At 45.5% G+C, this 71,524-nt stretch overlaps 4 protein-coding genes across 4 annotated transcripts; 3 read left to right on the top strand and 1 right to left on the bottom strand.

Annotated features, from left to right (window-relative positions):
• Positions 1 to 25,581: 25,581 nt before the first annotated feature.
• On the top strand, positions 25,582 to 27,429 carry LOC120841164. The gene is made up of 2 exons (XM_040212030.3): positions 25,582 to 26,430; positions 26,835 to 27,429. The coding sequence occupies exons 1-2, from the start codon at positions 25,691 to 25,693 to the stop codon at positions 27,412 to 27,414; spliced, it is 1,320 nt and encodes a 439-aa protein (XP_040067964.1). The 5' UTR covers positions 25,582 to 25,690; the 3' UTR covers positions 27,415 to 27,429.
• Positions 27,430 to 29,263: 1,834 nt separating this feature from the next.
• On the bottom strand, positions 29,264 to 59,618 carry LOC115330896. The gene is made up of 4 exons (XM_040212031.3): positions 59,602 to 59,618; positions 32,580 to 32,804; positions 31,167 to 31,320; positions 29,264 to 29,755 (listed from the first exon to the last, which is right to left on the bottom strand). Exons 1-4 carry the CDS (start codon positions 59,616 to 59,618, stop codon positions 29,264 to 29,266), a joined length of 888 nt encoding a protein of 295 aa, XP_040067965.3.
• A 91-nt stretch (positions 59,619 to 59,709) lies between these two features.
• On the top strand, positions 59,710 to 61,462 carry LOC121046852 (the record flags this gene model as incomplete). The annotated part of the gene is made up of 3 exons (XM_040501540.1): positions 59,710 to 59,921; positions 60,487 to 60,660; positions 61,384 to 61,462. Coding segments are annotated over exons 1-3 (465 nt in total), but the record flags the coding sequence as incomplete, so codon positions are not given.
• A 31-nt stretch (positions 61,463 to 61,493) lies between these two features.
• LOC120841165 lies at positions 61,494 to 64,885 on the top strand. Its single transcript, XM_040212032.2, has 4 exons — positions 61,494 to 61,561; positions 62,189 to 62,262; positions 62,513 to 62,615; positions 63,857 to 64,885. Exon 4 carries the CDS (start codon positions 63,875 to 63,877, stop codon positions 64,883 to 64,885), a length of 1,011 nt encoding a protein of 336 aa, XP_040067966.2. The 5' UTR covers positions 61,494 to 61,561; positions 62,189 to 62,262; positions 62,513 to 62,615; positions 63,857 to 63,874.
• Positions 64,886 to 71,524: the final 6,639 nt, after the last annotated feature.

Raw genomic sequence — 71,524 nt, 5'->3', positions numbered from 1 at the left:
GACGACAGGTGAGACTACAAACTTCGTACGCGCGATACTGAAAGAAGTGAACGCGTTAAGTTATACGCGCTATTTTTCTTCTTTTCCGTTTACTTTTTCAAATAGAGCCAGTAAATGGATCTGCTATGCAAAATGCCCAGAGTTCAAGTTGCTTCCGTTGAGCAAACTCCGCGAAAGTTGTCTCTGCGGCGAACGGCTGGTTCGCTTCTTCCTCGAGGTGTGAGTTTTTTTATTGGCTGTGTGCAACTTGGTGCATATATTCGTTGCTTGAAATCCTGTAAATACTTCCCTGCATACTGTATATTGTCCTTTTAAGGTTGCTCATACATTGTATAAGAAAGAATTCGAATGCTGTGCATTGGAGTTTTAGTATGCTTTTTCGTGTGATTACTAGTACGGCATTATGGGGTATAAAAGTAATTTATAATTTCTTGTAAATGTTTTATTGAATGTCATGGGTAAGAGCTTAATTAAATGAGATGTGCTATTTGTGCAAACTCCTTGTTTAAGAAGAAGAAGAAGAAACTTAGGTGTTTAATGGCACAGCGGCAACTAAGGCCATAGTGTGCCAAACACAAGGTAAGTTAAAGGCAATACTGAAAAGACCTATAGTAGGTAGTTCCATCTTAAAACTATGGAAAATGAATGATTAAAACCTTACAAGATACAGGCCTATTAAGGCCTCCAGAAATTTTAACCAATGCTCCACTAACCAGAGGCACTCTAAAGGAATTTCATTCACGCAAGGAAGTATGGAAAATGTGCCAACAATACAAGATCGCCGGCTCTCTGCCACCACTAATTTTCAGGTAAACGTAATAGAAAAGAAAACAAACTAAATTTCATAGCCGATGTAGGATGCCAATGCGATCTAAAAACTTAAAAACTTGACGGTGCGGCACAAGAGGTTCGTCACCCAATAATAATGCAGGGTGGAACGGGACGCGATTCCGGAAAAAGGTAGAGAAAAAAGTGGTGCGTTCGTGATGGTACTTAGGACATACGATAAGAATATGCAAGACGCTCAAAGACTCGTTACAGTGTTCACATTTCGGAGCTGCCTCTGCCCGTAGGAGGTACCCATGCGTGAGATGGGTGTGTCCCAGTCTCAGACGACAGAGCACAACCTCATAGAAGCGCTCCCTGTGTCGGCAACTTGCCCATTCCCGCAGGGTAGGTTTCACACAATGAAGCTTGTTGTGTATTTCCGTGTCCCATTCTAACTGCCACTTTTTCTGGATTGCTTTTTTAAGACTGTGTTTGTAATCAGTGTACGGAATGTCCTTGATATCCACTTGCCTCTCAATGCACGTACTGGCAGCTCTATCAGCATCCTCATTTCCCTGAATACCGACGTGACCAGGCACCCAACAGAAATTGATGTGTAAATCTGATTTTGCTGCAGTGTGCACAATAATCCGGAGCCTAGTAACGAAGGTATTCTTTGGTACTTCCAAAGAAGCAAGTACCTTTAAAGCGCTGAGAGAATCAGAGTAGATAACAGAATGCTGGATAGCGTTTTCTATAATGAATTCAACAGCTAAAATTCGAGCATATAATTCTGCAGTAAATATTGAGGCTCTGGCATCAAGACGCCTAACAATCTTCCATGTCTCGCTTTTAACAGCACAACCAACAGCAGAGTCACTCTTAGTACCATCTGTGAAGAAACTCCTACAGTTACGGTACGTATAAGCAACCTGGGAAAACTCCTGCTGCAGAGCAGCAACAGGAGTTTGCCGCTTATTATATCTGATCAGAGTAAAATTGATTATGGGTGCTACGCACTCCCAAGGAGCCACTGCCAGTGGAAGTTGGGCAACTAGGCTGAAACTGTCAAGGTTCTAAGCCTGTGAATATGTTTTAATTCTCTGCGTAAAAGGGGGTACGACAGATGGCTTGTTCTGGAATGTCGTTTCATAGCGAGAATCCTGAATTGCTTCCTGGATCGGATGAGAAGGGACAGAGCGAATTCTTAATGCATACTGGAAGCCTAAATAAAACCGTTTTTTTTCAAGTGAATATTCATTACTCTCAGCATATAGGCTAGGAATAGGGGACGTCCGAAAAGCACCAGTGGAAAGCCTCAGACCTTGATGGTGAATCGGGTCCAACACCTGAAGGGTAGATTGACGTGCGGATCCATACACTACGCATCCATAATCCAATTTTGAAAGAACCAAGCAGCGATAGAGACGAAGGAGACATTCCCGATCGCTACCCCAAGACTTGTGTGAAAGCACCTTGAGGAGGTTCATCGACTTTGAGCATTTCTGTTTCAGGTAAAGTACATGACAACGGAAATTCAACTTTTTATCAAATATCACTCCTAGAAACTTGTGTTCATTACGAACAGGAATTGCCTGCCCCCTTAAGGTCAGACTAGGCTCTAGGATCATGCCCCTACGTAAAGAAAAGTTGACACATACTGACTTCTCTGGTGAAAAACTAAACCCATTGGCATCAGCCCACCTCATCAGACAGCTGAAGTTGTCTCTCGCAGACCGAAATGTTACACGAACAGCAAGAGATCTGCAAGTCATCCACGTAAAGAGAATAGGAAAGTGATTGTGGGATAGACTTTCCAATAGAGTTCATTTTTATTAAAAATAGTGTTACGCTAAGAAAACCACCTTGTGGAACTCCATTCTCTTGGACGAAACTACGAGAGAAGGTTGTACCAAGCTTGACATGAAAGTATCTGTCTTCCAAAAAGCTTTTGATGAGTGAGAGCATTCGGCCACGAATTCCGTACGAGACAAGATCGTTCAAAATTCCATACCTCCATGTTGTGTCATAAGCCTTCTCTATATCAAAGAAGACAGAAACACAATGCTGTCTATTAACAAAAGCCTCACGAATAGTTTTCTCAAGTCGTACGAGGTGGTCCACCGTTGATCTGTGGCCACGGAAACCGCACTGAAACATGTCGAGGAGGTTATTTTCCTCTAAAAAATGGACCAATCTTGAGTTTACCATTCGTTCAAAGGTTTTCCCTAAGGAACTTGTGAGGGCTATGGGCCGGTAACTTGAGGGTAATGAAGGATCTTTTCCTTGCTTGAGGAGCGGGATAACTTCAGCTCTTTTCCAAGAATCTGGGAAGACCCCTTCTCTCCAGATCTGGTTAAAAAAGCTTAAAAGAACCTGCAGGGTATTGGAATGCAAATGCTTGAGCATACAGTAGTGAATTCGATCTGGTCCCGGGGACGTATTTTTACTTTTATTTAATGCTGCCTGTAACTCTCGAAAAGTAAAAGGTCTATTATAGGGTTCTCGTAGTCCTCCAGAGCAATTTATTCTCTTTTTCTCTATAACACTTTTATGCTTTAAAAATGCAGCCGAGTAATGCGATGAACCCGATACTGATGCGAAGTGCTCCCCTAGAATATTGGCCTGCTGCTCAAGACTAGGCAGTACACCACCAGGCAGAACAAAAAGCGGTATGGAGAAGGCTCGATAATCCCCATTAATCTTGTGCACTTTTTCCCAGACAACTTTTACACTGGTGTGACTATTAACGGAGGAGGTGTATTTCTACCATGTCGTCTTTTTTGATTGACGACGGACATATCGAGCCTTCGCCCGAGCCTGTTTGAAGGCTAAAACATTTGGAGGGGTCGGGTACCGGCGTAGCACATCCCAGGAACAATTTTGTTTTTTTCGAGTCTCACTGCACTCCTTAGTCCACCAAGGTTTTGGCTTAGCAGGAAGGCGTGTAGAAGACTGCGGAATAGCTTTATGAGCTGCCTCAATTATAGAGGCAGTAAGGTATTTGCAGGCATCATTTACATCCAAGCCAACTAAAGTTTCAGGGTTAATCTCAGATGCACTTTCAAACATGGCCCAGTCTGCCTGGTCTACTTTCCAGCGTGGTGAACGTGTCATGAGAGAGCATGAAGGAGCAGTGCACTTTAAAATAATGGGGAAATGGTCGCTACCATATGGGTTAGGATGCACATGCCATGAGAAGTTAGGGAAAACTGTGGCAGTCCCAATGGAGAGATCAATGCATGATGAAGAAAGGTGTTGACAGCTGAAAAAGGTAGGCTCACCAGTGTTAAAAAGACAAAGTGTTCGAGAGAATAACACAGACTCAATAATTTTTCCTCGGATGTCACGACGTGTACTCCCCCATAGAGGGTTGTGACAATTAAAATCACCCATCAAAAGGAATGGCTCAGGAAGCTGGTCTAAAAACGAATTAAAATCTGAGGATTTCAAAGTAAAGGATGGTGGTAGATACAAAGAGCACACTGTCAGAGCTTTGTGAAGCATGAACCGTACATCCACTGCTTCCAGTGAGGTAGACAGTGGGACCTGTACGCAGGGCACTTCTCTCGGGAGAACCACCGCAACTCCTCCAGAAGAACTGACAGAGCACGGACGATCCTTTCGGAATACCTGGTACCGTCTGAGGAAGTTGGTATGGCTGGGATTTAAATGAGTCTTTTGTAAGCAAAGCACACGTGGCTTGTGTTCCTCCAGCAAAAACTCCACATCATCCAGGTTATGTAGTAGCCCTCGACAGTTCCACTGCATTAGCACAGAAACCATTATTAAGATATGAAATTATGAGCACACCGATGAACAGTAAAAAAAATAAAAATCATCCCTTCGGAGGTATCACAGCTTTTTTAGTTTTTTGCTTGGTTTTCGGATGCTGCCACTCCATCTCCTCCTGGTCAGACTCAGGGGTAGATGGGGAGGTGGATAGGGCAGGAGCACCGCTCTCCTGAGCTCCGCAAGCAGGCTTGCCTGCCGACTTGGGAGGGTCGGAGTTGCGAGATCCTAACCTGCGGCCACGACCAGAACCTGACGGAAGGGTGGCAGATGTACTGGGGAGGGATTCAACCCGGTCCATCTTCTCCACCTCCTTCTGTGCTACAGAAGCTGCATGAGGGCCATGCAGCTCCTTGGATGCAGGCGGTCTCTCCAGGGAGTGAGGCCGAGGGCCTCGCTTTTTCTCCCTGGTAGGAGACCGTGCAGACTGTACAGGCGCAGCAGGTGCTGGCCTGTCTTGGGATGTGGGAGCAGCCTGCGAACCCTCTCCGCGAAGAGAGGGAGCCTGCTGCCCCTGGGTAGGCTTTGGGGTCCTGAGGGCGGCAGCCAGGTCTTCGAGCAAGACCTGGGTTGCCCTCGACTCCATACGCGGCGCAGGACCCCGGCGCGCCACGTCGGCATAGGAGCCTTGTGCAAGGAATGACCAGCGTTTCTTGGCCTCAAGGTATGTAATGTTCTCTTTAGCCTTTAAACTCAGTATCTCCTTTTCCTGCTTCCACAGGGGACAGGCACGGGAGTACGCTGCATGGGTGCCTTTGCAGTTGGAGCAGCACACAGTGCTTTCACAGACGTCTGCGACATGTTCGTTGCTGCCACACTTGGCGCAGATCTCTCTTCCACGGCAGCTCCTGGACCCATGCCCGAACCTTTGGCACCTGAAACACCTTTGGGGGTTCGGCACATAAGGACGGACACGGCAGTTCAGATAGCCTGCCTTTACTGTTGCTGGGAGACAGTGCCGTTCAAAAGAAAGAATAAGATGTTTTGAGGGAATCTCCTGACCCTCGCGGCGAAGTATAATCCGCTTTACTGCAATGACACCCGAGTTTCGTAGGCCTTCAAGGATCTCATCCTCACATCTAGCAGGTCCTCTTCGGAGATGACACCACGCACAGTGTTCAAAGTCCTGTGCGGTGTTACCGTGACTGAGGTCTCCACGATGCTCTTCATCTTCTGAATGGCCACACTTTGCTCTTGTGTGGTGACCTCAACCAGGAGGTCCCCAGAATGCAACTTTTTTGCTTGGTAGGAGTGTCCGATCAAATGCTCAAGAACCTTGGCAACAATGAACGGAGACAGCTTGGCGGCAGGGCGTTGATTGTCTTCAGAGTGAACTACAAAAAACTTAACAAAGTGTTCTGTTTCTGGTGCTTTGGCGATGACTTGTTCCGGACAGGGCCGTTTGGATGCCTGCCTGGAACCGGGTTTAGAGAGAGAGGGAGCCATAAGAGGCGGAAAGTGTTCAGAACCTGTGGTGTGCCGCCCACCACGGAGCCCAACAAGGGAATAGTTAACGGACCATAACAAAAAGGGCTTTGCTGGAACCGTTAGACTATTAGCACTGCCCAGGTACTATAACCAAGTGTGGTTTTGGACGAGGAGTCTGTCGCCACCCAAGGTTAGCCCTTGCCGCCAAAAGAAATGAAAAAACGAAAGAAGAGAAAATGAGAAAAGTGAAAAGAAGGAGAAGACAAAGGTAAAAGAAGGGAGGGGATAGTAGAAGTGGCGACTGACTGAATCATCCTGGTCGGGCCAAGCCAGGACACCCGTCTACGGGAAGCGGGGGCCGAAGTGGTGTATTGCCTCACCCGGGGGGCCCCGAAGGGTTCAAACCTACCCCGGGTTCGACTCAACCACCAGGCAGTGTTGTACACGTTCCTCAAAAAAAGGAACGAAATCTCGTTCCTCGTTCCTTCTGATTTTTGGAACGCGTTCCCGTTACAAGTTCCATATGTGAAAAAGGTACTCGTTCCCGTTACAGTTTAAAAAATGGAACGTATCGTTACATATACGTTACATTTGTATTTTTTTGCTAATTGCCATATTTAGTTAAATCAAACAGTTTTTTTTTTATTTTTTATCTCTCCCATGAATAGTCAGCATACGATTTTGTATGTCGTGATGGAAGGGCACAAGGGGAAGAAAACACGCGGAAGCAGGGTTTCATTTGTTGACATGTTCATGTTAAAAATCTCAGCTAATAACCATGTCAATGTTTGTAGAGGATAATTTAGACGAGCCAAATGTACTTTTATCCAAGATTGCACGAGCGTTTTACAACTACCTCACACGTTTCAATTCAACAGAGTCTCGTGTTAGAACTTAACAACAGTTGCTTCTCGATGTTGCTGTCCGTAAGACGAGCAAGTGAAAGAGAGGCTAGGGCTTTTGGAAAGTCAGTCTTGAAAGCTACGAATGCTTCGTTGTGAAGGTTAGATTTGTTGTTCAGTTTGAAGGTGGGGTACAAGGAAAGGAATAAAGGTTATTTTTTGTGTTTCTTTTAAGTGAATAATGGTCGGGATAGAAGGGTGAGTCCGATATCTGACAATATGTGATCTTGTTGTAATTGGAGGTCCCGTTATTGAAGTTCAAAAATGGATGCAGTCGGAAAAAGATTTCTGGGTGTATGAGGATTCGTAGAACCAAAGAAAGTACCTGAGTTTGCAACAACCCTCTTTCTTTGCCTTTTCCTACGACTAAAAGTTTTGCTTTTTGTCCCGCAGTTTCGGGCACTCAAAAAAGTATCAATGCCCGCCAGCTCTCCTGCACCCGAAACTGTTAGCAAGCGAGGACCACACAAAATAGTTCATAAGATTAGTAGCCAAAACGTTAAAGAGATCCTGCACTTCGTAAAGATATTGTTTTTGTACTTTCGTACTTTCCCTGTTAGAAATAAAATAGGAATCACCCCACTAAACGAAAAAAGGAACGCCGTTACTCCTTCCGTTCCAGTAAAAATGTAACGCGTTCCCGTTCCAGTTCCACGAATGCAAAATGGAACGGCGGCGTTCCTTCGTTCCTCCTAAAAGGAACGCGTTCCAGGAACGCCGTTCCTTGGAACGCCGTTCCGTACAACATTGCCACCAGGATGCCCTTTTCCCCGGACACGGGAAAGCCACGCACAGCCAGACGTGGGCGGGCGAACCCGCATGGCTCGGGGTCCGTGGAGACGCCACTCTCCAAACACCTGCTTTCACAGGTGCCCCCTGCGGGGACTCCTTGTTTAAGACGTATGTAGTAATAAAGTAAATATGTAAATACTAATTGAAAGATGGCGAGATGCCAGTGAACGCAATTATTTCTATATGATGTTACATGTTTTTATATCTATGCTCTTGATCTCGCCATAAAGCTGACTTATTCATTGTTTATGTGTTCCTGTAAACTTTCTCCAAATTCTGTAAATAGCTAGGCATTTTTAGAACGTGAAATGACATCAAATAAAATGTGTCTTATTCAATCTTCCGGTTTCATGACGTTTCGTTGGCGAGGTTGTGTGCAGTGTGCTTGTTGTTAGGCATCGATAAAGAAACAGCAAACACAGATGTCCGTATCAAGCGACGTCCGTGTTTACTGTGTGAAAAAGCGATGCTTTAACACAGACGCACGAGCGCGCGCCGCACGCCAAATATCAACACGCATCACCACCCATCATCGTACGCGCACGCGCGATAAACACACACCGAAGAATGGGTAGTTGGGCGAGTTGGTGGGAATTCATCATAGGAAACAGCGCGAAAAACATACAAAAACACACGGGACGAGCACTCGTCCGGTGTGTTTTTTCTTCGTCCTCATCTGATTTTGCGCGCTGTTTCCTACGGGAAAACACACGCATTTATATAAAAAAAAAGAACGGCCGTAAAAAAAAAAGACAGGAGGGAAGGGAGGAGGAAAAGGACAAGGGTGAGCACGTTGATGATGATGATGATGATAGCTGTTCGCTTTAGTGGCGCCGTGGCGCCATCCGCAAGTACTTTACAACCCAGACCTAGTTCGCGAGACTGCCACAGCGCCTAGTGGCGCTAGTTTCGCCGTACCATGGTGGAAGCTAGGTTGCACCGGGCTGGTTAGGCTGCCGAAGTTGAATGGCCATTGGAGTTTCAGAGGCTTCGGGTATCTCCTTTCTTTTTACGTTATAGACGTTTTAGCGGATATTTTGGATATCTTCCTTTTGAATACCGTGTCCAAGGATAGCAAGCAATGACTGAGAGCTGGGAGACGCTGCGTCTTGCCAACGCCCGTAAGTTCAGGACAGCATGGACGACTCGTGCAAACGCCGGTAAGCAACTTTCTTTTGTTTCTGCGAAGTGGGCTGCTGTTGCAAACTTTGTCGTGTACCGTGTGCTTGCTAAGCTGTGCTTTATTTTAACTGTGCTTCTGTCCTGTGTTATTTCGTTATATGAAAAGATCGTATCTTCTTCAAAACCTGTGTCTCGCTCCGCAGTGTGAGAAGGATTCCCGTGCGGCGGAACCGTGGGCATGTCCTGGCCGCCGTCCAACGACGCTCCTCCGACGACACTTTTGCGGAGCGTTCAAGTGCCGTCTGATGGACGTTCAAGCATTCAATCACCATCCCAAAGTGTTATTCACAGGTCATGCTTGTTCTGACGTCTTGTACCGACAACCGCTCGCCACCGATTTGTTTCATAACGCGAAAGCGAGCGAGCAGCATGATTTTTTTGCCTAAGCTAATGCCTGTGCCGTGGAACGTGCGGTCTCTTTGCGTTTGTTGAACCGGCACACTTTCGAAGTTCACGATTGTGTGATGAAAAAAAAACAAAAAAAAAAAACGTTTGAATGTAAAAACTACAAGAGCGAGCAGCATGATTTTTTTGCCTAAGCTAATGCCTGTGCCATGGAGACGTGCGGTCTCTTCGCGTTTGCCTATCGGCACAATTTCTAAGTTCACGATTGTGTGACGTAAAAAAAGTTTGGATGTAAAAATTTTACAAGAGCGAGCAGCATGATCCTTTTTTTTTTTGCCTAAGCTAATGCCTGTGCTGTGGAGACGTGCGGTCTCTTCGCGTTTGTCGAACCGGCAGATTTCCAAATTTACAATTGTGTGATGTAAAAAAAAAAAGTTTGGATGTCACGTTTTCTGGTGGTGGCGAAAGCCCTTACAAAAAGCAGAGCAGCTAGAAAAAGCATGAAAAAAGGTGGAAAAAAACGAACTGAAACGCTAATGTCAAACCTGAATATTCGATGGAGTTGAAAGACTACCACAGTACCAATTCGCCCGGATATTGTTTCCGTCAAAGACTAATAGTCAATAGTAATAAATAAATAAATACCAACTATTAATTGGTTACAAATTCGTAATTGGTGCAGAACAGCCCTACCCTGCTCTACTGTTTATATGATATCAGGTAATGTGTAAATGTATAGGACAGTCCATAGCAGCCATTTATGTCCGACCCATTAATTGAATCTTTTCTGAAAGAGCTCGAAGTTATATAAAAACGTGCTCTTCATAAATTCAGCCCCATCACTGAATGTACTATAGCGTGTGACTTGTGTGTATGTTCTCAGCGAAAGAAACAAATGCATTAAACAAATTAAGGGCCAGTCGAATCGTTTCCTCTCCGTTAGAGCTTCTTTTAGTTTTATGCAAAATGTGTGTGTCTACGTCTAAAAGAGTGGAATTGACATTTCCTGAGGGCTGGCAGGCCTGACTCGGTTTGGCTAGCAGCTTGAAACCTATGGGAGCCTAGGGAAATGCACTACAAGAGTGGGAGCGGCGCCCGCCCAGCACTTCATCGACGATGGCATCATGAGGAAGGGGGTGCTGCCCTAAAGTGAATGCAATGGCAGGTGGGTCGTTCATGTGAAACCTTATGCACATTATACCAAGCAGAAAATATTAAAAAATGTATCATTAAAAACACGAAGTGTGAATCGCACAGACAAGGAGGAGATCAACACAGCGCTGTGTTGCGTTCGTATCCTCTATTCCCATATTCTTCATGATTTCTTTTTAAATTATTGGCTACCAACTGGTCCAATCATCAGCACCTAGTCCTAGTCAACAAAAGTATGCTGCTATTTATGTGTATGCATTAACACTGCGCTTACAGTAAATCCTACACTCATCTATTAATAAACACAAACAAAAACGAGGGTGCAAGCTAGCTATACAGGCTAGACACGAATAATTTATTCAAAACTGGTTCTCTGAAGGATGACACAAACGCAGAGAACTGTCAAACAGAGCTGAGATTTAATAGACGAAAAAAAAAAGAATAGGTGACCCAAAAGAGGAAATATAAGGAACGACATGAAGTCACTTTTTACAATTTTTCTTCTGTTTACCACCCCTCTACAAAGGGAATTTCTTCCTGGACCTCACTGTGTTAGACTGTTCTGTGTTATACTGTGTTATACTGTTATACTAGTATACCCGAGGACAGTAAACGCAAAGAAGCAGCCTACTAACATCTGGGTAAATTTGATTAAATAAACAACAGAGAATGCCTTTTAGCTTTCAACCTACAAAAATAGAAAATATCATGCACAACATTAAGATTAACAAAAAAGATACAGACGGACATCATGCCTGTTTCTAAAATAAGTATAGGCCAAGAAACTTCTTCCACTCGATGGCAAAACACAGGGAAGGCATTCAACAGATTTCTACGTTTCATCATTGTTATTGGTTTTTTCAGTATATACTTAAGTTGTAGTCATTCTCTTTAGTCTAAATTATTTCAGTAGTGTTCTGTAAGAACACACAATTATTACATTAGATCACGTGTTTTGATGCAGCTGAAGAAAGACCCTTATTTTTGTGCAACATTAATACTAAGTTCAGTCGGTCGTTAATGCAGGGTTTTGTCGAATGAAGTGTTCTATGAGGTGAGCAAGAATTTCTAGTGGTCCTTGGGACATGTCGTGCTGTAGGCTTATGTATTACTGGCTTTCTCTTTGTTACTTTGTGGGGTATGGCAAGCTGTATTAAAATTAATTGTAGGTCCCAGCTGAACCAAGTGGATAGACCCAACCGTCAAAAACTGCAAGCCACTCTTTCCAAGCCATACAGAGTGTTCCATGAGGTGAGCAATCATTTCTGGCGATCCTTGGTACACGCCGTGCTGGGGGTTTCTGTAAAACTGGCCTTGTCCAGTTTGATCCAGTTTTACGTAAGGAAAAAGTGGACCTCTATAGTAGGATGGTGCCCGGTTGCATGCACATGCACCCGGTATTTATATATATACAAAACTTTATATTTTGATTTGAACGAAATTTTAAAACAAATGGCGTGAGTGTTACTTGGATGCCACCTTCACTGTGTGTTTATGGGGCTCGGAGGACATCAGATAAGGGGATAACTGTCGCAGCATGTTAATCATAACTAATATACCAAAATGTTTTCATAATACTTTAAATTAATGATTTTAGGGGGCATGTTTCAATTCTAGTTCCAAAGGCAATCAATATTAAAGACTCACCCAATTGACACAATTTTCGAATGCAACAAGTTTTGAGATATTCAATGCTAAAAATCTGCCTTTTCGTCATCCAATTCCAAAATCTTGTATAAACATTCAAAAGCGCAAACACCACAAAAATATTTTTTTTAAATATTTTTTTATACAATGTGTAGCCAACTAGCCCAACAGTTAATTTTGATCCAAAATATTGCGCTCAGAAGACCTCAGGATGTTGTGCAGATGGGGTGGCTTCGAATCAGTCTTGTACACGTTACTAAAAAAAAAGTAATCGATTACAATTACTATTACTCTTGGCTAAAAAGTATTCGATTAGATTACTTGATTACTCGACGGCAAAAGTAATTGGACATTACTTAAAGAAGTAATCGTTACTTTTCCGATTACTTTATTGTGTGAAGACACAACTTTAGCGCTCATAATAATGAACTACTTCCAACCTATATTTCATATTTGCACAAGTATTGAAGAAGAAAAACGGGTTCCCTCTTCGTGGTCGTTGCACCCTCACAATGCGGACACAAGCATACACTCTCAGAAAAAAAGGAGCCAAATGAGCGAAAAAGGGTTCTTTTTGCTAAAAAAAGAACCGATTTTTGGGAAGATCCCTATGAAGCGTGCTTTCTCAAGCAAAATCATCCCATGGAAAATAAAAAAAGAAATGCAGAGCTAGTTTCCGGCCTGGAAAGAGTGAAAAGGGTTCTTGTTGCAGCCAGGAAAGAGATAAAGCGATCTTTGGACAACGAAGGTCGCTTAAGTCTTCTACCGGATAGAGGGACACAATGACCAGGCTCGAAAGCTTTTGCACGCGAGAAATTGGGTGTGCCATTCTGTGGAAACAAAGTTGCCCGTGTGAGCTGTCAAGTCATTGAAAGCTTAGAGAGGTGGAATGTCGTAGTTGTTTACCAAGTCGCGTGCAATTTGAGGCCGAGATAATCTTCGCCTCCGACCACAGATGAAATAAGCTTCGATGACTTTGACTTTCGGGCCACCTGCTTCAGCGGTCTGAACACTGGCGTTCGTTTGCAAACGGAACTGCTAGCCGTGTTTTATTTAGTAAGAAATGTTCGTATAAAGCTAATCTTTGGTACTCATTTGTTAAACCAAACGGGTCATTGAATTAAAGTTTATTTGAAGAAATCTGTACCTGCGGAAATCGAATGTGTACTTTATTTCCTCCAAAAAAAAAACTGTATACAAATTTGCAAAGGCGTAAAACTTCGTGATTGAGCAACACACACACACACAAAAAAAAGTGCGTGTCGTGTTGAATGAGTGATACGGTGATTAAGCGGCGTCGCGTTTTTTTAGTAACAAGAGCCATTTTTTAACTTGCTTTCGTGTTTAAACAATGTACATATAACTGCGCGTATGAATGAAAAATAAATAGAACAGAGGAACTTTTTTTTTTTTTAGTATAGAATGCAGTTATCCTCGCTTGTGGTCATGACACCGCCCGTCTCCCAATACGGCGCCTCTGATTGTTTCGCGGCACGCGTCAAGCCACAAAAATAGAGTTGGGACCAATCCGCGAGTGCCATCAAAAATCCTGCTGCGCGGAAGGTTAGTGTCGTCTGTTCCAGTCATCTTTATCTTCAGAAATAAATCAGCCTGTGAATGGTGGTTTTTAGATTTCAAGGGGCAGTTATGTCTATAACGATACCCCGAAATAATCTCATAGGCATATTCTATAAGTGCGTATTGAGTGAAGCAAAACTAAACTTCGATATGTTGTGCGTTCAAATTTATGAATAATAACGCAGTGTAAAAAATGACTGCTCCGTCCGCCGGTGAACCCCGCTCGCTACTTCGAGGTCGCCCACCAAAAGTTAGAAAAATGGGATGGCATGAGGAAAAGAAAACAGAGACGTGGTCGCTGCTGTTCTTGTAGTTTTCGCGAGCAAGATGGCAGGGGGGGGGGGGGGGGGGGGGGTAGGATGCAGAACGAAATGGCCTCGGACGAAATGGCCCCGGACAAAATGGTCCGAAGTGATTTTTAGACACTCATCTTTTAATGAGGAGCTACTACGAAGTTCTATTAAGCGTACATTCAATGCTCTTATAATGCAACTTTTGTAGAGACTATAAAAAAAGAAGCTCAATATAGACGTGACAATGTTGGATAAACACACACACAGGGCAGGCACCTGTCTCGTGTTTGTTTTTCTTCGACTTTGTACCGTTTATTTTGGACTCTTTTTTTATTATTCCGATCAAACAACTAGCCCAACAACTATTTTACTGCTTGATACAACTCTTTCCGATATCCCGCTCGAAGCTTTGAATCGGTACGGTACAGTTACATTTTGTGAACTTAATATTTTACTTTAAAGGAGTTCCCTCGTTAGTTCAACAGAGCTACAACAAGACGTTTCGAGTGAAGCCATACGTAGCGCACATTTACAACTAGTTTCTTTGTGTAATTAAATGCTTACTTCACAAAAAGAATGTATTGCATTATGCGAATATTTATGTTTTTATATGTTGGGATTGTACCGACTAAAGCTAATAAAAATACGGAGCAAGAAAAAATACAGCAAAATTTATTTGGACCATTTTGTCCGGGTTTACTATTCAAACAATTTTGTCCGGGGCCATTTTTCCTGTTCTCGGGCTGGTTCTGTGTTTTCGAATCCCATTTCTAGTCTAAAAGGGGTAAGCGCCGACTGCACGCCCAAGCATTTGCGTGACGTGGCGCTTAACTGAGCTAATATTTGTTCAGAAATGGCAATTCGCGGTTCGGAGGTCGCTCCGATTGGAATAAAAATTATTTGTCAACATCTTTTCTCTCTGTCTGATTGATTTATCACTTCTCTTTCCAGTTCCACAATAGGCTCCATTATCATTAAATCTTGTTTTCCAGGCCTCTATTTTCGAAAATTCCTGTAAAAAAAAACACGTCACTGACCGGACACTGACTCATCGAATCTAGGTGCGTTGTCGTATTGCCGGCACAAAAGTCGCTCAGCCACCAAATAGGCCAACACGCGTTGCTCAACACAATTTGTTGCTTGTTTCCGTTGCCGGAAGGTGTCAAACCGAATCGAGAATTTCGCTCTTGTTTATTTTGTGTTTCTTTTGAGCAAAAGAGTAAACTGCCAACAATTTTACCGGCGGTTGTCGGGCATGCTTGGTGCTGTGATCGCCCTGTTTCCTGGCAGACAGGGACGGAAAAGCGACGTTTCGGGGGCTAATCTGCTCACCACTAGGCTGACAGTTCGGTGGAATGGTCATGCTCGTTTGACCAGTGAACCTTCTGTCTTGCACCACGTGATCACAACCGCAGAGAAATGTGTCAGGTGATAAAAACCAGGCGACTAATTGGTTCGGCAAGCACGTAGCTCCCACCACGCTGTCAGCTTAGCGGTGAACAGGGATGGGTCGCTGAAGGTCAATAGAGCCAACAGGATCTAGCTTCGTTGCTCGAGGGAGTGCCAGCACTCGCTCGTATGAGTGGAGGATCGGAACAATGTTTGACCTCCTCTCCCTTTGGTTTTGAAGCTCTAGAAGGAAGTACCTTCCTCCCTTTCCTCTTAGCCATCACTTGCAACATGTCAGCGGACGTGAGCACATGAACGATTGGAGACGTCTGCAGGTGGCTTTTTGAAAACGAACTGCAATCGGCCTTTTCATCATTTCAAGGTAAAACTTTTTCTTAATCAGGCAGTATTTGTAATTTATCTTGAAAATTGCTATAAGTACAGTAGTGCTCAATATGGCCGGAAATTGTTTGATGCATAGGCAGAATAAGTAGGACAGGGGGCGGCTGCTTATTAATTAAGCTACTTGTCGTTTGAAATTTGTTTTTATGCTATTTTGGCTTAGAGTTGTCCAAACAAGCACATTGCAAAAAAAAAAAAAAAACACAATATTTTGACAGTCTTGTATGTTAAACTACACAAGAAAAAAACGTTTTTGAAGCGAACACTGACCTCATTACTACAATACTGACTTTATATAATATGACAAAATACTGAGTTCAAGCTTTCCGCCAGAAAGATCTCAAGAAGAGAACTTCGAATTTACAGCGGAAATAAAATGAGCAATGATATCTCTTCGTAAATGTAAAAACTTACGTTACCGGGCTTTAATTAGCTAATGTATCCGTATTTATGGCCGCAATAAACGCGAGCGAATAGGTGTTGTAAACGTTTCTGTTTTTTGACTGGCCAGGTACATGACACTCCGAGAGCCAATCACTGCAGTTTACGGCACCGCTCAACTAATGACGATGCCGAGCATTTGGTTAGACCCAAAGATGCAGTCTGCGCTGTGACATGAAGGAATTCAAAACGTCCCGCTTGCATTGCTTAATGTAACAGTGCAGACTGCATTTCTTGGTCTAAACGTATGTTCCGCGTCGTCATTCGCTGAGCGGACTTCGCAGGTTGCAACAATTGGCTCTCTGAGTGTTGTGGGGAAATCGACAAGCGCGAACTTTTTGTGCATTTTGTGTTTGCACAAATGTGGACGTATGTTTGATACAAATAACTGTTTTACTTGGTCCTGGTCCTATAGTCAGTGCTGCAGCTATTATGTAAATAGCTTACATGCGTAAACGGCGCATCAACGTAACAAATTGTTTTTGTTTTAGGGATTCGTTGGTACTGACAAATATGAAGACGCCGTGAGCGTTCGCCGTCATGTCTTGCTCATGAAAGAAGAGATAACTAAAGTGCCTCTGAACGTCGACCTGATACAAGACCACATGATGCGGACGTTTCAGTCTAGCCAAGAATTGATCCTCAGCGAGGCTGGAGTCCTGACAGTCCTTGAGGAATTTCCGGCGATGACGATTCCCGGAATGGTAATTAAATATTGTCTTCTTTATATTTAGTCTTAAATGTTGGCGATTTTTACAGGTCATCAGAACTTTAAAAGTTTCTTACTACCCGTTTTATCGCCTGTGAATGAGATAAAGGCTTTTGATACCTGCAGCTAAATGATATAATTTTACCTCGTAATAAGGCTAGGCAATGAATTACTTAACATTCTGATTCATTAACTATTGTTTTACTCTCAATCAAGTGAGTTTAATCGGCATATTGGTTGAATTTAGAGTTACGAAAAGTCTTATAAACAAAAAAGTAAGCAGAATACTCATTTTACTCTTTTTGTGTGTTTATAACACAATTGTCTCTCACGGCTACTTAAGTGCTTTATATGATTATTATCTAGAGTGGTTTTGAAGTTTAAAAAATAACGTACAAATATTTTATTTTAAATGTTTGCCATCCTTTCCTTGTGTATGAGGCCCAATGGCAAGTTGCTATTTAAACATGTTAATGTACGAATATGTACGGATATTTTATTTTAAATGTTTGCCATTCCTTATTTCTGTATGAGGCACAATGACAAGTTGCTGTGTAGTACCCATTATAAGATGTAGTAAAAACTTGTCAAATAAAAAATCGGTTGTTTTAGGCCTTTCCTGATATACAATATCATGCCCGGAGATCAGCGCGACCTATAAATTGATTAATTAATCAATATAAAAATATAAATCGAAATTATTTTAATTAACCCCCAGCCCTACTCCACTATTGGGGAGGAGGACAGACCGTGACGCCCCAAGCGGTTAACTTTATAACTACACGGATGGGGACAACAAATACAATGACGCAGCGTTCGGCCGACATAACCGAACGCAGCGTTCGGCTGGAGTTCGTGTTCTCCGGCGAGGGGGAGGAGGGGCTCTTTTGTTTCCACTCGGCCTGCATGAACAATGCAGCATGCACGATCCCAGCTCAGTACAAAAGCCGAAGTGGGTCAAGCTCGCATTCTCTGAGGATAGATCCGGCACTTAACGTCGCTTCGTCGATTGTTAGTATTTTTTTTATTAAACTGCGCCCCGCGCTCTATTGTAGAAGATGACATGGCCATGCCCATAAGGCCTGTCGGCATGTGCACAGGCCTTGTGTTGAGTAAACACCAAGCGTGGGGAAAACAAACGGGTCAGAGCGCCCCCTATATTTCGATCTCCTGCCCAATAGTGAAAGTAAGTGGTCATTTAGTTAATATATATATGTATATATATATAAAACTGAGAAGAAAAAAACCCTTAGTGAAAAACAGCAACCACGGACGATTTAATCTTTTTTTTGAGACAGCACTTTATTTTGCGGGTGTAACTTTCGTCTATTGTACGCTATCGTCTATATAGGTCACCGCTGCCGGCCCGGACACAAAGTCACCCTGCGCCCCCTCTCAAGAAGCTACAACCGTCATCCCGCCGTCCTTGAAACTTGGCACCGACCGTCAAGCTTCTTCACCCGGATAAGAACTGCCCTCCGCTTCCCTTTCTCGAAAGCTTCAACCGTCACCCCTCCGAAATTTGGACTCGACCGTAGCATTGTATAAATACCACCCGCGTTCATCTGTAAAAGTTCTTCCTGACGAAGGCCGGACTCCGGCCGAAACGTCAGAACATTAAATCGTCCGTGGTTGCTGTTTTTCACTAAGGGTTTTTTTCCTCTCAGTTTTATACCCACGCCTTCGGCCTCCCGCCACCATGCCCGCTATATATATATATATATATATATATATATATATATATGTGTGTGTGTGTGTGTGTGTGTGTGTCTCTGTGTGTGTGTAAACAATCCGTGTGTACAAATCTATAGCGCATAAATGTACTTTTGTAAACCAGCAACACTCTCTATTCGTTGTTTATTTTTCAGTTACTACAAGACGTTAAACTGCCGTTCGGCAAAGACATCCGGAGGTCATGAGAGCCAAGAGGGAGGGATTTACAGCTTCTACACTGGTGTTCCTCAAAGGAAAAGAACGTCGCTCTGAACCTCGAAGAGCTGCTTGAATTTAGTCGGTGCTTTTGTAATCAATGACAAGTTTCAGACTGCGACGGCACAGAGGTTTACCTTCGGCCACCATAAATATGCTGGGTTAACTTACTACCTCATTACGAACTGATGACCGCTTATCGGGACCATTCGTTTAAAGACCGGGTTAACTTATACTCGGAAAGAACTTTCTGTGGCGTTTCTGAAGTGAAGAGTGCGTTTGCATAGCCATGATTGGCGCTCAAGATGCGCGGGCGTTTTTAACTTCGACTACATTGCCAAAAAAGTTGCCCAAGTCACCCCCGAGTATAGTCCATTGTCACAGACGGTAATGCAAGCTTGTCAGGGTTATATTTTCAATATACAAGCTAGTAATATAAAGCAAATCATTGCTTTATTTTCTGAACATAATTTAAAGAAAATATTAGCGACGAAAGTCAATGACAGGTTAAGAAAAATCTAAAAGAAGAAAGCCGACGGACGCTTGAAATGGAGAGAAGGTTTCTCCTCTCCCCTACAAGCTCCTGTCCGCTTCCTCCTCTCCAGCTCGTAGATTTTTTTCTTAACCTGTTACTGACTACAGGGCTAGAAGCATGAAATATGGGTAAAACCAACGTTTCTTGAAGCATGCTTAAAATTCCTGTGCATCTACTTTCCCGCAGAAGTCTCGAGAAGCCAATCACACCAATTCACGAAGAGAGCTCGGCGAATAAAAAGGCCACAGCATGTTTAGACATATGAATGAAGCGAGAGATGTCACTGAGCATGACGTTTCACGTACTGACTTCATGCTCATTGTCACGTTACAGACTTAATTTTTAAGTCAAAACATATTTTCAGCTTCTCCATTGGCCGAGCTTTCTTCGTAGATTGCATTGATTGGCCTCTCGAGTACTCTCGGGAGAAGTGGACCCACGGGCATTTTTAAGAGCAGAGAAAATGCGGTGGCACGGTGGGCATTGTTTTACGTGTATACAGTACATATATTGTAACTCATCGACTTCCGATTTTCTTCCTTTACTACTTCTTGCTTGGAAAGGGAACACTTGATGCTGCGTGCCATTTCTCGCTTTTACACAGTGTTGTAGCGAAGGGGGCTTCGAAGGGGACGCTTCGTCATCCGCTGGCCGCGCTCTCTAGATCGCAGATGATTGACTCACTAAATGTTTTAAAGGCAATCACATCTCCGGGTATGTTTTAGAGCGTAAGGCTAAACGAGAAATGAAATATTTAGTGAAACCTATACAATCATAATTGATCTGAAAGCGCGGCGAATGAGTAACTCGCAGCATTATTATACAGAGGAAAATACACGTGCTTAAATTCTTGCTTTCTTGTTCTAGGAAGTCCAGACACTGATGCCACTTATCCATCTCAAGGAAAATAAATTTGACATCTTTTTCGACGGTGTCCTGACAGTGAGCGGCATCAGAACGACAGTAGAAGCTGTGTGCCCATTGCTGGCAGTGATACCCGTCTCGTCTTAAAACTGTTTTAAATTTTGTTAGTTTTTTTACTGCGAACAGAAGAATCAATTTTCGCGACCCCAATAAAGTATATGAATGGACATGATCTTTACTTTTCTGCCTGTCACCTAGTTAATTACGTACAGGAATGGAGTGTGTTAACGCTGGCCAGACTGATGTTTGTCAACCTGTCGAAAAGGCCCAGTGCTAGCGATTAATGAGCAATCTAAAGACACTTTGGTTGGTAGAAAAAACAATCACCTTGTGGAGTAAGAAATACAAAATTCGATTTACTAAAACTAACTAGGAATGTGAAAAAAAAACCGATTTGTCATAAAAGAGGGTTAGAAGTACAAAATATGGTTTACTAAAATAACGCTAACATAATCTAAAGAACTCGAGATTTATTTAAAGAACCAAGAAAGGTTCCGAATAAAACATGAAATACACTGTAAAAAAAAACCGTAAGTTAACAGCGTTTTTCAAAACTGGAAAGCGCCGTGAGAGGCGCGCACGGACAAAACGCCGTAGAGGCGACATGACGGCTCGAGTCCGTAAATGTACGGCTTCACATATTTCTTAGTTCAGGTCTGTTTTCCCTTTTCTTTGAAGTAGAAAAACATAACACACGCCACGTTTGCTCTAGAGATAGTTTTCTTGTTGGCAGATGTCTCATGTTACGTGCCATTCGTGCCAATGCTAAAATCTCTTTCGAACGGCGGAGGGAGACCCACCCAAAGGCCGGCGCACTCAGCTCGCGGACGACGACAACCGAGCAAGGAGCGCCGTCCATCACGTGATGTTTACTTCCCGGTCTGTATGCTCGCTCGCGCGTGAACCACCACGGGCGGGAAGGGCGGCAACACTCTTCGTCGTCGCCGCGATCATCTTTCACCATTCAACCGGACTAAGAAGGTAAGCCAGCTCATTTTCGCATGCGCATTGCGAGATAACCGAAGTGCAGAAGGAATCAAAGACGCGTTACTTAACGCAATGGCGCGGGCTGAGTCAGAAAACGCGCCATATTTTTTGCTTTAGCTTCCCGACTCCGTTGCGCGAGGGAAACCTATCCACGCATCAGACTCGACTCGATGGACGTGTGCAGGCGCAGGGCTCATCGCCATGAGTGTTTGGTTTGCTCTGGGCTCAGTGGGCTCTCCCGAACTCCTTTTGTTCGTACCTTTTTTGCTTTCGGGCGCCGTCACCCCTTCGCTTTCGGGCGCGGGAAGAACCGGAGAAATCAGATTTTAACATGAAAGACTGAACCGCGCTCATTGAATAATCATAATGAGCGCTGTCGCGTACTGAATTTAAGAGCATGTCGTGTTTTCTCTAGTTTATACACTGATGTTTAGGACAATTGCTTGATCGCTGCAGCCCGAGTGCGGCCACCGGACGGCAATCTTGCATGTTGAGAAAGCGCGCTTTTGGAGCGTTGCGGAGGCTAGTGACAGCGTGCTGAAGACACGGTTTCTACTCGTTCGTCGTCATTCACCGAAGAAGTTCTTTAAAACTATGTAAGATATGAGACTTGCGAATGAAAACACGTGACAATGTTTACGGAAGCGCAGTGCAGCAGAAAAAAGGCACAACTCGTCGAAAGCAAGTTTCGCCGGTCTCGCGGCATGTTCAAAGCTTCCTTGGCACCCCGAAGCGCTGCGTCTCTATGCCTTCGCACGCTTGGATGCCGGTCAAGAATCGACACCGTGTGAATGTGTTTTGCGAGTGCAATGTGGCTGTAGCCGTATGTGCCTCTGGAGCAGCGGTTTACTTTACTCTGACGACTGTATTTGTAACTAAGTGGCGACGGAAGAAAGGGGAAAAGTACTTCTTTTTTTTTTTTTTTTTTGCTAGACGGTTCAGAGAATATTGCGCACAACAGCTCCTCATCAGTGATCAGCGGTGTCTCATTATCAACCTACTTAATTTCACTTGACGTTTGAGCACGGCTCGAATAATTGTGATTGGTCAACAGACTGCACACGACCATATGGACCGCGCTTCAAAGATCTCCATTCTCGCCGTCTTGTACTTTTGCCTTCGAAAACCCTCCTTGCTCTACAGCATTGCTCTATTTGTGCTGCTATGTGATCTATTAGAGTAGATTTGGAACACAGTCATGGTTAATAGTGCATAAGAGCAACTGTACAGATTGCTTTCCCCCCTTTATTGATAGCAACTCGCCTGAACATCTGGATGCTCCAGAACTCGTTAGCCGATATAAGATGCAAAGGCATCTGTGCACGACACACCTTCAAAACATTTTCGCGGCACCAATTCTTGATCGGTATCCTAGCGTGCGAAGACACAGAGACTCAGCGCTTCGGCATGCCAAGGAAGCTTTGATCATGCCGCAAGACCGTCGAAACTTGCTTTCGACGAGTTGTGCCTTTCTCTTGCGGCACTGCGCTTCCGTAAAAATTCACACATGTTACTCGCTTATATTTGCCTACGTAAAAGCGACTATCAAAATATATGCTCAAGCAAAAAGTGGCCACTTTCCGAGAAGTGTGTCCAACCCTTAGTTTCCCTTTTGTAGTAGCTTCTCCTTGGCTGGAACGATTATTGATACCTTGCGTGTGGGGAAGAGCGGTGTCAATCATTCTTTCGGTGGCACCGATTACTTGAGAAACACTCGTATGAATGAATCTTCCTCCCATTATTTTCATTTTAGGGAAAAATGCTTGTTCTGACGTGTGGTTTATTCGCTATGTTTAAATAGTTTTGTTGCTTTGCAGTTGTCGAAGGTGGGACTGATTTAGTTATTGCCTCAAGCTTTAAAGGCAATGAGGTCATTGCCAAAGTTCTGTGTTTTTGCTTTCTATCCCCATTTCCAACAGCATTCTTTTTGCTGTGAATAATTGTGTGTCATAATTGCAGTTATGATAGTTTTTATGACACTGTGAGGAACTGCGGGAATTCCTATAGTTCTTGCATCGCTTTTTACAATGTGATAAACCGTAATTTCTGCTCCAAAAGCTCAAATGTGGGGGACACGCTATCACAGCCGTGATGAAGCATTCACGCATCTTTTTGCTGCAGATTATACTTCTGAGCATCGCCAGCAGTGACGGGGCCCATATGCTGGACGAACTACAGGACGCCACGAAATTGATTGTTCTCGAGCCAACCACGGGAAAACAGTGGTTCCTGGGACCCATCTTGGTGGATTTCAAGTTGGGAGCATTAGGAGCCTGCCAGCACTGGTCTTCAGCTACGATGCCTCTACAGAAGCCGCTATCCAACGCCAGTCGTTCGAGGCACGCTACCACAGCCATGAAGGAACGCTCGGACATCTTTTTGCTGCAGGTTCGTTATTTGAATACTTCAACTTGCCGTCGTTCAAGCAACTATTGTCTGCTAGTGGTATCCTGCCCCGGTGCTTGGTTGTGCTGTTTTCGTTGCGTGTGGTCTTGGTTTCGGGACGTCATGTCCTTAAGTTTGCAGTGTGAAATAAATTAAATGAAATATGTGCTACAAAAGCCATGTTTTTGCTGCAGAAGCTGTTACAAGCAGTTCTTTTGTAAGCTTCAGCACTGATGATTCCATTTTGTCTGTTAATGCATGAAAACATTAGCCACTTGTGCTTTCTTGCCTTTGAGACATGCTCAGATAATTATATGGTTTGAAGTTGAACTGGGGGGGGGGGGGGGGGGTGCGGGGGCTTCATTGTTTACTTTTAGAATGTAACACGCATCTCCAATGTTCAACTCAACGAGCTTCCCGCAGCGTCCATCTGCATCACACTAGGCAAGCCTTTGTGCATCTTTTGGCATGCAGGATACAACACTACTTTATTTCAATTGTACGCTACTGCATTACCGTAAAATACCAGGCAAGCGCCCACTCATAATTTAGAGATAATCGCGAAAAAAATGGGGGAATGGGCGCTTGCCTGGTCATCAAATTTACATATAAATGTACTGTGCATATTTTCTCAGATCTTAGAAATTTGGATATCGGCACTTCATGTGGAATGGGCGGATGCATGGTATTCTACGGTAGCTAAGAGTTGCACTTGGAGTGTCGTTCGGTACAATGAAAATAGTTTTTCTTCATATGTTCACAAATCTAGCGTGCCAAGGCACAGAGACTCAGCGCTTCGGCATGCCAAGGAAGCTTTGATCATGCCGCAAGACCGTCGAAACTTGCTTTCAACGAGTTGTGCTTTTTTCTCTCGGCACTGCGCTTCCGTAAAAACTCACACATGTTCTCATTAGCAAGTATCCGGCTTACGCAGGGTTTTAAAAAAATGTTTCTGGCGAATGACGACGAACAAGTAGAAAATGTGTCTTCAGCACGCTGCGGCCAGCCTCGGCAACGCTCGAAAAACACAATTTTTCGACGTGCAACATTGCCGTCTGGTGGCCGCACTCGCTGAGCGGGGATGCGCGATTGAACAATTGTCATAGAGATCAGTGAGTTTATGTGTAAAAAAGGTTCTTGTCTATGGCAGTTTGTTTTGAGGTGGGCCAATAATCTCCACTAGAGGGTTGGATGGCGCATTGAGCGAACAGGTATAAAGCCACCGGAAGTAAGCAGCTTGTCCCGGAAGTGAGCGCTTGACAGGCTTTCCCACTCTTACGAGCGGTGGTCGAAACAGTGTCCAAGGCGCTTGATTTGCTTTTGTTATAACAATAGAGCCTGCTTGTCGCGTTCATGCAGGCCCGAGATGTCTTCTTGGAAGCCATTTCATGTCTGAGAATTTCGAGATTCTAGTTGATTAAGTGTACACTCCCCAAGTTCAAGTGCCTCATTCTCAAGATTGATTCCTAAAAAGGATTATTAAAACCCACGTAAAAATGCAAGAAAGCATGAATCAAAACATTCACTGAATCCATTATAAAACCCAGCAAACACTCGATTTCTGGGACAAGCATCGAACTTCCGATGGCTTCACTCGTGCCCGACTCCGAGCTAGGCTAATACCCCTGCCAGACGGGCACCTAAAAGGACCTTTACGCCAAAGGCCTTCAGGATTTTCAAATGACCTTTACGTTCTGCCGTGCCAGACGGCACAAGTAAATGTCATTTAGAGGATGTTTACAGCGATTGAACTCCCGCAGCTCGTTCAAACGCATAAAGCACGTTCACGCCTGAAAGATAATATTTCCGCGATATAAATATTTTTTTAAAGTTTTTCTAAAGCAAACAAAATATTAGAAAAAACAAAATGACGAGTTTAGTCGAGTGATTACAACAATGTCTGCTTTATGCCCATGCACAGTGGTTTTTTGGCAATTAGCGGCAACCCTGAGCGTCGCCCGCTCGCTCGGAGGGGCGTTGCCAGGTTCCCTTGCTCGGTCCTGTTGCTCAGTGCGCGCACTCCTTCCCGTTCTTTACGCTTTTGCCCTGTTCAGTTCGGCGTCGTGCTCGCGCTCGAGTTTCAACGCAGTTGCCCCAGTTTGTTCCTTCGATGGATCTTCCTCCCGATGTTGATCCGGCTACGATGGACCCTGCGTCTCGTGTCGCGTTCCTGGTGTGCCTGCGCAACCACCATGAAAGTGGTTTAGCATCGCTGAATAGTTCTTTGTCGTCGATCACGGAGGCTTTGACGTCGATCAGCTCCGACGTTCAGTCTGCCCGACGAGAAGCTGATTTCCTCGAGGAAAGGCTTCTTGCAAACAGCCTGGTCATCGCTGCAGCGACAGCAGGAGAAACGACCATGCCGCGGAGCGTCCAAGCGTACTTTCGGGGTGAACGATGGTTTGAGGAGACGCTACCGAACCTGCCGGAGAGCCACTTCAAGCAGGCTTTCCGGGTGATGCCGGCGACCTTTCGGTACATCGTGGACGTTTGTCGGCCCCACATGGAGCGCCAGGTCACCCCTATGCGCCCCACTATATCGGTCGAGAAACGAGTTGGAGCTGCGCTCTACAAGCTGTGTTCCAGCGCGGAAGACAGGACCGTCGCCCACTTGTTCGGCCTGGGGCGGTCAACGGTCAACGATAATTACAAAGAGTTCTGCCACATCGTCGTTTCCGAGCTGGAGCGCGACTGGCTCAAGATGATGACCGCCGCCGAACTCCCCGACCACGTCCGCGAGTTCCAGGCTGCCCTGGAATTTCCGCAGGGCATAGCCGCGCTGGACGGCTGCCACTTCCCCGTGTCGCCACCTAAGGTCAACGCCAGCGACTACTACAACTACAAGGGCTGGTAAGTACACTAATTAAAACAAAACAAAACAAAAATAGCTGCGTTTAATGGATTTCAGTAGAGTAGATTGTTGGGCTAGTTCGTTTTGGAACTTGGAATACATTTTAGCGCTCAAAGCACAAGGACACAAAGACGAGAATCGCACTGTGGCGTCCGATTCTCGTCTTTGTGTCATGTTTTCAGCGCTAAAATGTATTCCGCGTTTAATGAGGTGGAAATGACGAAACATTACCGAAACACGAGATGCTAGCAGGTGATTGTTAGCTTGTCATTTTCAATAATGTGCCGTGCTAGCTCTGATAATGTGTAAAAATTTTCTTTTTGAATCTACAGCTTTAGGAAAACCCGAAGCCTCACGTATTATGTGTGAAAAACTGACGCATGCATTGTATTTTTTTCTCCAGGTACAGCATCATTCTCCTGGCCCTTGTAGACCACCGGTACCGGTTCCGGTACGTCAACGTGGGGACGCCAGGGCGGTGCCACGACGCGCATGTCTTTCGGAGGTCGGCACTGGCCAAAATTCTGGAAGGGCCAACGTTTACAACACCAATGGTCACCATCAACGGGACTGCCGTGCCGCCACTGGTTCTCTGCGACCATGCCTTTCCTCTGACGTGCAACATGCTGAAGCCATACGCACGCAAGAATGTCGCGGGACAGTCTCCGCAGGAGAAGTTCAACCGGCAACTGTCGTCTGCACGTAGGGTCGTGGAGAACGCCTTCGGCAGGATCAAGGCACGGTTCCGCTTCATCATGAAGCGGCTGGAGTGCGACGTGGACAACGCCCGCTTCGTTATACGGGCTTGCTGCATGTTGAATAACATCTGCGAGCACTTCAACGACGGCGTGGAGTCCCAGTGGCTCACCGAAGTTGGCACGGAGGCCCGCCTCTACGAGCAGCCAGTCTGCAACACGGATGCCGTGGCAGGCAATGGTTCGAGTGTCCGGGACTCCATTGCTGCCTACCTTCACCAGCACTAGAGTGAAGAGCGAAGCAAAGGCCCTTTCGAGTTCTACCGGAAGGAAGGCCCTTTTGAGGACCAGCAGAGCAAAGACCCCTTCACCACCACAGAAGAAAAGGCCCTTTTGAGCCCCAGCAAAGGCCCTTCTCAGGGCCAAAAAAATTTGGCTTTAGAGCTGACTTCTTTCGATGCCTCCTCCCGTTGTCTCAAATGAAGTTAAACCGCAGTATTTATTTGAACATTTCAACCATTTTTCAGTTTTTATCTTTTTTTTTTATGTCTGAATGAAGATGGTAGAGGTGTGCACGTTTCAACTTTGATGCCCCATCTGGCAGGGTAGCACGAGACACGGTTTGGGCACAAGTTCCAGGCCGAAGGCTTCTCAAAAGAGAGTTGAAACTTTCTTTTGAGTCACTAACATAGTACTTGTGTTCACTCTGCATTCCTGTCTGGCCTATCAGTACTAGATGTGGAACTTGCTAGGTACTATTGGTGAGGAGATCAAGGCCTGCGTGTTTGCTCCTCTAAACATAATCAATAGTAGATCCCTTTAGCACCCTTTAGGTAGCCCGGATGAGCACCATCGTCTGCTCCATTGCCTGCTTCAGTGGTCATGCTCAGAACGAGCTCACATTAACAAGCTGCTAAGACCGGCAACCAATGGTGTCGCGAGAAATTACATTAGTAGGCTGCTAATACAGGCAATCTTGTAGTTGTCTTCACATTGCAAATAACTGTGGAAGCTCTCTATCGCACTCTGCAGTCGCGCGCACACAGCTGTGGCCGCCAGCGAACGAGACGTAGTTGCGACGTGACCCATACTCTCGTCAAGCTTCGGGCTGTTTGCCGCTTGGGGCGGGTCAGGGATCTACTAACCAAAGGTCATGCGAAGGCCTTGTCTTCTAAGTGGTATTGCTCCAACTTATTTGTTGTCCCCACACCTCGGTGTTTACCCGACACGTCTGTGGACATGCCCATAGGCCTTGTGGTCATGTTCGCCTCATTTTCTGCAATAGAGCGCAGGGTAGTGTAACATACAAATACTAACACGAAACAGTCACGTTTATCGTTGGTGCCGGATCTCTCCCGAAAGCAGTTGTCGGAGAATGCGAGCTTGACCCATTTCGGCTTTTGTGCCGAGCTGGGCATATGCACCTTGCATGCTGCATTCTTCATGCAGGCCGGAGTAGAAACAAAAGAGCCCCTCGTTCCCCGCAAGCAACCGAACACAAACTCCAGCCAAACGCTGACGCAGCGTTCGGTTTCGTCAGCCAAGCGCTGGCTCATTGTTATTTCTCGTCCCCATCTGTGTAGTTCTAAAGTTAGTCACTTGGGGTGTCAGGGTCTGATCTCCTCCCCAATATTAACTGGAGATGCTGGAGTTTCGGAAAGATTCACTCTTCTCGCTCCAAGTCAAATTTGGGGGCTTTACATGCCAAACCAACGATGGGCATCTGGCACGCCCCAGCGGAGGATTGAGGATTAATTTGGACCACCTGGGGATCTTTTGACTATACTGAAAGCTTGGTTACACGGCGCCTCCTCTGCAATAAGCCTCCGTCAGATTGCGGGCACCTCGGCCGGGATTCGAACCCGCCACATGGGATCCGTAGGCCACCACCCTCGCCTCGGAGCCACCGAGGTGGCTACCCTTCTCGCCCTGTCAGTCACTATAACAGCGAGACACAGGAGTGTCACTTTCCATAACATTTTTCTTTTGTGTGTGGGTGGGGGGGGTGGGGGGGTAGTATGAATATTAGTGCGTAGTAGAACACTTGGAATTGTGCATGTTAACAATAAAGACATATCAAATACCATAGCTAGATGAATAATTGCTCCAAAGTACAACACAAATGTGCTCCATCCGCTTACTTTGGTGCTTTATTTAGAAAAGCGATCATCGCCGCAGTCAGGTCTTCCTGCGCCTTCGCAGCACGTTCTTGTTGCTTCAAAGCACGTTCTTGCGCTTGCAACACAAGTTCTTTCTGAAGGAGCTCCCGCTCCCGGAGCTCGAATTCCTTTGCTCGAGCGGCTTCAAAGCTCAAACGGAGGAGCTTCTGCTCCTCAATTGCTGCCCTAATGAGGGCAGTATTAGGGTGCTGAGCCCTTTTTTTTGGAGGCGCCCTCGCTGGCACGGACACGCCGTTGCTGGCAGAGGTGCTTGCAGCGCAGCTGGTGCTCGCGGTGCTCGCCCTCCTTGAGCTTGCGGCCAAGCTTTCTCCTCTGTGCCCGCTCAAATCTGGAGCCTCGAAGCCGACTCCAGCGGCTCCGACATCATGTGAGTCGTCTCCCACGTCCATAGGTGGCTCCTCGAACACCTCGCCATCCTCTGCACCTCCATCCTGCAAGCCTGCAAGCAACTGAGAAAATTTCCATACAATCAGATATTCATATTAAACCGCAATTCAGGTATTATAATCCATCTCACAACAACTTGGCAAACTTTGGAAGCTACACCCTCGTGATTCCACAAGTGCATCGGTGTGAGGCATGTTGCATCATTGAACAGATGTACCATCACTTTCGGACGCACGGGCATGAGGAATCTGCTGTCATCTTTGGCTTCTTCAACTCCTTCCTTAACTATATTCAATGAACTGACACCCATCCACCAACTGCTCGCTGAAGAACTACCTGGCCACCACCTTTGGTCAGAAGTCTACCAATTACACCACTGGTTTTGCCTATATTCTGTTTCACGATAACTTGGCAAACTGTGGAGGCTACGGCTCCTGCGACCCAAAAACAGCGTTGGAGCGAGGCATGTGACTCTATGTCACGGGAGCGTTTGTGTCACTGCTCCAAAATCAAGACCTGGAGGAACTGGCTGTCATCTGCTGATCAAAGGTCGTCTGCTGTGAAACCAACCAACTTCAGATGAACATTCACCGGCGCAACATTGCCATCCGCTAGAGTAGTGAGCTCTTTGGAAACAGTTTATGAGACAACCATACGTTCAATTTACTAGCGAATCTGTGGTGGGTGCTAATGCCACGGCACAGTGCGATGTTTGAGCGGAAGTGGTGGATTACACGGCTGCAATCGTTCACATATCATTCAAAAGCCATATTGTTCCTGGGAAAGGGTTGATCCGTATTAAGTATCATTGGAAAAAAAAGTAACATGTCTACATCTTCCGTGTCATGTAGTGTGGCGGACAGAAGGGTCTCACTGCAACACTACTAACAGTAAAAGAAGCCTAGAACAACTTTTTGTCACGGATAATGCTGTTGTTGTGGTGGTAACGAGGCTTAGCTCCGTGGCCTCGATTATGGAGTGTTGTCACGTGCCTTGCTCAGACACTCTTATTGGGTCGTGGAAGCTGCAGCCTCCACAGTTCGCCAAGTTATCGTGAAACGAAGCATAGAGCTGCTCTATACAGCAGCCTTAGCTCCCCAAAGTAACAACACGAGGACTAACTTACCCGACAAGTGAGAGACCTGCAGTCGCCTGCTCCACTTTCGGTATCGTCACCATTGCATTGCCGATGGCCCGTCTAGGAACCTCCAACGAGGGCACATAAAGGACAGTAGCCATTCTTCGGAAGCGCTAGTGTAGCCTTTGAGGTATTTCCTCTTCTATTTGATGAAGGACGAGTCCCAGTTCATGCAGAATCGCTGGATCTCTGACAGGTAGGTCGGAAGCAGACGACTTGTTTTTCGTATAAGAGCTTGCCGACCTGTTTGTAAACACGAGTTGGTGTATGTAGGAACCGTTGAATATCTAATAATACAGAAACCTTGTTATGAAAGATTGATATCACCAGCCGACCTGCACTACTGCAGGCGTTGCACGGTCCAGGCAGCTCTCTACGACCAGGCTGCTGTTGTTGAGCGGCAGCGACCCCATGAACCTGTGGATGGCGAAGTAGTAGGCCCAGGTCTGCTTCCCGGATCCCGTGGTGGTGCCTTCCCGTGCATGTTTCCTAAAAATTAAGGCAGCTGTAAGTGTCACATTCATGTAGTTCCGTAAATGTACATGCAACACTCACAACACCTAATAAACAGAAATCGCTTTGCAAACCACCTTCAGATTGAAGATTGGCGCACACATGATGCTACCTGTTTTACGTGGCTTGCATGTGACGTCATGGCATTGTGCAGGTGGCCAGTTCTACTTATTATTGCTCAAAAAAACAACCTCAGTGGGGTGGAACATATGCTGCAGAAGGGACACATATACCAGCTGCCACAACAGCAAGTGGTATGATGTCAGTGATAACCATGTATATAGTGCCAGCACATAAAAATCAGCATGTTTTACTTTCTAATCGTATCGCAATGTCAGGTTAGACCTTCTGTGGCATTGCCTGTTATTGCTTACAACATACAAATACATATAAAATAGTTGAAGTCGAAGGGATTGATGGCTGTTTGAAGGAAACTCAGAAATCTGTTTCTGAACGTGTCGGACTAAGACTCTACAAAGGGGGTCGAAGCAAGCGCTTTAAGGGCATACGGATCCCACTGCTTCTGGGTGGAGTTTTGACGGCAACCTCTGGGCTGTGTGAAGCGCCTCAACGAGGAGGGGTAAAACCAAAACAAGCCACAACAAGAGTTGTCATCACTAAACCCGACTCTGAAAAATGCGGTACTCGGTGTCTTCACTGCTGTCGACGCTGAGAGCACTGCTGATATCTGTCGAGTCCGACTGTTGCGCCAATCAGACACCTTCGGGTCGCCGTGGGAAGGAATTTAATGTTTTTAATTTCTGACTGTTTACTCAAGTTTCTTCAGTGAATTTTTTTGTACCCTTGATGCACGTTCACCGCCACCTTTATGCAAAATTGTAGCTTGATACGTTTAGAAACCGATTTATGCCGTCCCTTCAAAAAGTCATCGATCCCTTTGACTCGCCCTGTAGATTTAAACGGATTTTGCTCCTAGGTGAGTTTAGCTCTTCAGTACCGATGTCTTATGTGGTTTGAGCCTCGGAGATCATGAAACATGGCAAGTCAGCTGTGAAGCTTTGAACATTGCTGCAGGCGAAGACGGCTACTCAAAACGCGTACGAGCTACGCAAAGGAGCGGTGGCCGAACACGGCACGCGAGACAAACACTGCAGGTAGGCGAGCCCTGTCTTTGCGCGCCGCGCAAATTGAACGGTCGTCCCTATCGGCACTGTTTGGCGTGTGTGTGTTCGTAGGATTAGCAGGTTACACCAAACGTGTGAAGTTTTCCTTACCGATAAGTGCTGCACAGATTCTCGATCTTGTTGTGGACTTGGTCCCTCGTCGTTCGAAAGCCCAGGGCCCCCAACGCTTCCGCGATCTCGGCGTAAACGGCACCGTTCCTCTTGGCGCGACGGAGGTCCTCCAGCCGATCCTCCCAAAGCCGAATCAGCGCCCAGGTCGCGTCGACGCTCCAATGGACGCGCGGCGACCCCTTCCTACTCGTCGACGCTCCTCCGTCGTTCGACATATCGCACGACGCGAGAGATATAGAAATATATATACAAAACAAAGATTAAATATATACAGTACAGTTAGTAATACACTATTAAAGGATGATAAAATATAAAGTAGAGAAATAAAAGCTAGATAACTATGGTTGTAAGAAAAATCGAAAGGGGGAAAACCGAAGTGCCGAAGCGAACGATGCGAGCAGGCGAGCAGCGGGACGACTACGCCTACTAGATAGCTGGGGCCATGGGTACAAAAAACTATTAGTAGAGCGAGGTCTGTACAGATTATACGTCAAACACGCTCTTTTTTAATAATAAAATTACAAAAATATTTATTTTAGAAATCAGTACGATCTTTATTTTCAATCCGCGTCTCTAGTGTAGACCGCTGCTGACGAGAGTAGGCCTTTAGCAGCCGTAAAGGAGTTGTGGGAACTCAGGTTCCCGAAAAGGACCTTTACGGTAAATGTCATTTGAGTTGCCGTGTGGCACTGCCTAAATGACATTTACACTAAAGGTCCTTTGGCGTAAAGGTCCTTTTAGGTGCCCGTCTGGCAGGGGTATAAGCGCCTTCCAGGCCCCTATATTAGAGATCAGTGAGGTAGGCCTACCGCGCGAACGGCGGTCGTGCGTGCATGACGTCGGTGGCACCACGGGTGGCACCACTGACGTCATAAGATGCTAGAGAGCCTCAAGTAAGATTGCATTCAACTTAAACCATGGAGTGTGTTTGCAATTTAATGGCAGCGTTAAAGATGGCGGATTATACAGTTTTCTGCGTGTAAAAATGCTTAAACTATTGGAACAAAAATGGTGTCTATAGAAAAGTGTTATTTTATTCTTCACATAAAATCTTCAAGCATCTGTTTTTAACCGGATTTACGTTGAAAAACTACCCGTATTCCCGTAAACAACAGCAAAATTTTGCAATTTAATGGTGCCCATGAACACATGCCTTGATCTAGCAGTTGAACACACTTTTACTTGAGGCTCTTAATTAGATGCTGGCTGGAAGCAGATGACGACATGCCACCTGCTTCGGCCGTTATGATTCATTAAATACTTTCAGTAGATATGATGTATTACCGTTCGATAATAAATAGGACTAAGGTACACAAACCACTTCCGTCCCACGGTGAGCTTCCATAGACGAAAACAATTTTTTTCTTTCATAAAATTGAGGAACCCCAAGTTACTCGCTTATATTTGCCTATGTAAAAGCAACTATTAAAATATATGCTCAAGCAAAAAGTGGCCACTTTCCGAGAAGAGTGTCCAACCCTTAGTTTCCCTTTTGTAGTAGCTTCTCCTTGGCTGGAACGATTATTGATGCCTTGCGTGGGAGGAAGAGCGGAGTCAATCATTGGTTCGGTGGCACCGATTACTTGAGGAACACTCGTATGAATCTTCCTCCCATTACTTTCATTTTGGGGAAAAATGCTTGTTGTGACGTGTGGTTTATTCGCTATGCTTAAATAGTTTTGTTGCTTTGCAGTTGTCGAAGATGGGACTGATTTAGTTATTGCATCAAGCTTTAAAGGCAATGAGGTCATTGCCAAAGTTCTGTGTTTTTGCTTTCTATCCCCTGTGAATAATTGTGTATCATAATTGCAATTATAATAGTTTTTATGACACTGTGAGGAACTGCGGGAATTTCTATAGTACTTGCATCGCTTTTTACAATGTGATAAACCGGAATCGCCTGCTCCAAAAGCTCTGATGTGGGGGACACGCTACCACAGCCGTGATGAAGCGCTCACGCATCTTTTTGCTGCAGATTATACTTCTGAGCATCGCCAGCAGTGACGGGGCCCATATGCTGGACGAACCACAGGACGCCACGAAATTGATTGTTCTCGAGCCGACCACGGGAAAACAGTGGTTCCTGGGACCCATCTTGGTGTATTTCAAGTTGGGAGCATTAGGAGCCTGCCAGCACTGGTCTTCAGCTACGATGCCTCTACAGAAGCCGCTATCCCACGCCAGTCATTCGAGGCACGCTACCACAGCCATGAAGGAACGCTCGGACATCTTTTTGCTGCAGGTTCGTTATTTGAATACTTCAACTTGCCGTCGTTCAAGCAACTATTGTCTGCTAGTGGTATCCTGCCCCGGTGCTTGGTTGTGCTGTTTTCGTTGCGTGTGGTCTTGGTTTCGGGACGTCATGTCCTTAAGTTTGCAGTGTGAAATAAATTAAATGAAATATGTGCTACAAAAGCCATGTTTTTGCTGCAGAAGCTGCTATAAGCAGTTCTTTTGTAAGCTTCACCACTGATGATTACATTTTGTCTGTTAATGCATGGAAAAAGTAGCCACTTGTGCTTTCTTGCCTTTGAAACATGCTCAGATAATTATATGGTTTGAAGTTGAACCGGGGGGGGGGGGGGGGGGGGGCTTCATTGTTTACTTTTAGAATGTAACACGCATCTCCAATGTTCAACTCAAAGAGCTTCCCGCAGCGTCCATCTGCATCACACTGGGCAAGCCTTTGTGTATCTTTTGGCATGCAGGATACAACACTACTTTATTTCAATTGTAGGCTACTGTATTACTGTAAAATACCAGGCAAGCGCCCACTCAAAATTTAGAGATAATCGCGAAAAAATGGAGAATGTGCGCTTGCCTGGTCATCAATTTTACGTATAAATGTACTATGCATATTTTCTCGGATCTTAAAAATTTGGATATCGGCGCTTAATGTGGAATGGGCGGATGCATGGTATTCTGCGGTAGCTAAGAGTTGTACTTGGAGTGTCATTCGGCACAAGGAAAATAGTTTTTCTTCATATGTTCACAAATCTGGTTCCCTCCATTTTCAATTATATATAAGTGGCACAGATAAGAAAGATTGTAAATAATTTGATTCCCAAAAAAACAAAAAAAAGACAAGTGACACATTATTTCTAAGCTCACAGTTCACCATTTGCATCTCTGATTTATTTCTATGGTACATACTACACAACAAGGAATCACCCTGTGCCACCTACCTTATCTGAATGCCGAGGTTGCTTGCTTTTGTTTATTGGTTGAAGGTGATAAGTTCCTTTTTTAACTAAGGGATGGACCGGATGAGGAAGCAGTTGTGGTTTTCACGAGCCAAAATTTCACCAGCTTCCACATATCCTTGCGATTCTATCCTGATAGCCTGCAGTTATCTCATCTTATTGAACTCGGTCATGGAACCGCATCTGGTAACTGTACTGCCAAATGTTCACACGACACCGAGGGCTGGCTTTGATATAGGGCTTTGCTTGACCTGCATAGGCTACGCAAAAGTGGATCACATATTGTTCCCACCATACAATGCACCTGGAGGTGTCTCCTCTTGCAACGTTTTTTTTTTTTTGCTCCTCTTCTCTGTTCAATACACAAACTGATATCCATGGGGGTAGGTGGTGCCATATGATTTAAGTTATCTTCAGTGTTTTGTTTTATCTGTAATTCCTGGTAGCAACCTCCACTGAGAGATCCTTTTGTTTGCCGAGTCACTTCTATCCGTACCTGTTTTTTATGTTTCCTTTGTGACGTATCAACAAGCCAGTCTACAATTTTAGTCGCCATGCATTTTTATCCTAATTATATTGACGAGTAGGATCACTTGGGCTCTGTTTTGGTTGTTGGAGTACCATAAAAGTCCACGCTATGTTTCATGGGAGTTACTTCAGCTCAAGTTCAAGTTCATTACCTTAAGGGCATTCTCGTGGAATGCATTGGGGGGAACAAGAATTTGTAGTGGCAATAACAACATTCTAAATAGGCTAAGCATTAATTTCACGTACACACAAACAATTGTTTACGTGTATGTGTAAAACAAAAGAACAGCTGTAGGTATTATTTTAGAGTTCAAATGGTTCTAGATTTTTCAGGAATGGAAAAAATGAAATCTAAGTATGTCACCGAAGCCCATTACATGTTACTATAAAGCTGCCAAATTAGTTTATCAAAAAATGCATTAGTTTCACAAAAAATTCTAATTAGTTGCGGGACCCTTGGGTCCACCTACTCAGCAAGCCAGGCCTTGGTGACGACATCTGCCTTGTCCCTTTAGTGTCTCTAGTCAGTCCCAAGCTGCGTGGCGGTGCCACTCGTAGATCTCTTGTATGCACTTTCAGGTATGGATCAGAAGGCGCCCAGGCGTCCCTCGCCTCAACTAAGCTCCTTTGTCCCACTTTTCCCTCCCAATTTTTGGGAAGTTGGAATATCTGGCACAGCTTGCTCCTTCGAATTCAACGTCACTTAGGTACAGAGCCTGAGTAACGGACAGGCGTGGCGTGGCGAACGCGGGTAGAGAACAACGAAAGAGAGATTGTTTAACGTCTTAATCAGAGTCACATGGTTTATCGACGAGCTGCCGTCGCCACAGTAGGAGTTGTGTCAAGGTATCCTGGTCCCCAGATAAACATGATGAACATTAAAAAAATAATTTTGTAATTATTGGAGTTTTAAATATTCTGAATTGTTTAGTGTATATGCAATAAGCTATCGTTTTGTCATGTAACAAATACTATAACTTGCCTAATTTCTGTGTCCATGCCCCTTTCAAGTAGTTTCATTTGGGGTTTACAGCTTTCTTAAATCACACTGGCACCTGCAGTGCACTTATGTGTTGGCCAGACTGATGTTTGTCAACCTGTCGAAAAGGCCCAGTGCTAGCGATTAATGAGCAATCTAAAGACACTTTGGTTGGTAGAAAAAACAATCACCTTGTGGAGTAAGAAATACAAAATTCGATTTACTAAAACTAACTAGGAATGTGAAAAAAAAAACGATTTGTCATAAAAGAGGGTTAGAAGTACAAAATATGGTTTACTAAAATAACGCTAACATAATCTAAAGAACTCGAGATTTATTTAAAGAACCAAGAAAGGTTCCGAATAAAACATGAAATAGGGTTCATAAAGAAAAACCAAAAAAGGATCCGTAAAGAACCTCGAAATAAGGTTCATTAAGAGCACGAAGAAGGGTTGTGGAAAGAACCCGAATAGGGTTCATTAAGAAGAACCAATAAAGGATACGAAAAGAACCCTAAAATAGGGTTCACTAAGAGCACCAAGAAGGGTTCTGGAAAGAACCCGAAATAGGGTTCATTAAGAGCACCAGAAAGGGTTCTGGAAAGAACCCGGAATGGGGTTCATCATGAGCACCGAAAAGGGTTCGGGAAAGAACCCGAAATGGGGTTGATTAGGAAGAACCAAAGAACGATCTTAGAAGAACCCCGAAAGAGGGTTCGTTAAATAGAACCCAGAAGCGTTCTGAAAAGAACCAAAAATAGGGTTCAGTAAGAAGAACCAATAAACGATCCGAAAAGAACCCCGAAATAGGGTTCATTAGAAAGAACCCTTTTTGTGGGTTCTTTTCTGCACCTTTAAGGGTGCCGCCCATTGGACAAGCGAAAGAACCCTAAAAGGTGCTAGTTTGCACGTTTTTTTTTAGAGTGTAGCATTCGTTTGAAGACGTGTAATGATTTGGGCGTTCGCCAGTGTGTGTGGGGGGGGGGGGGGGAGGGGAGGGGGGAGGAAGCGGAGGGGGTTCTAGATCTTGTTAAGCTTGAGCAAGGGTTGTCGCTCAAGGTTTGCGTCGCTCATTTTATTATTCACACGTGGATGAGCTCGCATGTTATACGAAAGAGCAGCAGCTCCAGGATTTGAAACGGATCATGTGTAGTATTCATTAGCGGAAGAGATCGCCCCGACCACTTCTCAACTCGAAACATTGCTTGTCACAAAGACCACGTAGGGGAAATAGGGAAATATTTGAACTGCCTTTGTTATATTTTTCATCCGCTTTAGGCATTCTTCGGTTCTGGTTTTCCTACGGACTGCGAGTATAGGTACCCTAAGCAGGATTTTTTTATTTTTTATTTCTGTGTGTGTGTGGGTGAGGGGGCTAGTTTGAACGAAGGACTCACAAAGCTACATTCTGCTTCCTCAAACTTCGCCCTGAATGGCCTTTGTCACGCACTGGGGCTTGCGCGGGGCTTCCCACTCCCCAGTTCCAGCTCGAAAAAAAAAAAAAAAAAGAAAACGGACATTCAACGGAAACTGTACATAGAAAGAGATTGACCTCGTTTCCTACAGCTCCGCAAAAATCTTTCTTCTTTCCGGTTGAAAAAAGAAAAAAAAAAAGCAAATTTTATTTTCTTCATTTTATAAAAAAAGTGAAAGCCGTTTACAACCCCCTGTAACGCCGAATTGGAGCGCAGCTCTTGAGGAGAAGGAGGGAAGGGTACTGAGGGCCACGTGTTTTCGGGGGGGGGGGGTCACGTGACCCCTCCCCGAGGGCAGGTGACCTTGGTGGGGTCACGTGGGGGAGTCACGTGCCCCCTCTGAGGTCACGTGACCTCGGGCGGGCTCACGTGATCTCGGGGTGTCACGTGACTCCCCAGGTCACGTGATCCCCCGGTCACGTGATCAAAATTTCCCCGCTAAATTTAGCGGGGAAATTTTTTCCGCTAGATTGAGCGGGGAAATTTTTCCGCTAGATTTAGCGGGGAAATTTTTTCCGCTAGATTTAGCGGGGAAATTTTTTCTCTGGATATAGCGGGGAAATTTTTTCCGCAAGATTTAGCGGGGAAATATTTTCCGCTAGATTTAGCGGGGAAATTTTTCCGCTAGATTTAGCGGGAAAACTTTTCCGCCAGATTTAGCGGGGAAATTTTTCCGCTAGATTTAGCGGGGAAATTTTTTCCGCTAGATTTAGCAAGGAAATTTTTCCGCTAGATTTAGCGGGGAAATTTTTTCCGCTAGATTTAGCGGGGAAATTTTTCCGCTAGATTTAGCGGGGAAATTTACCCATAATGCACCGCGCGGTTACGCCGACGGCGACGCCGCTCAAGCCGGAAACGGGCGCCTAAGAGCTGCGCTCTAAAAAGGCGTGTGCCCGGGGGGCGCGGGGGGGGGGGGGGTCCCGTGGACAAATTGTAACGGTTACAAGTAATTTTATTACTTCAAAAAGTAATCAGATTACTCTTGTGATTACTGCCTAATAAAAGTAATCAACTGATTACAAAATTACTCCAAAACGTAATCGATTACAAGTAATTTGATTACTTGTAATGCGTACGGTAAAAGTCTGCTTCGAATGCACCTTCACTATCTTGGAAGTATGACGCCGATGCATCTACCAAGGACACACTGTCGAGATAGTGACGACGTGCCTGGCAGGACCGTCACTCTTGTACCCACCATTAATGGCACGAATTCTTGAGCTCAAACTGAGTGCGGTTTTTGCATCTGACATTAAAAACGCGAAAGTTTGACGATGAATATCTCGAAGAAGCTTGGCTTTTTGTGAATTCTTTAAATCGAGATAGCCTCTAATATTGATTGGCTTTTAACACTGCAGTTGCAACATGCCCCATAAAGCTATTAATTACTAAGCTAACAGATTTTGGTCAATTATTCAACATGCTGTGACAGTTATCCCCTTTACGAATGTCTGCCGAGTCCCACGAACACGCAGTGAAGAAGACATTGACATAAGTCTCACGGCCTTTTTTAAAAATTCTGTTAGCTTTCAAATAAAATGTTGTGTCTACATGTCAAATAACTTGTAGAATCTGATCATGCACATAATTGTTACAAAGCTTTGCTTTTCACCCAATTAAAATATTGCATTTTTCATCGCAACCTTTCAAACATAAGCAAAGCATCCAGTTGGGCACTCAAAATGTATTCTATTCGGCAATAAATTCAACCGACTACTTCTTGGTTTGCCTGTGGCTTTGTACTGAAAATAATAGGCATGTGCGAGTCATAGAATTTGGGATTAAATTGGATAATGATTTGAGAATATTAACTTTTCAGTTTAATATCACATACTTTCTCCAAGCCCGCAATTTTTGGGTCCGTTTACATCAAGTCATCCAGCAGCCGCAGGTTACCTTTTGGGCCGCCGAGATTGTTCTTCTCCTGATGCGGACATCTCATTGTATGTTTACGGGTAAAACAGTGCGAACAAGGACACAAGACAGAGAAGATGTACACAGACGGAGCGCTGACTGTCAACTGTTTATTTTTAAAGAAATACCTAACGGCGTAGTTACACCAAACACAACCCCAAGATTCTCGGACAGGCGAGCGCCGTTACTACTTACGCCATCTATCGGCCGCTGCTGCGCCGGCGCCCGTAACTCAATGGACCAAAGCGATCTTTTTTTATACAAAGAAAACTAATCACTCAATCCCTTTGCACTTTTGTGTCACGTTTTAACACGTTGCCCTCAACCTCCACGAGAATTTTCGTGGTCCTGGGTTTATAATAAGTCTGGCCAAAATGCAACCAAACTTTTACTCATTGGTTCCTATGGCGAACCGCAGAAAAATCATACGTCTTTTCAACATTCGATGCAAACCCTAAGAAAACCACACGATCAATTTAGTTGCATTTTGCTATATATATAGCCAATGTCTCTAGCTCCATGGAAACAGTTTTTATTTTCAAATTACTGAAATTTAAAGTGGTTCCCAGGGCTTTAAATACCAAAAAGAGTCCGCAGTTGGTGAGGAGACTCGAGGATTCAGTGACGTTGTTGCGTTCCTAAATACATTTTTTTAGCAACATATGTAATGTATAACAAAACGGCAACTACACTGAATATTTTCTTAATTGATAAACACAAAACCTAAATGCAGATTTTTTTTTTGTTCTTATCGCGTAATTAGCTCAAATACATTATACTTAAAGCGCTGAATAATTAAGGAGTCAAAGCGTTTTTTGATCCGAACTATCTTTTACAAAGTGTCCAAATTTCAGTTCACCAGCTGTTCCACTTCCAAGAATGGTATTAAAAATAAAAATGCCAAAATGAGTGGGCGTGGTCCAGACACTTTGGCAAACGGGACATGAAGAGTACCATTTATGGCGACATTTAGCACGCTGTTACCGCTAATTAATCAATCTTATGTAGGTTTGCTTCGCGTGCGCCCAAGAGCTTTTGAAACGGCCCAGTATCTTTTAAGTCATCACAACCTCAGACGTCAAAATCAGGCAAAAAAGGGGTGTGTCCCAGAAATTTGGGCATACGCGCCGCCAATTGTACCATCAATGGCGACACTCAGTACTCTATAAGCCATAATAATGCATCTCCTCCAATTCTGCGACGCATATTCCCGAGAGCTTTTGAAGCGGCCCAGAATTTATTTAGTTATCACTCTCCAAAGCTTGCCTCAACCGTCAAAATCGGCCAAAAAAGGGGCGTTTCCCACAAATTGGGGCATACGCGCCGTCCATTGTACCCTCAATGGCGACACTCAGCAGTCTGTAATTCATTATAAGGAATCTCCTCTTGGTGTATGACGCGTATGCCCGAGTGCTTTCGAAGCGGCCCAGAATTTATTTAGTTATCGCTCTCCAAAGGTTGCCTCAGACGTCAAAATCGGCCAAAAAGGGGGCGTTCCCCACAAATTCGGGCATACGCGCCGTCAATTGTACCATCAATGACGACACTCAGCAGTCTGTAATTCATAATAAGGAATCTCCTCTAGGTCTATGACGCGTATGCCCGAGTGCTTTTGAAGCGGCCCAGAATTTATTTAGTTATCGCTCTCCAAAGGTTGCCTCAGACGTCAAAATCGGCCAAAAAGGGGGCGTTCCCCACAAATTCGGGCATACGCGCCGTCAATTGTACCATCAATGGCGACACTCAGCAGTCTGTAATTCATTATAAGGAATCTCCTCTAGGTGTATGACGCGTATGCCCGAGTGCTTTCGAAGCGGCCAAGAATTTATTTAGTTATCGCTCTCCAAAGGTTGCCTCAGACGTCAAAATCGGCCAAAAAGGGGGCGTTCCTCACAAATTCGGGCATACGCGCCGTCAATGGTACCATCAATGACGACACTCAGCAGTCTGTAATTCATAATAAGGAATCTCCTCTAGGTCTATGACGCGTATGCCCGAGTGCTTTTGAAGCGGCCCAGAATTTATTTAGTTATCGCTCTCCAAAGGTTGCCTCAGACGTCAAAATCGGCCAAAAAAGGGGCGTTCCCCACAAATTCGGGCATACGCGCCGTCAATTGTACCATCAATGGCGACACTCAGCAGTCTGTAATTCATTATAAGGAATCTCCTCTAGGTCTATGACGCGTATGCCCGAGTGCTTTTGAAGCGGCCCAGAATTTATTTAGTTATCGCTCTCCAAAGGTTGCCTCAGACGTCAAAATCGGCCAAAAAGGGGGCGTTCCCCACAAATTCGGGCATACGCGCCGTCAATTGTACCATCAATGGCGACACTCAGCAGTCTGTAATTCATTATAAGGAATCTCCTCTAGGTCTATGACGCGTATGCCCGAGTGCTTCTGAAGCGGCCAAGAATTTATTTAGTTATCGCTCTCCAAAGGTTGCCTCAGACGTCAAAATCAGCCAAAAAGGGGGCGTTTCCCCCAAATTCGGGCATACGCGCCGTCAATTGTACCATTAATGGCGACACTCAGCAGTCTGTAATTCATTATAAAGAATCTCCTCTAGGTCTATGACGCATATACCCGAGTGCTTTCGATGCGGCCCAGAATTTATTTAGTTATCGCTCTCCAAAGGTTGCCTCAGACGTCAAAATCGGCCAAAAAGGGGGCGTTTCCCACAAATTCGGGCATACGCGCCTTCAATTGTACCATTAATGGCGACACTCAGCAGTCTGTAATTCATTATAAAGAATCTCCTCTAGGTGTATGACGCGTATGCCCGAGTGCTTTCGAAGCGGCCCAGAAATTATTTAGTTATCGCTCTCCAAATGTTGCCTCAGACGTCAAAATCGGCCAAAAAAGGGGCGTTTCCCACAAATTTGGGCATACGCGCCGTCAATTGTACTATCAATGGCGATACTCAGCAGTCTGTAATTCATTATAAAGAATCTCCTCTAGGTATGGCGCGTATGCCCGAGTGCTTTTGAAGCGGCCCAGAATTTATTTAGTTATCGCTCTCCAAAGGTTGCCTCAGACGTCAAAATCGGCCAAAAAGGGGGCGTTTCCCACAAATTCGGGCATACGCGCCGTCAATTGTACCATTAATGGCGACACTCAGCAGTCTGTAATTCATTATAAAGAATCTCCTCTAGGTCTATGACGCATATGCCCGAGTGCTTTCGATGCGGCCCAGAATTTATTTAGTTATCGCTCCCCAAAGGTGGACTCAGACGGGAGGGGCCCTTTCGAGCGCACTACACTATAGTCGGTTACAAGTCAAGAAGGTAGGAGAAGCTCCTCCCACAAGCGTGATGCGCCCGTTTCAAATCCCTCCGCAGTCGAAAGAGGAGTTCACTGGAAACACTCCTTGTTCCGCTTCAATGGGTGGATATTGGCTACAGAATGATGCCAGCTTGTCTCCGATCCCACTTTTTAAGATAGCGACCTTTGTATTCATCGGAGGAGGAACCGAGCCCCTGAAAGCAGCCTTTGTATCCATCGGAGGGGGAACCTAATCCCCGAAAGTCGTCTTTGTTTCCATCGGAGGGGGAAAACACTAATCTCCCTCTCAGGGCTTCCACAATGCTAAGTCAAAGTCGAAAATATGTACAGGAAGGCAAGACCCTCCTCGCGCGTGGGCCGCGACGTCACGGGAACGATGGGACGCTATTGGATGCGGAGGTGGCGGAGGGATATATGATTCCCTTTGAGGGGCATTTGCCGCTACCTTCTTGACCTGTAACTTTTTATAGCCGGCCTCCAGGTGAGGCGCTTCGTGTAGAACCTGCCAGGTGGCGCTGGTGTTCGATTCCGGAGCACTCCTGCCAGTGAAGCTCGCGCCAAGCGTAGCTGTTTTTGATATTAGCGGTTCATTAGTGTGGCTTTTGAATGCTTCATGGGTGTTTCAACGTGTATGAATAAATTGGTTAAAGCTTACTTCCACAATTTAGTGAATACTGGGGTAACCAGTCTTGCATGCTGGCGCGTAGCGCTGCGCATCCGTCTTCTTTCTCTTCGTTTTCATTGCATAGCGTTAAAACTCGAACCTATGTAATCACAATGCCAAGCACTTGATAATCACAAAAACAAATTGCAAAAACGACCATAGACACTACAGAAACCATCTGAGAACGTACGCGACGCCATATCCCATGTTACAGTAGCCATGTCCTCCGGATTTCGACAACAGCGCCACTCGCGGCAGTCTGCACTTCTGGCTTCACACGGCCGATGGGACGCCGCCGACATTTTTTCCACTGCCCCTATATTCTAGTTCAGTGTAACTAAAGCGCCGACGTTAGAACGCGCGACTCGAGAGCGCTGCGATAGGAGCGCGCTTACCATTAGAGTGCACGTCACAAGAGCGCATGACCAGTAGAGCGCATGTCACGATATGGATTACCTTGTCCGAAAAAGAAGCTTTATTGTACGCAAACACTTTAAAGCACACAGAACCACTTGACGATCGATCGGCTGGGTGCAGGAGCCGAGATTGAATGTTATTTCGAATGGTGAAGTTGTGTACATTAGGAAGTGACTTCCAACTCAACTATAACCACATTTTCTGAGTTCCATGTTTGCGAAGCGCTGCTCAACAACACAAGGTGCACCTCACTAGACTGTTTCTTTCTACCACACAAACTTGTGGTGTAGTGGAAAGTCATCACTTGGGCCACTAACTTTAGCGCGTCGGTGTCGTATTGGCCCTCACAGCATTCACAAACACGTTATGACAGTGCGTCACACACCGCTAACAAATAAATGCGCCCCGCAAACTCAATAATGAGCGGCCGCATCACCGACGTCTGTCCTGAGCCGGCTCTGCATGCCATTCGTGCCTTCTTTTTCTGGACAGCATCTCCGTCGCAGTGCACACCGATGTTGCGATCGCCGGAGTACAGTAGAAGCTGGCCGTGTAGTTTCCGCTTCTTTTTTGTTGCGCGAGCGCTTGCTGCAGCCCAACGCACCACCGTCTTCCATAGCTCCGCTGCAAATCGCGGTCGTCTCAACCACCAGCATGGTTGAAACCGGAGTGCGACGTTCTTCTGTGGCGTAGGTGCAGCCCATGTATAGTACAATGGTTTGTTTTAGGCTTCATCTAGCAGTCTGAAGAGTCTAGGACATTTCGGTGCTCGAAATATTTGGTGTGCGGAGTTTTTGTTGCATGGTCGTGGAACACAAAGCGACGCACAGAGTCGCTTTTGTCCTTATTTTACGATTATTTTTTGCCCGAACTTCATTAAAAAATGTCATCTTCTCTTTCTGCTCGACTTTTTAGCAGATACCACCACCCCACGGGGGTTAGAGCATGTGTTTCTCGCCTCCGACCACAATGAATAAACTTGCACCCCCGTGTAGCGTCTTTTGGAAAGCCGGGATCAGGGACTGCAATGGTGTTCGACTATTCCTCAGGGGCGTTGCTAGCAACGCCGATTAGGTTACAGAGCAGTGAGCACACGCGTTTTGTAAATAAAAGGGGCCCACATTACCCTTTGTGAATGATTATATTTCTTTTGAAGGCAGCTGGCCTCAGACTTTATTACGTACACGACGACTCACTTGTGATACGTCGCCGTTATAGTATTTGGGAGGGCTAGAAACTGGCATTCTTTCCGGAATATATTATTATCAAGCCACACATGCGAATAACTTTATATACGTATGCTTATATATGCACGTTACATACCTATCATCCAGACATAATTATGACAAATCTTAATAAAGATGTCCTAGACGTATATTCTAACCTTTAAAATATTAAAGCATGCTATTGCCAGAAATGACGGGCCGTTTACACCGAAATATCCGTGTACCTTACGTTTTCTATGAACATATCCTCACAGGATCACACAGGCCAATAATTGCTTGATTACACCTATCGTATATTTTCATTAAGGGGAAAAACATAGTCAAATAAGACATCTCGATAATTACATCCCTTATATTGGGTCCGGACATTTCGTCGAACGCCGTTTCATCGAAGCCGTTTCATCGAACACCGTTTCATCGAACGCCGTCTCATCGAACGCCGTTTCATAGAAGCCGTTTCATCGAACGCCTTTTCATCGAACGCTGTTACAGCCGGCAATATTTTTGCAATTTATTTTGATTTTTATACACAACGTCATCTAATTCTCCATTTTTTTAAATCACAGTATGCAGTGACGAGATAAGTTCCGTTGTGAACATGTCCTGCTTCGAGAAGAAAGCCTCCATGAAACAATGACCCCTCTTCATGTCGCATGAAACAATTAAAAATGAGACAAAAAAAAAAAAGAAACAGAAAGCACGATGTGCTTTCTGGGAAGCGGGTAGTGTTTTATTGTTTGACAGCGTGTACCTATAACCTTGGGTTATGTGAGGATCCGAAAGGGTGACAGAGTACACCCAGCCCAGGCAGCACCGAGTTCTGGGCCAAAACTTGGCTTGCGTCTGGCAGTTTAGGGCATTAAAAAGCCCGAAGAAGCCAAAGTAGTGCCAAACCTGACCTCCCTTGGCAACAGTCTGGGTATCTTGGCCCTAATTCGCCAAACAAGTGCCAAACTTAGGCTTCTCTGCCGGGTAGTTCGGCTGTCGTCTGGCATCTTCGGGCCTAAATCGCCTAAAAAATGCCAGATTTAGGCTTACTGCCCGGTAGTTTGGCAGATCTTTGGCATTTTTGGGCCAAAATCGCCAAACTAATGCCAAAGTTAGGCTTCACTTTTTGATAGTTCGGCTATCACCTGGCACATTCGGGCCAAAATCGCCACAGATGTGCCAGAGTTAGGCTTGCTACCTTGTAGTTCGGCAGAGTTTTGGCATTTTTGGGCCAAAATCGCCGAACTAATGCCAAAGTTAGGCTTCACTTTTTGACAGTTCGGCTGTCACCTGGCACATTCGGGCCAAAATCGCCAGAGATGTGCCAGAGTTAGGCTTACTACCTTGTAGTTCGGCAGAGCTTTCGCATTTTCGGGCCAAAATCGCCAAACTTATGCCAAAGTTAGGCTTCACTTTTTCACAGTTTGGCTGTCAGCTGGCACGTTCGGGCCAAAATCGCCACAAATGTACCAGAGTTAGGCTTACTACCTTAAAGTTCGGTTGAAATCTGGCATCTTTGCGCCCAAGTCGCCAAACGAGCGCCCAAGTTAGGCTTCGCTTCCCGATAGTTTGGCTGTGATCTGGCAGCTGCGGGCCAAAGTTGCCAAACAAGTGCCAGAACTAGGCTTACTGCCTTGGAGTTCGGCTGATGAAATATTTGATGTACGCGGGTGGTCTTCATCTTAATTAAATAGAAATCAAGTTTTATTCGGCTGGCAACTTTATCTTATTTTGGGTGTCTCTTGATTTCTGCAGTCCAAAGGTTGGCTGAATGTTTTGACGCGGCTGGAGCAGGCTTTGCAAACGCAAATAAATTGTGCCAGAGGTTGCACTCGCGCGTAGGTACACAAGCCAATATCGGGGCGCGCCGTGAGACTGGTTCGACATTATGGCGCGTTCACACCGGCGATCCGATCTAGTCGCGCCATAACTTTCATCGCAAAAGCGACCATCGCGGGCAAAAAGTGACGGGTTTTGAGCGGTCGCTTGCTGACCCGACTTTTTACGATGCACTCTAGTCGCGGAGAGGCCTAGCCAACCAACGGCGTTCGGAGCGAGAGTTTTTGAGAAGTGACTCGCCAACGAAGGCGTTGGACTCGCTCATCGCGCACGCCAAATTGACCAACTAATTACTTTTATTTATTTGTTTATTTTTTTTTGCGATGCAATTTAGTTGGATCGCGCGACTGCTTACATCCCCGGTGTGAATCCGCCTTTACAGAAAGTGCTGTCAATTGAGCTAACACTGCGCAAGACGGATGTACGCACGTTTCCACAAGAGATATCATTATTAGGCGGCGCATTGCAAAAGCGAGCGTGGCTCTGTGCGTGTCTTGCATTGTGATTGAGCACTGTCAAATCCTAGCGATAACAAAGAGCGGAAACGACCGGGGCTCTGTGGCGCGGCTCCCGCATCACACTTGGGGAATGAAAATAAAATCCTGGAAATTGTACTATTTTAGCGTGTTGATACTTTTTAAACATTAAAAGTGGAGACACAAAAGGGACGATACAGACAGCACAATCTGAACTTTAAAGGCCGCTGTACAAACGGGACGTTCTACAGAGAAGAACCTTCTCTGCCGAAGCTGGGGGACGGGGAGGGAAAGGGCCATCGTTGGGTGGAAACTAAGAGCGTCTAGAGAATGGGATTAGCCTCGGGGCGAGCCATCCTCTCGAGAGGGAGTGGGGACGGAACAAAGCTGCCGTGGGTGTTCCGGCTAAAAGGTGGAAGTTAAGCTTGTCAAACGGCGACCTCGGATCCGAGGACGGGCACGTTAGAGAATTTAAAAAAAAGCTGCTTGATTAGCCGGACGACCCAGTGCGGTCTACTGGTTCTAGAAGGTGACTCGGATGAAGAAAACTCGTTTTGCTCGAAAACTCTAAAAGCATTCTGGACGTGAACTCTTGCCACAAATAAAAATAACACATGCATGAAAAACTACGAAGGCAACTAAGCTTTCTCCTATGATGGGAGAATGCGTGAGCATTACAGGCAGAGTTATGTTGGCGCAACTTGCAATAAAGAAAGACAAAAACAGTTATGTTGGCGCAACGGACAGCGCGCTAGTTTCACGATCAAGCGGGCCTAGCTTCGAAACCGGGCTGGTTTTTTTTCTCGTGTTCCTTTTTTTATTTCGTGTATTTTTTTATTTTTTTTTGTTTGGTCACGTAACAAGAAAAATCACATGAACAGAATTTTTTTTTTTTGGCCAGGTCACCAGATTTGTTTCTTATTTCTCCTTTTCTTTAGTCTTTCTTTTTTTTCCTTTTTTTCGGTTTACGCTTCTTATCGCAAAACTCTTTGCACATATTTCGCGTTAAATTGGCGCTAGCCAAATTATTTTTTTATGGCAGGGAATTCTGCCGTACGTACCCTATATTACTATTACCAACCCTGGCTTGCAATTTCTGCTATCCAAAGGACTGGACTATGCCCTTGCTCCACGGTATGTTCCAAAACGTGACTTCATAATTGAAATTGAAGAGAAACTCAGACATGTGCACGATGTCAAAGGGGTAAATTTCGCGAGAAGCCGCGTTGTCAGTGTTTCGAACAATGTGAAACCGGCCGGGTCAAATTTAGATCAACAAGAACGCATTGCTCTTAATGAGTTGAAGTCAGACAGCTCCATCATCACTTTAAAGGCCGACAAAGGAAAAGGAACCATTGTGCTTGATAGAGATGACTACATGAAGAAGATGTATGAAGTTATAAATGACAGTCGCTATTTCGTGAGGCTATCAAGAGATCCCGCTGCTAAGTCCGAAAGAGAGTTAGCTGACCACCTTCGAGAGCTGAAAAAGAAAGGACGCATCAGTGATGACCTATACCGTCATCTCTTCTCCTTTGACGCCGCGACACCCAAGATGTATGGACTCCCCAAAATTCACAAACCGGGTTGCCCCCTACGCCCAATTGTATATGTTATTGGCTCATCCACTTACAGCCTTTCCAAATATCTGGTCATGATTCTGAGCCCTCTTACGGGAAACAATGAGTTTAGCGTCCGGAATTCCCGTGACTTTGTTGAACTTATACGCGCTCAGACCCTGCTACCGCACGAGGCTATGGTATCCTTTGATGTGATTTCATTATTTACGAATGTCCCCAACGCCCTGGCGGTTGATGTCGCCCGTGACCGGTTGTTGGCAGACCAGTCGTTGTCCACTCGCACAACCCTCCTTGTTGATGACGTTATACTCCTTTTGCGTTTTTGTCTCAACCAGTATAATTTTAGTTTTAATGGGGACATATATCATCAGGTCAGCGGATGCCCTATGGGGAGTCCAGTTTCCGTAACCGCCTCGAATCTCGTCATGGAATATGTTGAGGAAAAGGTAATGTCTGGCATTGATTTCCCCGTGAAGTTCTACCGTCGCTATGTCGATGACACTTTTGTAATAGTTAACAGAGAGAACGTAACCGATTTTCACCGCAATTTGAATAGTGTCCACCCCTCAATTCAGTTCACCTGCGAACATGAAACTGATAGTACCTTGCCGTTTTTTTATGTACGTGTCCATAGAACCAGTGAATCTTTCTTTAAGATGGAGACATCCGTATATGGTAAACCATGTGACAGACAAAACTTTCTTGACTACCACTCTCATCACCCTACTCAACACAAAAGCTCAGTTGTAAGATCGTTGCCTTCGTCGTTCAGAAACAGTCCCATCTAACTCAACACTTAGCGATCAAGAACTTAGCCATGTGCAGGAGGCTTTGAAGAAACGTAACTACCCCGACCGGTTTATCAATCGCGTTAAGGAACAAATGTCCCGTCGGCGCCCGGATCGAGCCGAACGAACACGTGACGTCGTGTGGATCCCGTACCTTAAGGGGGTTTCGGAGGCATTGGGACGCGCCCTTAGGCCATTAGTGGTACGAACTGTATACAAACCCAACAGAACAATGGCCAATGTTATCTCCAAGCCAAAAGACCCCACCCCGCCAGAGGCAGAAAGGGTCGTGATCTACCAGGTGCAGTGCAAGGAATGTGACGCTTCCTACATTGGAGAGACGGAACGAAAAAGAAAAACAAGACTAAAAGAACACGCACGGGATGTCGCCAATTCCCCGAACGCCACCCGCTTCAAGTCCGAACTCGTCGACCATGCATGGACGTCAGGACACCAATTTGACTTTGACAAGGCGAGGGATAAAAGGTGGGGACTGAGGAAGCTGCTGGAATCTTGGTTCATCCAGAACGACAAACGCGGAAGTGATTCATCGCTGGTAAACAAGAACCGTGGCCCCCTGCCGGACGTGTACACAAACTTTATGCCTAAATAGCCGAACTTTTTTGTGCGACTCTCACTCGCTCTGCGCTCTACTGAAAATGCCTCCCGCATGGGAGGCGAAACGTTTAATTAAATTGTTATTTTTGTGATGTCAAGCCGTTTTTGTTATTACATTTATCATGTCTTCGCCCGGCTTCTGGAGTATTTTTGCGCTCCTAATTTCACCGGTACGACAGCCATGGGAGGCCACTGCGAGCGAGTGGGGACAGAAATAATTGAGGCTTATCGGATGGCGACAAGCCCGAAAAACATAACCACCCCGTCCATTTCGCTCTCAAGAAAGGAGATTATCTTTCTGAGGCCCTCAATGGAAGCCGAACGCTGACAGACTAGGCAAGGCGACAAGGTCACCGGCAGAAGCGGCCTTTCCTTTTATGCGTTGTTGATTCCCCTTCGACCTCGCCTTTTGCAAATCCTCCCCACCTGCTTTTGTGTCTTCGTGTGGCTGTCAGCGAGCGCGACAGCCGCTTTAAGCAAATCAAGAGGGTGAAGCGAAACGCGTGACCCAGCGTGACCTCTCTGCGTAGGACGCGTAGGACAAAGACGTTTGGACGAAACTTTTCACGTGACTTTCTCTGTCACGCTGATGGGATCTCTGGGGCTGTCGTTTTCGCCGTTTGCCTAGTTATAGAAATAAGCGGGCCACGTAGGTCCGGTTTTCGAGCTGCTTTTCAGTGTTCTGTTGCTTTCGTGCGCTGCAGACGCGGCTGTGTTTTTTCGTCGTAAACGGTCGGAATACGTCCATGCCAATATTTCGGTAACAGCCATTTTTTGCACCGGAGTTCGTGGAATACTTGTGATGTGTTTGTTGGACACGCTTCGACAAAAACTGCTCTTCGCCGACGACGAGACGTCAGTCCTCGAATCCTCGAATGTGTTTGTGGGGTGCCTGAGTTGGATTATGCATCTATCAAGGATTACATGATATCGCTCTTTTATTAGTAAGTGCACTGCAAGCATGATTCTGATAGTCGTCCTGCTTTCCTCTCAATCTCCGCGATTTTTGTGTGATGAGTTTTGCTTGGCATGAGGACAGTGTTAATTGTATTTTATAATTTGCTTTTCGTTTTACAGAGAAGTGTGACCTTTGTAAATATGTTGAGAATACACTGTGTGCAATGATAGTTGTTTAATAAACTTCTGGGAGCGATCGAAAAAAATTTGTTTGTCCGTATAAGTGATTGGATATGCAACAAATGACATGCAACGTACACATACTTGCACGACGTTCGGCCAATACGAAGCAGACGCATCGTAGAGTTTTCGCACAATATTGCGCGAACGCTAGGCCGGGGCGAAACAGCTGTACGGCAATACCTGCCGGGTATCAAACGGTGGTACAAAACTGGACAGTTGAGCGATATTGGAACCGACTTTCGGCCGGCATTGGCACGATACTGCAAAGTATTGCCGTGCTGCTTGGGAACGGAGGTGATGACATCTTAGCATCGTGTTTCCAACGCTTGTTTAATTTATTTCTCTTCTGGGACGCGTGAAAGAGCAATTGTGTGACACACCAGAGATATTCGAAACTTGGGATGGCCTCTCGGCTTTCTTTGGCACTTATTTGGCACTTCAGTGGGTAACCAGAGAAAAGCCAAACTTCGGCATGCCCCAAATCGAAAAATTAAGATTTACTGCGGCAGTTATGGCTCAAGTCTGGCACCTACTTTGGCGCTCCTCTGGCGGACCAGAGAAACGCCAAACCTTGACACGTCCCAAATACCGAAATTAGGCGTTGCTCTGGCAGCTATGGCTGAAGTATGGCACCAACTTTGGCGCTCCTCTGGCGGACCCGAGAAAAGCCAAACTTTGGTACGTCCCAAATACCCAAATTAGGTGTTGCTCTGGCAGTTATGGCTGAATTATTGCATCAACTTTGGCTCTCCTCTGGCGGACCAGAGAAACGCCAAACCTTGGCACGTCCCAAATACCGAAATTAGGCGTTACTCTGGCAGTTATGGCTCAAGTCTGGCACCAACTTTGGCGCTCCTCTGGCGGACCCGAGAAAAGCCAAACTTTGGCACGTCCCAAATACCGAAATTAGGCGTTACTCTGGCAGCTATGGCTGAAGTATGGCACCAACTTTGGCGCTCCTCTGGCGGACCAGAGAAACGCCAAACCTTGGCACGTCCCAAATACCGAAATTAGGCGTTACTCTGGCAGTTATGGCTCAAGTCTGGCACCAACTTTGGCGCTCCTCTGGCGGACCCGAGAAAAGCCAAACTTTGGCACGTCCCAAATACCGAAATTAGGCGTTACTCTGGCAGCTATGGCTGAAGTATGGCACCAACTTTGGCGCTCCTCTGGCGGACCAGAGAAACGCCAAACCTTGGCACGTCCCAAATACCGAAATTAGGCGTTACTCTGGCAGTTATGGCTCAAGTCTGGCACCAACTTTGGCGCTCCTCTGGCGGACCCGAGAAAAGCCAAACTTTGGCACGTCCCAAATACCGAAATTAGGCGTTACTCTGGCAGCTATGGCTGAAGTATGGCACCAACTTTGGCGCTCCTCTGGCGGACCAGAGAAACGCCAAACCTTGGCACGTCCCAAATACCGAAATTAGGCGTTTCTCTGGCAGTTATGGCTCAAGTCTGGCACCAACTTTGGCGCTCCTCTGGCGGACCCGAGAAAAGCCAAACTTCGGCACGTCCCAAATACCGAAATTAGGCGTTACTCTGGTAGCTATGGCTGAAGTATGGCACCAACTTTGGCGCTCCTCTGGCGGACCAGAGAAACGCCAAACCTTGGCACGTCCCAAATACCGAAATTAGGCGTTACTCTGGCAGTTATGGCTCAAGTCTGGCACCAACTTTGGCGCTCCTCTGGCGGACCCGAGAAAAGCCAAACTTTGGCACGTCCCAAATACCGAAATTAGGCGTTACTCTGGCAGCTATGGCTGAAGTATGGTACCAACTTTGGCGCTCCTCTGGCGGACCAGAGAAACGCCAAACCTTGGCACGTCCCAAATGCCGAAATTAGGCGTTTCTCTGGCAGTTATGGCTCAAGTCTGGCACCAACTTTGGCGCTCCTTTGGCGGACCCGAGAAAAGCCAAACTTCGGCACGTCCCAAATACCGAAATTAGGCGTTACTCTGGTAGCTATGGCTGAAGTATGGCACCAACTTTGGCGCTCCTCTGGCGGACCAGAGAAACGCCAAACATTGGCACGTCCCAAATACCGAAATTAGGCGTTACTCTGGCAGTTATGGCTCAAGTCTGGCACCAACTTTGGCGCTCCTCTGGCGGACCCGAGAAAAGCCAAACTTTGGCACGTCCCAAATACCGAAATTAGGCGTTACTCTGGCAGCTATGGCTGAAGTATGGCACCAACTTTGGCGCTCCTCTGGCGGACCAGAGAAACGCCAAACCTTGGCACGTCCCAAATACCGAAATTAGGCGTTACTCTGGCAGTTATGGCTCAAGTCTGGCACCAACTTTGGCGCTCCTCTGGCGGACCCGAGAAAAGCCAAACTTTGGCACGTCCCAAATACCGAAATTAGGCGTTACTCTGGCAGCTATGGCTGAAGTATGGCACCAACTTTGGCGCTCCTCTGGCGGACCAGAGAAACGCCAAACCTTGGCACGTCCCAAATACCGAAATTAGGCGTTTCTCTGGCAGTTATGGCTCAAGTCTGGCACCAACTTTGGCGCTCCTCTGGCGGACCCGAGAAAAGCCAAACTTCGGCACGTCCCAAATACCGAAATTAGGCGTTACTCTGGTAGCTATGGCTGAAGTATGGCACCAACTTTGGCGCTCCTCTGGCGGACCAGAGAAACGCCAAACCTTGGCACGTCCCAAATACCGAAATTAGGCGTTGCTCTGGCAGTTATGGCTGAAGTATGGCACCAACTTTGGCGCTCCTCTGGCGGACCAGAGAAACGCCAAACCTTGGCATGCCCCGCATTCCCAGATTAGGATTTACTATGGCAGTTATGGCTCAAGTATGGCACCAACTTTGGCACTCCTCTGGCGTACCAGAGAAGAGCCAAACTTTGGCATGCCCTAGGATTGCCCAACTAAGGCTATAGTTAGGCACCGTACTTTGGCACTGATGAGTGCCATGGTGCAAAAACCTAACTGCGCCAAAGTTGGGCCCTTATGTTTGCTAGACCTTTGCACAAGTTGGGCATTCCTCTGACGTGCTACTTGGGAGGGCTTTACTACTGTCTGGTGCGGGTTGGCCTTCCTAAGAAAGCGTCCTGAAGATGATTCATAATAGGCAAAAGGGTCGGTAATAAAGTTGACAGTGAAGGGGAGGTGGTTCCAGTCCAGGTGTAGCCCGAAACCATGTTGGCTGACACTTTGTGCAGCTTTTGACCCTGTAGAGTTTGAAAACTAAAAAAAAAAAAGCAGAAACGTTCAATCTGAGCATAAAGCTGATAATCAGAGTATCATTATATTTTATTTCGTGTGCTCTCCTGGCAGAGCATCGTTTTATTATAAGCGTGCTGCCCTGGCAGTTAAATGCTTTTCGTGAATAAACCTTCAACTAAGCGTAAGTGTGCAAATGAGCTGGTGTGAATGGCACATTACCGAAACCCCCGGACAGCCGGTAAAAAAAACGACAGACATTCAAAAGTGTTTTAAGTGTCGGTCCTTTACCTCCAGTATAATGTTTTCTGACAGGTACATGAGTAAAACTTTTCGGTAAGTCGCATACCCATTTGTTTTTATACCAATGGTTTTTATTTCTAGTAATTTGGCTCCACCCTAAAGACTGTTTCTTAAGTGACTACCTTAGTCTTAACAAATGTAAGGTAAAACGTCTACAAAGCACTGTTATGCCTCAAAACTCGATGCAGAGAAGTTCGATGAAACGGCCCTAAGCAATTCGATGGAACGGCGTTCGATGAAATGGCGTTCGATGAAATGTCCATTCATTCGATGAAACGGTGTTCGATGAAACGGTGTTCGATGAAATGTCCGCTAGCCGTCCGCAATGCCTGCTGGAAAGCTCAGCTATTTGAACTTCCAAACGTGTATTTACACAAAAATATCCATACAGCAAAAAGTCTCTGCACCGAAAAGTCCGGGCTCCGAAATGTCGGCACCGAAACGACCTACACCGAAACTTCCTACGCTGAATTGTTCGGATCCCCAGTTTGAAGAATCCAACAACCTTGCGAATAAAGACAGAGCCATTTGCCTCTCCTTGTATTTTTCTAAATTTGTAAAACGCCAAGTATCCGGGTTCATCAGAGATTTAAGCCATAACTGCAGCGACTGGCGGCTTCATAATAATATATAAAAACAAAACTTATGCAATTTTTCACAAGAGCAGTCGTTGAAACAGGGCGCTCTCGCACTACCCCATGCTTCCCGCGCTTGGAAATATTGGATTAAAAAAAAAAAAAAGAACGAAGCAATACTGGAACGGGGTGTGTGTGATTCATGCTGAAAGCGAGGAAGGGGGGGGGGGGGGTGCACTTATCATTCTTCTTTGTTCAGTATACCAGGAACTCTGTGATAACGTCATTGCCCGTTCAAGGTTTTCGAAACGCACAATGGGTCGCTTTAGAGCCTGCTTGCGGAATTCCTTCGGGTCGCTGAGGTGGGGCTTGATGGAAGTAGGACATCCGGACGCTACAAGCTGTTCCTGCAGATGCACTGCTGTGAGGGTTTCATATGACTTCTCGCTCCTTGGCGCGCATCGCTGCACCAAATCCGAATGCCACGTGTCACTTTTCCCAGCACTGAGTCACCTCCGATGTCTCATGGTATCGAGGCGCTCGAGGGGGAAGGGGGGGAGAGGAGTCGCCACTGCGTTCTTTCTTGTGTTCGGGTTCAATGTTTCAAGCCCAAGTCTGTAAATAACGGGGAGGCTGGGAGAAAGCTTCGAAAACCAGACAGCTTCTTGTGCAAATCGTGATTGATTTGAGCCTGAGCTACGAACTACGTGCATAATGAAATGTCGGAAGATATTTGTACCCTTTTTTTATCCCTTTCATCGCCTCATCTAAAACTTTCTGATTTTCTCGTGCGTAGATGACATCTTTAAAACAATTGTGATCTTGGGTGTTCCCTATTTTAGACAAGCTTAGTAGCACAAGTGTGACACAAATAGGCGGCGCACACCAAGTCACTGAGCCAGAAACTTTCTGGTTGTCGCGGGGTAGTCAGAACTGCATAGTGTACGCGTACGTTTGTCCTCATGCGACTACCATTATATTGCCGGAAAAAAGCAGTTCTTTTCTTGGTCCTGACATTTAATTGAAAATATGGCATAGAATATAGTTGTCCTTCGATGCAAAAGGAACTATTTCCGAAAACGAGAAACGATCTCCAAATACTATTCAATTAAACCGCTTTGATCAAATGGCGTTTGATTCAATAACGTTCGATTAAATGGCTTCGATGAGACGGCGTTCGATGAAGTGTCCGGACCTAATCACCAGCATTAATTTAAAATACGAGTTAATCTTTCCTACCTTGCTCAGTCCACGGATAAAACCACCTCATCTGGTTGGTTGCTAATATCAATGACCTAACTTTATTATAAATGCCATCAGTGACGTTTTTGCGGTGGCCCGTGACCTGCTACTTTGTTTCTGTTTATTATTAGTAATTATTTGTTACAGATGTACAGACTATTTGGCAGTGTATTTACCTTCCGCTCTATAACGACTTCGGGCCACGAGAGCGCATTCGATAAACAAGTACACAAAAGTAGTAATTGTGGTCGCGTTGTCAACTCCATCCCTTGCTTAATCATGTATACAATGCGTAGGAAAAAACGCGTTGATAACAATATAATGGGAGAAACTTGGAAAATTGTTAAGCGGGCGTTGGTTTTTAAAAGCCGGGGATCTTGAAGATGTGTGACAAAACGCGGGGGTTTGCGGCAGGGGTATGGAAACGGGGCTTTCGGATTTGGATTATTTCTTAAAACTAATCATGGAATGGGGCAGAATCGTAAATGTCGGCGAGGAGCACTTTATTCTGTCAGGAAGACCCGGCTTGCTTTTGTAAGTAAACGACCGTTGAAACAGATAACAGACATACACTGGATTCTCCAGTAGCTTCGAAAAGCCACGTTACGTTCTCCGCTCAAACTGTGACATTGAACTTTAAAAATACGTGGAACAGAAAAAACGATCAGATAGAAAAGCTACACGGACTGAGTGTACCTCCATTTCACCATAACTTGGTAAACGGCGAAAGCTACGATCCCCGTTGGCCAATCAGAGCAAGGGAGCGACGCACGAGACAGCTCTCCGTGGGAGGATCGTGTTTCTATGGCACATCGTCAAGTGCTTTGCTCCGATGCGCCGATTGGCTCACGAGGGTCGTAGCTTTATATCCTGTCTTCAAAGGACTGACTCTCACAACGCTTGAGCGAGCACTTAACCCCTCGCCTTGTCCTGTGCGGAAGGTACTCTGTGATAATGGTTTTGCCCGGTTCGACATTCTGACAATATACAATGACACCTTTGTGAGCTGCTTGGAGATGTCTTCGGGGTAATCCGAGAAGTCATACATACTGCTTTGGTACAAGATTATGCTCTGTATACCCAGGGATGGACCACACCGGACGCTGCTAGTCGTTCCAGCCAATGCAGCGCTGCGAGCGCTTCATTTGGCCTCGTGCCACACTCAGCGCATGTCACGTGTCACACACTCGGAACTGATTTACCTCCGATGGCTCGTAGCGTCCGCTGCGGTCCATTTGAAGGTAGAACGGATCGTAACAGAGTACGCTGCTTTGTGTTTGCGAATAATGGATCGCTTAGAGTGGTTCATTGGTAAATCCTGCTTGAGTTCAGCCTGAGCTCGCAAACTCTGGACACAATAAAACTATGTGGCGTAGAAATAAAAGCTTCTGAAAATGTCGGTATCGTTTTTCTTTTTTTTACTTGTAACTTTTGTTATTGCTTGGAACCGAGTTCGGCCCTGGAAGCTGTTTGCCGCACTGTAAATTTGTCCAGTTATTAGATAGCCTCCGAGCAATCGAGTTTGCCCTGACAGGTCGCGCCATCTATCGCCCAACTTCGAAAGCAATGGGAAGTCTGCCTCGCTGGCCTCGCCAGCTTCGCCATTTGCATCGCCGTACGTACGCGTTGTTTACGTTGGGCGCGCTCTACTTCTGCTACGGTCCTTTGCTCGTGTTAAGTCTGCGTACCAAGTTTCATGGCACCGGTCAAAAGTAAGCACGCCGATAATGAACCCTCTGACGACGTAAATCGCCGTACCAAGACGAAACGGAAGACGTACCGGTACTGCTGTGTGAAGAACTGTCATAACAACGAGGGACTCGGACAAGTGAAACTGCACCGCTTTCCTTCGCAACCGTGGGATAAGGAACGGCGTAAGAAATGGATCTCGGCTGTCAGGCGTGTAAAGTGAGTATAACCGTTCAATGGTGTGTTCCAACAAGCCGAAATAATGCAGTGTTCGAGTACGCTGTCGCTTGACGCTTAAAATTGGGTTTTGGTGAAGAACCCTGCGGTCGTACTAAGTATACGGGTGGCTATTCTTGTAGACTGCTCTCCGAATTCATCGGTGCAAAAAAATATATGACTTAGAAAAACTGAGGCAACCCGAGGAAGACTTCTGCCGCAAACAGAGCGGGGTGAAGGAAATTCGTAACACATTCGAATTGAGACGTTCCTGTTTTTTCGGTTCCTTGCCGCCTTGACGCAGAATTCTGATAGATGATCGGTACTTTGTCACTTTGCGATGTCTTTAATCGACACCAAATTGGTTAAAATGGTCCTACGGAATTTTTTCCCGAAGAAAAAGTGGCTTTTGTGTAAATTTTTCTGTGTTCATCTGAATTTTTTTTCTACTAAGTTTATGAAAACAAGAGTTACAAAAAGATATTCCTTGTGCCGTATTTGAGTCCTTACGAGTGTTAACCTGCAATGAAAATATTAATGTGACTATGTATTTGGATTACTCTTGCAGCACAGATGGCTCAGAATGGGCACCAAACAGCAGCTCCAGGATCTGTTCAGAGCATTTTGTCAATAATGCCAAAAGCAACATCGCAGCCCATCCTGCGTACCTCCCCACACTCTTTCCAGCAGTGTACAAGAGGAGTTCAGTGATTCCGCAGGACCAAGCGTCAAGGTTTGACAGGTGAAGTTTTGACCAGCTTTAGTTATAACTTCAGCGGTTATTGTATCATTGAACTTCAGTAGTTAATTTGATATCCTTGTATATTTCTCCGAAAAAGTCACTATTTTTGAATATTTTAATTGCAGATATTTTAATACATTGATTTAGAAAGTCAACAACATCTGTACTTAAAGCTAACTGTTATTATGCTACTGCAGTGTTTCTCAAACTTGAGCTGGGGGTCGTGAAGCGCCTCGAGAACTGAAAAGACATATGTACTTGGCTTCTCTGTGATGGCGTGGACGAAAACAAACTACAGGTCACTGCTCCGCATCGAACCGGAACTAAGATTTGCGGTGTCCAAGATCTGCCCTCGTTATGAGAAACTGCTAAAACAAACAAGCTTGCTCTTGCCATTATAAACAGTCATTCCTCGTGGCTTGCACTATTTTGTGCCAACGGTTTCTTGCCCGGCTGATTCGCTTTTGACCATATTAACCGCAATTGAAATTTGAACACTAATTTTGTAGATTATTGTTTGTACATCGAAATCGAAAAGCCTGTGTCATTGCAAAAATCTGCAGGGGTTCGGGGCACCGCTCAATATTTGTTGTTTTTAATGGGGAAGCACCGTGCTACCGGGTTAGGCGATCGTCCAGCTTATGATCGTGATTTCACGGGCACTGCATGAATAGCTACAGGACGTTCTGTTTGTGACTCGCATCAATCTAATATTGTTTGCAGATGGCATCACAGAGTAGCAAGCAGACAAGCATCGAGTCTGGGGGGTCCCGCTTCATCTTTGACTGGAATCCCAAGCACAAGCAGGGAACGAACTAGCAGCAGCAGCCGAGGTGGGCATGAGGGCCTGCACCTTTTATGTACAGCCGTTGAATTCAGAGAGGAGAGACAACCTTCCGTGGTAAGGCTTTTGCATCAACAAGTGTCAAATGTAACATTAGGATTTGTCAGACCCAAGTCAGTGAGGCGTGGGCACTTCTGGGGGGCACAAATGGGCTGTTGTTATTTGAACTTAGCTGAAAGCTCTTCATGGTTGTTTTGAAAAAAACAAAAACAACAAATGTGCTCACTGTAGTATTCAAATTTTTTGTTAAAGCGTTCTACACGACATAAATGGTGCCACAAACCAACCACTGGCGCACGTGCGCTCAGGCTGGCCGCCCCCCAGGGTGCGCAGCCCCATGCTGTTGACCATTAGTAAATCAGTGCGGCTCGAAGTGTCACTCGTGTCAGACGGGTCTCATTCCGGGGCTTTTCCCGCCCCAGGCTCCACCGGTCACCGCCTCATCGGCATGCGAGATCCTCGTCATTTCCGCAGGCCTGCGTGGGCTCTGCTCTTCTACTTTATTTTTTGCATTTTTCTTTTTTTGTAATTACTACACTTACATGTTAGGTTCACAACAGGTGTTGAAGCGACACTAGTCTGAAGTCTTGGGGTACACAGTCTTGCCCATTGTTTGTCAACTTGGCTCTTTGTCGCATCACTATGGTATTCACATGGATTATGGGAAACCTGTCTGCTTTTTAGGAAGATCAGACTGATGACCCGGAGATTAGTGCAACAGATGGGATCCTCCAGGACCAAGCATCAGGGCTTGACAGGTAAAGTCTCAAAATAGTTTCAATTATCGCTTCAGTGCCCAGTTTACCTCCTTAGCTCTCTTACCCTTCCCTCGCAGTGACCGAAGTGGCACCTGGCCTGTGTTTCGAATTGTTGATATTTACAACATGCAAACTTATGCAGTAAATATTCCAGTGAGGAAAGAAATTAGACTCCGGATGTGTTTTCTACCGTGATGTTTGACTGCCGACTTAAGCAAGCTGCTTATTAATTTTCATGATGCTTATGCAGCCCAGGCCCAGCTTGGCATCAAAACTCTATCGGCACACAGGATCGGCAGGACGGCCTGCTAGAAAGTGCTGCAGAATCCAGTGAAACAGCACAGCGTTCAGTGGTAAGATTTCTGTATCAACCAAGTTGAAGTTACTAATAGAATTTCTTGAACTCTAATCAGCAGAACGTGGAATTCATAAGGGTACACATACATATTGCTTTTACTGTGGCGTGCGAAAATGCCCTAACAATTATCTAAAATATGTGCAACGAGATATCTAAAACAAAAAACCAACAAATGCGCATGCACATTGTGGTTTACAGGACCTCATGGGACACTACTCCGTTTCACCTTACGTCCGGACGCAGCGGACATAAGGTGAAACGGCCTTGGATTGGCACCGATGGCTCGAAGCATCCGCTGTGCCCGGACATTAGGTGATACAAAGTATAGCGCAAAGACTTCTGCGGCAACGTCTTGCAGATTTAAACATGAGGAAGATACATAGAAAAGGGGGGACAGTAAGTCGCTGAAGCTCCAGCGTTTATTGGGGATGTTGCATGATATAGGACATCTTTTGCAGTTTTAAAATTTTGAAATAATCTTGTCAATTTCACAATTAAGTCCACCTAAAATAGACACCATGGCATACGCAAAGGGTGCAATCGAGCTGGCGAGTAGGTACATATGCTCACTTTCAAGTAATTGTACATGATTTTCGAAGAGACTGTTTGGTTGTGCTCTACGTTTGCTTTCGGAGCTCTTGAAAAAAAGCCCCTCATTTTAGTTTGTGCAATGCCTGCCACTGGCAATTTCATGTGTATGTAAAGCAGTACAACGACAACAAAAGACTAGGCAATGGCCTTCAAGGTGCCATTTTACCAGTTATTTGCGTCTATTGAAATACACGGTCTACAATGTCGGACCCGTGATGGCGGCCGCGATGCCCCATCAGTCCGAGGAGATCAAATGCGTCGGAATAGTGCAACAGCACGGATTGGCGAATCATTTGTAGACAAACCTTTCGCTTCGAAACAATACCACAGCTTCTTTGGGCCGTGTTGAGATGTTCATTCCATTGCTCGTCCTGCTTCATCCGCCATGATGCAAGGCAAATCTTCATCTCTTACGCTAGTTCACGTACCGCTAACCGTGACGATCCAGTCAAACTATTCCAGAGTTGACTGCAATTTCCGCACACATTCACAGTTGCATTAATGAATGGGGGGGGGGGGGGGGGAAGGGGGGAGGGAACCGTTTGCCTCATAACGGCTCACTAGAACTCCCAATTGTTATGAACTTACTCTTTGTCATGCCACTTTATTATTTGCACCAATCGTGACAAATGCATATACTTCTAGGGTTCTCAGACCGACGACATGGAGATCTGCAAGGGGCAGTTTTCGGTCTACATTTCTACCCTGCAAGATGGCAACGGCTCAACACAGATTACACACCCCAGGGTGCCGTCTGTGTCGTCACGGCAATCTGGTCCTGACCAAAGAACAGGGTGCTTCCAAGGCTACGAGAGTGTCCGTCATTCTCCTACGTCATTGGAGGACTTGTGCAGTGTGACCACAACCGTGTTTGCCCTGCTTCTGAGCATGCTTCCTGTAGGTTCAGAACGATCAGTGGACACATCATTGGCAAACAAGCTCCTCTTGTTTCTGATGAAAATGAAACTAGGGATGAGCTACTCATCACTTGCAGTGTTGTTTTGTATACACCGCACCACAGCATCACGGCATTTTCGTACTGTGCTTGCATCACTGTCTGCTGCAACTGAAAAGTGGATTTTTCGCCCACCATCTTCAATCATCCTGTCCATGCTGCCCCAGTGCTTTAAGGCACACTACCCAGAATGCAAAATGATAATTGATTGTACCGAAGTTCGCACAGAGGAGCCGGGCTCTGTGGCTCAACAGCGTGCCTTGTATTCTGCATACAAATCAGGGTACACTCTGAAGTTTCTGGTCGCAGTGACTCCAAATGGGATGATTTGTTTTCATTCCAAGGCCTATGGCGGACGCTGTTCCGACCTCCATATTACTGTAGATTCCCAGTTTTTGAACTTGGTTGAGCCAGGTGACGTGATATTAGCAGACAAGGGCTTTCCGGGTATTAAGGCTAGCGTAGAGGGCAGTAATGCTGTGCTTGTCATGCCTCCTTTTTTTTCAGGGGCTGGGCAGTTTAGTTGCCAAGAGGTAGAGGAGACGTACAACATTGCTCAAGTCCGTATTCATGTGGAGCGAATGATTCAACGAATCAAAGTGTACAACATTCTAAACACTCGGGTACCAATTTCCCTCATACCAGTAATGAGCGATGTTTTTCATATGTGCTGCATTCTGGCGAACTTGCAACCTGCCATAATTGCATCACAGCCATGAGCCCCGAGACTAGAAGTGTAAAATCAGGTTGTTTCAAACCTATCGCCGGCTACAGTCTAAGCTCATTATAACAGACCTGGTTACGACAGACACTTGGATATAACATACCGATTTGTAGAGTTTGGTTGGTTTTCCTCTATGCGGCCATTGACTCAACTTCGTATCTGCATACAACATACTCCTTTTACAACAGACTGAAATCTTGGTCGAAACCAAGGTCTGTAATAACGAGCTTAGACTGTATACACCTTTTCCAAAAGGGCGCAGCCGTCTTGAATGGCGTCACTTCTGGTATGCGGTGAAACATTGTTTTGATCTCTCCGCACCGCTGGAAGTTGTTTACAAAAAATGCATGATTGTTACTCCTTGTTTTGCCTCACCTATATTTTCTCGCATATTCCAGCTTGAAATGTGCCATTTTTTCGTTCCACCAAGCAGATATGGAACCCACGTAACCACAAGAAACGGAAAACATCTATAGGCCAGGAATGGAATGCACTAACAAACTACATCTGATATTTCGTTTCGAGTCATTGAAATAGACCTGGTAGTGGCCACCAAAGTTTGTTTATTTGTATTTGTTTTTGCAATACTAAGAATAAAAGGGCTTCTCAAAAGAATGGCATGAGCTTATTTCATGACAAGCAATACAAGAAAACTCTTATCTATCCTATTTTAAGTACAAATAAGTAACACGGGTTAATACTCCTCTACATGCAAGATGGCACTCTTTATTGAAAAAAATGTCCCCCCTTTTCAGCAAATGACTATGAAAACGACTCGCTTCCAAGTTGATGTTACATGTGATAAAAAACAACTACAAACAAACTTGGAGATGGGGAAGATTATGTACAGTACTTCTTAACAATTGCTGGCAAGTAATGAGAGAAAAAGAAGCCTTCCAAGTGCCGGATGGCTGTCTCCAAGAAAACGTTGTCTCTCTCCACAGCAAGAATTACACTGTCCACACTCGTGTACACAAAGAAAAAGCACTCTCCCAGGTTAAGGACGTACATGAGGACTTGAATTTGAGTATAGTACTTGTGAGCGCGCCGTAAACACAGCCTACCCTCTTCGTACACGAGGTACTTCACGAAGGTAACCTCAGCGGTTGAATCTATGACCGCAGAGTCTTTGATGGAGTGCGGACACTTGATCTCAACTTGAATGGTTCCTTCACCGGTCGCAAAGAGGCCATCGGGGCTGCCACACAGCAATGGCTGCTGATTGTGCACAAGCAGCCCCACCTAGAATGGACACAGAGCATTTATCACATCTAGCAAACAATTAGGAGATTAGAATTATCATACAATGGTGCCACAAAGGTCACATATTGTTTAGCAAGCCGCCTTACATTTGTAGGCTATTGACACTTCCAAACTTGTGGTCATATACTCAAAGACTATATATAAATGCCGTACCTCCACAACACGGGCCTCGACTTTCACTTCAAATGCACTCCTCGCCACTGGCTCGGTTCGCAAGCCTGCATGGGAAATGTTGGTAGAACCAGGTCTTAAAAATTCAGAGCACTCCTATTGAAATTGGAATATAACTTGCCATAACGTGTAGCATCACATGAAAACCATTTTGCACCAAGCAGGCTCTTGGAGAGGTCCTCGGGGGTCTTCCTGGATCTCAAAATGGTGTGCGCCATGGAGCTCGTGATTCGCACTTTCCGCTCTTTGTACCACCTGTAGAGGTGTGAAATGCATTTTTATTAGAATTGCAAAAGATAAGGATTTGTTGCAGGCTTCTTATGGCTTGGAGTGTAAATAACAATTGAGTTGCCTTATGCCTGCTATAGCAAAGAAAAAAAATCATTGAAGACACTAAAAGACCTTACCTAGCACACTTCGACTGCTGCAGTGTGGCCATACACAAGCTCAGGGCGCTGGAGCAGACAACATTATTATAAAAAAACGAGGCCTCCAGTCGACTCATGTGCGCCGAGTGGTCTTTCGGGGCCACCCGAAGTACGGGATATGTCCCGGTCACCTCTAGGGTATGGTACGCTGGCATCTCTGCACTTGGGAGAAGCTCCAGCACGGTCAGTTCCTCCACTATCCCAACGGCTGCACCCACCATGTCCTGAAGTAATCTCTCGCACTCCAGGTCCACTTGGCACCTGTTCATCTGTTTTAGCACATTTGTGAACGGTGAGTTTATGCCGTCGAAGTGGCTTATAATATAAGCTGGCGGGAAACGAGCTGGTGGCCTCCCTCCAGCAAACACCCGGTCTTCTGAAAGGCAAGAGGTCGAGTGGTGAAGCAGACATCGAATGCATTTAGTTCAAACGCGCAAGCGAGTCACGCTAAGAACCAGGGGAGGGGTCTTTGGGGGGCTGCAGCCCCCCTTCCCCCCTCCCCCAAATTGTAGACGGGGGGGGGGGGGGGGGCATGTAAGCAATTTAGCGAGCGACGAGCGACCTCAACAAGTGATGAGAGTCAGCGACGAGCGACGGAGATTTTTCACTGCCGCTCGTCGCGCCGCTTGATTTTTGGATTTCTAGAAAACGCCGCTCATCGCATTGGTCACTTCCTCCAGTCGCTTTCATGCCGAGCGAAAGCGGGTCCTTGCCGCCGTCGCGTCGCCGGCGTCGCTCGCCAAATCGCTTACATGCGGTTTATGTTCCTGGCTACGCCACTGCTAAGAACACACCTCCAAAAAGTTCACTGATGGGAGCCTTGTCCTTCAGTGTTGGCTTTCCCAACGGCTTTCCCCAAGCTTGAGGAAGACTCGTGCATGTCGCAACTTCATCCTCGCTGACGAACAAGGCGACCGCGGCGGCGTGTTTACAGTCGCCGCGGGCGCCGTAGCGGCAGTTGCAAGTGCTGTCGACGATCTCGCGCGACACGGGATTCAGCTGCATAAATAGAAATAAATCATAGAACATTTGCTGCAATTATTTAGCAGCCGTTATCAAATGGAACTGCATTCAATCGTTCCTTTACCTGAATCGTGATGTCGTACACGTTCTTGCCTTGCTGCGAATGGCACTTAGCCGAAATGTCACGGCCATACGTCTCTTTCGCCGCATACACATGCTTGGTTTCGAGAAGCTTTCTACCTTTTTTCAACCCTTGTTCACGAAAAAAGGAGTCAAGCGCATTAATAGGTTTAAAACCGCAAAACAACACGATGGGAGGCATCCTGCCGCTACTGATCCTGACTGAACGACAGCACCGTGCACTCCCGGATGTCCGCCCGCCGCGACTTCCCATCGGTTGGTATTATTGCCGCCAGAGGCGCTGACGATCGTATGACAGTGGTGCCACCTAGTAACCTGCTCAGGGGCTTTAGTGAGTGTAATGATTTTTATGTAGGTGATAGGCCCTCTTGGGAAGAACATATCAGAAATAGTTCAATGCTATATCTTGAGGACATTGCCAGATAACAACTCACAAATATTGGGTAAAAATGTCAAAGTTGCCTAGTTCGTGTATTTCGAAGCGCTGCATTTCGCATGGAGACAAAATAATGCAACATGTTAATGGAACACCACGCGATATAGTGTAAAATATTTTCCTCGAAAAAAAAAAAGAAAAACGAAGTTTTTTTTTTTAATTGCACGCTGAAGTTGGGGAACGTTTCACATTGAAGCACGTTTGAAGCGTTGTAAATATTTTCAGTTATAAAACTCGAGTAAAAAAATATTTTTAGATGATTTACCGTTCCGGAAACAATATACAAAAAAAATTCAACGCTATATCTAGAAAATATTACGAGATATGCACTCCTAAACATCAGATACAAATATCAAAGTTACACGCACGCACACACGCACGAAGGTACACAATAACCTGAAAGCCGAATGCAGTGGCTGATGTACGAGTAGTGATCAAACTGTTTCTGCGGTTGACATCATGGGACGTCGCGTTCATGTGGGAGCTGTAAAGGTTAGGTGATCAAAAATGCACAATCATGACAATCAGAGCACATATATCCAACATTTTTTACCCTCAACAACCTTCTCTCCCCCCCCCCCCCCTTTTTTTTTCGCTCAGAAAAAAAGAAAAGAAAAAGAAGGGAGATCGTTTAATGGTGCGACTTTTGCCGACGGTGCACGCGCGCAAAAGTACATGTCAATCGCAAAAGTGTTATTTACAAGATAAAGTACACAGGAAAGTGGTTGTCGCTTTAGATGTCATTAGAATTGGTTTTAGTAGTGCACGCATACAGTAGCCTAACCACATAGTTTTAACCCAACTACGGGAAAACGATCAGTTCTTTTGTTGACCCGTTCAAGACTGGCAGTTGTTGAAATATTTTAGCAAAGCGAAAACCGGGTATCGGCGCAAATGATAATCTATACGCAAACCCGAGCCCCTGAGACTTCAACAGTGCCTCCGGTATATGTGTGCGTGTGTTCACCTCGATTGGAGAAGTCATTCCAGATATAGTCACGGCAGTCCGGAAAGTCGAAGTGCTTCCGTCGCATTCCAATTAATGCTCGGAGCCTTTATTCTTGGCTGTAGGTATAAATTAGGTTAGCTCGCACCTCACGTGTGAACCTAAGAACAAACGATTCCGTCAAAGCATTTTATGCTGCACAGGTTACGCCACCTCAGCTTATCGGATATCAGTGATACATTACAATAGACTTGAGTAGCTCTTGCTGTGTTGCAACTTACAAGCACAAGTAGAGAATTAAAGAAAAAAATATTATCTTCTTTTTTTATTAAAAACGAGCTTGCGAGAGCACGGTTATGGTCTCATCTCATATGTTGCGCTGTAGTACAGCATGGCGACACCACTGATTCAGATACTTTGGAGTTACTAGCGCATCGTAAAACCTCGTTGTCATCGGCGGCTTCCTGAACAAGGTTGCGGCATGACAGTAATATATTATATTGCGCCTACATTGCACTGTTTGCAACAGCAGACTGATATTTCATTATCGACAAGCAAACTCTACCTGCAAAAATTAAATGTAATACGAAGAGAATGCCCATAGTTTTAGTAATCAGTAATTTGTAATGTGATATAATTAAATTTTAGTGATTTTTAAGAAAGGAATCGGTAATGTAAAACAGTTAGTTTTGGAAAATGCTTTTGCCGTCTCTCGCCTAGAAATCTCAAGAGGGCGACTGTACTAAAGTGATTAACCATTTCGAGAAGAGATAATGAGTTGAGAAAAATTAACGCAATATTGTAATTACACTCTCAAATTTTGACGGGTGAACTTGTACTTTAAACTTTTGTTTACGGAAAGGTGGAGTTCTAGTCACCGGTGTGGCCACGTGCAATATGACGTCTAAACGCGGCACTGCATGGTCACTAGTAGGATCTCAAAACGCAATATAAAAATGCAAGGAACCGGAAAAAAAAAGGCTCTGCTTCGTATTATGGATTTTTGCAGATCTCAATATTTGGAGTTTCGGTCCAATTTCAGAACAAAAACAACGGTCTGACAGCCCCCAGCACTGTTTATTTCAACGTGTGTCCCATTTAGGCAACACCAGGTGGGTTGGGGTAAAAGCACCGGACATGTTAGAGTACGCACGCTGGCATGAATTCCCGTCCCGTAAACACTTTTTGTAAGGCTCGCCACTTCCTCTTGAAGTACCCAGGGTCACAATACACTCTGTAGTACCGTATTTTCCGGACTATATAAGTTTAAAAGTTGAAAATTCACCCGATGCGGACTATCTACAGGTGCGGACAATACAATGATATAATTTTTCTAGATCCTTCACTATGACAATCGTGAAGGATTTTATGAGTAACGGACTATACTAATGTTGATTTACGTACGATAAAGCTTCATCGTGAGCTAATACAGTAGGCGTTTGTCAAGGTCTGCTGAGAATGATACTTTTTACGTTCGGACTAGGTGCTAAGTGCGGGCTTTGCACTGGGTGCCGTTTGTGTACCGGGCGCGGACTATCTAAGCAAGCACTTTTATTTTTGACGCAAAATATTTCCCTGCGGACTATGCACCGGGTCCGGGCTATAGTCCGGAAAATGCGGTAGTTCCTTCGAACTCTAGGGTTCTTGGACGATGGCCCTTAGCCTATGCCCATCCTCACATGGCCTTGGGTCACTTTACATGGACGGCAGAAGCGAATACCGGAGAAAAGCTCACCGGAGAAAAGCTCACTGGAGATAAGCTCACCGGAGATAAGCTCACCGGAGAAAAGCTCACCGCAAAACCGGCGGATGCGGAGGAAAGCTCACCGGTCTTTGGGCGTATGTGGAAGAAGCTCACCGATTTTCTTTCTTTTCTTTTTAAGGGAGGCTGTTGGATCACGCGAAACATATATCAATTTATTATTTTTAAATTTCGTCAGCTTTGTAGAAATAAAATGTCCCTTTTCGTAATATACTTGTTAAGCTTATTAGGGAGTTTTAGAATAACGTACGCAATTTTAGCGCACGCTAGCGCTAAATTTAGCGCTTGTATTAGCGCACGCGACGCGAGAGAGTTTTAGAATAGCGTTTCTCCGCCGCGACGCAAAAGCCCAAGCATCTCGCGCTTGCGACGCCACCAAGATACAGTAAAAAATTTTATTTCACACATGAAGTGACGTAACTTCAGAAGAAAGCGAGTTTTCGGGTCCAGAGTATCATTTTAATTTGTTTAAACATGAGAACGCGACGCGAGCGGTTGACCGGTCGTGTCCGCTTGCGTCGCCT

This window comes from Ixodes scapularis, unplaced genomic scaffold (genome assembly GCF_016920785.2).
Source record: "Ixodes scapularis isolate PalLabHiFi unplaced genomic scaffold, ASM1692078v2 PGA_scaffold1__304_contigs__length_218370807, whole genome shotgun sequence".
Classification (NCBI taxonomy): Eukaryota; Metazoa; Arthropoda; class Arachnida; order Ixodida; family Ixodidae; genus Ixodes; species Ixodes scapularis.
Note: the sequence above shows the minus strand (reverse complement) of the source record. Positions and strands in the feature narration are given on the sequence as shown.

Excerpts from the sequence above, each read along its gene's own strand:
- LOC120841164 (XM_040212030.3), top strand. The coding sequence starts at position 25,691 with ATGGATCTTCCTCCCGATGTTGATCCGGCTACGATGGACCCTGCGTCT. Across the intron at positions 26,431-26,834 it reads TACTACAACTACAAGGGCTG|GTACAGCATCATTCTCCTGG; the intron begins GTAAGTACACTA and ends TTTTTTCTCCAG.
- LOC120841165 (XM_040212032.2), top strand. The coding sequence starts at position 63,875 with ATGGAGATCTGCAAGGGGCAGTTTTCGGTCTACATTTCTACCCTGCAA.
- LOC115330896 (XM_040212031.3), bottom strand. Across the intron at positions 31,321-32,579 it reads AATCTGTGCAGCACTTATCG|GAAACATGCACGGGAAGGCA; the intron begins GTAAGGAAAACT and ends CTTAATTTTTAG. Across the intron at positions 29,756-31,166 it reads CAACGCCTGCAGTAGTGCAG|TTGCTTGCAGGCTTGCAGGA; the intron begins GTCGGCTGGTGA and ends AAATTTTCTCAG.